Raw genomic sequence first — 72,089 nt, 5'->3', positions numbered from 1 at the left:
AGGTGATCTTGGCGACTGCGGAGTTGGATTTCATCAACTCCTATAGGAGTGAGCTATTACAAATCAGAAATCAGGGAAAATCCAAGATTAATTCTTCAATCTTGATCACTTTAATGGAAAAAGTTAGAAATAAAAATCACAAATTCACAATTAAGATAATGATTAATCTCGAGTATATGAACCTGATTGGGAAGAGTTCAAAGGCAATGAATGTCCTCATCAATGCAAAGAATAGCTTCAAACAATGTCATGTTGTAGTTTATGATATGTCACTAAAATAATTGATTTCATAACTACTAATTACCTCAGGTGTTGCTTTAACCCAACATGGTAATGTGCTCAAGAATGATGGAACTTTAGTCCATCAAACATAACTTCCTATTTTAATTTTGTGAGTAAGAGAGCTCTATAATTAGAAAGAGAATAAATCCTATGGAATAGAATATCTTGGGGAATAGACTCATTGTATTATACAAGAATTGTAATGAAATTATAACGCAAAAGGAAAAGTAAATTTTTGACAGCGATAGGCATTCCCCTCCATTTTGGAACCTAGTCTAATGGAGTCATGCCATGGAAGGGGAAATGTTTGATGGAGAGGAGGCCTATCAAACTATATCAAGGGTCATTGAAATTGCAAATATGATCATTTCTACTTATGAAGACACCCTTCTTGGTGATGCTCAAGTTTATCTAGAGAAGGATATTGTTGTGTTCTCAACTGGCCTGCATGGATGGGCTTTTACATTGACAAATTTGTAAAAGATGTATGCTAAGAAGTTTTCGGTTGATAAATTGAAGATGATGGAGAGGTTGTGGAGTGAGAATTACTTTGACACAACCACAAGAAAATGGAACACCACAAACATGGGCTAAGGAAACTGCAAGAGAGGCTTTGTTCAGTTTATATATGAGCCAATAAGGTAGATTAAAATGGGTGTATGAATAATGAGAAGGATAAGTCATGGCCCATGTTGCAAAAGCTTGGGATTGCAATGAAAAATGAAGAGAGGGATTTAGTTGTGAAGGTCCTCATGAAGTGAGTTATGCAAAATTGGCTACCTGTAAGTAATGCCCTACTTGAAATGATGATTTTCCATTTGACATCCCCTTTCATGGCCAAAAGATACTGTGTGGAGAATTTGTATGAAGGGCCTTTGGATGATGTCTATGCCAAGGAAATTAGAGATTGTGACCATGATGGACCCTTGATGTTGTATATTTCCAAGATGATTCTAGTTTCTAACAAAGGGAGGTTCTTTTCCTTTGGCAGGGTCTTTGCAAAGGGTATAAAGGTTAGGATAATGTGCCCTAACTATGCACCTAGAGAGAAGAAGGATCTATATGTCAAGAGTGTTCAGAGGATTGTTACATGGATTGGAGAGAAGTAGGAGATAATAGATGATGTACCATGTAGAAACACTATGGCCATGGTACGGTTGGACTAGTGTATAACTAAGAATGCTACTCTAAAAAATTAGAAAGAGGTGGATGCCCATCCTATCAAAGCAATGAAGTTCTCTATCTCACTAGTTTATCATGTTGCAGTGTAGTGTAAGGTAACTTCTAATCTTCCAAAGCTTGTTAAAGACTTGAAACACTTGGCAAATTCAAACCCTATGGTTGTATGCACTATTGAAGAATCAGGGGAGCACATCATTGTAGGGGCAAAGGAGCTCCATTTTGAGACATGCCTCAAGGACTTGTAGGAGGACTTTATGGCTAGAGTTAAAATACTTACATCTGATCCCATTGTCTTATTTAGAGAAATAGTCCTAGACAAATCACACCATTTTGTGATGAACAAGTCTCCCAACAAGCACAACAAACTCTACTTTGATGCAAGGCCTATGGAATAAGGTCTTGTAGAGGTGATTGACAAGGGTCAAATTGGCCCAAGAGATGTTCCTAAGGTCAAGGGGAAGTGTTCAGTAAAGAGTTTGGATGGGATAAGGATCTAGCAAAGAAGATCTAGTGCTTTGGACCTAAGACAATTGGACCAAACATGGTAGTTGATACATGTAAAGGAGTTCTGACATGAAATAAGACCCACCTTCACTCCTGCACACAACAGTCTCTTGAATTTTAGAGTATGGCTTCTTGCTAAATCTAAGGGAGCACTGTTTGTTGTGCAGAATGATTCATTCTTAGCCACTGACCCTTGAAAAGTCACTTTCCTTCTTAGTTAAACATATAGGGATAGAAAACTGTTAATACCACAATGCAAATTGCAGAAGTATTGAATCGAGAGGAGCTCACATATGGGCAGTTGTCACAATGGTCAAATGAAGAAAATCACTGAGCAACCCAAGTGAATATCATGCACCCTTCTTATGCAAGCCCAACCATCGAGATAAAGATGTATAAAGAGTTTTGTCCAACATTAGCCCTATGATAGTTTCTTAAACCATTTATATTAAAAAGTACTCACCCTTTGAAATGTCTTAAGACACAAGCTTTTGACAAACAAGGAGGCAAAGTTCATGAGGCTCGTGGCCATGCTAGAGGAAGATGTAAATAAATTTTGAATAGAAATGCTACCAAAGAGATGATGTTAGCATGATGTGGGACCTACGAACCAACTACACATTGACAAGTGGCAAGAGGTGGACCAAGCATGATGAATCGGGCAATGACGTGGCATGAATCTTATAGAAGGTACAGGATGACGACACATGGGAAATCCACTAGTGGTCACTATGTCACAAAAGGAAAGTTGCAAGGAGGTTAACCATGTGACATGGTGACCAATAATGTTAGTGATGATGTGGATCCGTAGATGAATCAAAACCTGACATGTGGTAATGAGTTGGGGCTAGCTGGCAGTGAGTTGGATGAGTCAAAAATTGACACATGGTAGAGGTTTTAGATGTAGCATGCAAATTGAGGTGCTAATGTGGATGAAGATAACATGTGTTAGGGTGAATGCACAAAGTTGGGTCGCAATTTTGCGGAAGTCAAATCCGCAAAATGAGACCTCTTAGAAAGGGGTACCCAATTTTTAAAAATGGGCACCCTTTTTGGCTTGGGAGACCGACCCTAAATTTAAAAAATGGGCACTCGTTATTTTAAAAAATTGGGTACTCATTTTTTTTTTAAAATCGGGTACCCGCTTTTTTTAAAAATCGGGTACACATTTTTAATTTTCAAAAAATGGGTATCCATTTCTCAAAAAATTAAAAATTTGAATTTTTAAGAAATGGGTACCCATTTTTTAAAAGTAAAAAATAGGTGTCCGTTTCTTAAAAATTCAATTTTTTAAGTTTTCGGTAGATTTTACATGTCACTTTAAGCTTTTCAAAATGGGTACCTGTTTTTTGAAATTCAAATAACGGGTGCCTATTTCTTACAACATGAGGTGGTATTTTCTTTTCTTGTCTCATATTTTGGTTTGGGACGAGCTTGGTGAGACCAAGCCTATGCCTTGGCCTCTCAAGATTTGGCTAAGGCATTGCATTGACAAATTCATGCCTTGCCATAATTTTTAGAGGGTCTTCCCAATCAAATTTTTTTTATGAAACAAAAACCCATTAGAGCTCTCACTTTCCTAATTTCAAAAATATAAATTTTATAGAGTTATGATTTTATTTACTATTTTTAAATTTTTTTTAATCAAAGGTGGTACCTAAATGTAAAATAGCAATGTTCACTCAAACTTTAATAACTTTTTTATTTTATAATTTTTTTAAAATTAATTTATATGTCATCAATCTACATTCAATTCTTTTGAATTTAAAAAAAAAAAAAATGAGAAAAGTGAAATTTTGAACAAATTATGGTGTCCGTATATGAGAGGTTTTAAAATTTTCCTTTATAGCCAATTAAAAATTAATTTTAAAAATATATTCATTAAAAAATTCAAGAAAAATATTCTCATCAATCTTTGGTGTGTCAAGTAACTCCATTTAAAAGGATTCACAAAAATTCATTCATTTGTGTCGAATTATGGTGTCCATACACGAGCGTGGTATGGTCTTGAAACAAGCATTTTGAAAAAGTGGTTTTTAAAGATCCAAACCAAAAAAATAATCCATCATATGGGTATACAAATAAATTACATATTCAAAAAGAAGATTTCAGGCACTACAATTTTAATGTTTGAATTTTTTTTATATTTAATATCTAAATGGCTCAAATTTCAGCATCAATTGACAAAATATTTCAAAAACAAGAAAAACACTTCCACTTTTTGGCCAAAAATGAGACCCAACTTCTTGCACTAACCCGTCACATGCTTACTATGTCATGATGATGTGGCATGATGTTGACTGAGATAGCGACATAGCAATCAATGACATGACAGTGATGTGGTGTGGTGACATCGTTTGATGACATGGCAGGACAGGCAACCAATAAGGCGGTGATACATGGCACCCAAGTGGAGGGTGTCAGGTGATGAAGTCGCAGTCAGCCAATCAAGGCATGACACATAGCAGGGCCAGTCAACCAGGTTTGACCTAGGATGGAAAATAGGAGGGAAAATTCAACAAGAATAAAATAATACTTTTTATTACTTTCCCTTTCTGAACATGGTGCAGGAATTTTAAATAACTTTTGGTTTAATCCTAAAATTTTGACTTTGGGAAATTTTAAATTTTTGCATTTAAAATCTAAAATGAGGTGTAGACCACAGAGTCTTGACTGGCAAATTTTAGAAAAAGAACTAAAAATGTGCTTTCCATTATTTTCTTGCACCAAAAACATAAAAGGAATTTTTTATCACATAAAAAATTGTCTTGTCATCAAAATTATCACATAAATGTTCCCTAATTCCAAAGTCCAAAAAATTCCCTTTACAAAGGAAAATTATCTCTTATATAGACTTTAGGTTAAGAACTACTCCTTTGTGGTTAATAACTACCTCCCAATTATGTAATTTGATAGGGGTTAAATAACCTTGCAAAAATTAACCCAAAATCTATAAAGCCACTTGTTGCAAATGTGCATAAATAGTTCTAATAAAGCACTTGGTGAAACGTTTCTAGATATTGAAATCATTCATTCCACAACAAATTATCTTTGAGAATTTTGTATAATTATTCCATATAAATAAACACCCCCTTTGCAATTAGGCATATGGATCATAACATGATGTAGCAATCCATCAATCCTCTTATTATTTGCATTCAACCTCTTTAAGCTTCACTCCATCAAGTTTATGAACATTAATCCAATGGAGAGACATAATAAACTCTTCCTCCATTATATTTTGAATCCCAGATGTGAGACAATTTACTTAGATTGGACGTGCCTTCATCAAAACTGGTAAATGCAAAAAAATCCCTTCTATTCACATCCACCAAACCCATATGTCCTTGGGGAGAGAAAATGATTATTCTATCTATGTACATGTTTTTTAGGTGCTTCATTAGATTTTTTGCATCACTAACTCTACAACATTGTCATTTCATGCCATCATTGTTCCAGGGGATGTCATGTTCTTACAACATATGTCAAGGATTAACAATGTATTCTTAATTTGTCATAGTTGGCACACATAAAGAAAAAATGATTATCCCTATGGCAACATTTCTTTGTGAAATATTACAAAATGGTTTACAAACTAAGTTAACTTATGAGTCATAACCCTATTTTTTAAATATATTTATGCCTTTCTAATTGATCGATCACCAAATAGCCACTATAGATCCCTTGAGCTTCTACATCTCCTATAGCTATAACAAAGGACCTACATTTTGTACAATAATTAACATGCAAGATGGGAAAACTCCCTTCCTTATGGATTGAACATGGTCTCTTCATTCCTACAAAGTTCACATCTTAGAATCATGCTCTATCAAATATGGAGTTTTGCTAATGAGATAACGCCTCCCCGATACATTCAACCAAATACATGGCATGTTCTCCCTTTATTCCACATTTCAACATTTCAATTAGACTGAGAATTATATAAAAGAAACACTACATTCAAATTAGTGTAAATACTATGTTTCTATGAACTTCTACATCGGAGGAGATTGGAGGATGATAGTAAAGGTTGTTGGTTTAAAAACACCTACCAATATTGTACATATCTCAAAGTCATGATATTTCATAAAGTTGGGTTTTGTTCATGCATTTCTAGGCAATTTGCAGACAATTCTAAGCCAATGATGTCAAAAATATTATAAAAAAAAATTCAGACATGTGCTTTGATCATTCAACTTATTTCTCTTGAAGAATCTTATTGAATAGGAGACTATATTCCTTTGCACTATACCTTTGAGACATTTAGTGAAATAGTTCACATGCTACATGTGTATGCTTCTATCTTCCACGTTTACATATTAAAATATGCATTCAAGAAGCTTGCATGCTTTCTCTGTTTGTGCCTGTCAAACTAAGATGTCCAACACTCTATAAGTTGGAACCATGCCTTTGGAGGTAATCAATTGTGAGGATATTGTTTTTCATAACTAACCACCAGAAAAAATTAATCTTGGGAAGGAAGAAAGAATTCAAAATATACTTCTATCTCTTAGAGTAACTCTCGAGACCAATAGTATTATAGTAGTCCAACCTCACACTAAATTCACCTAAGAGTGTTTGTCCCAAACCTCTTTATCCTTGTTAAGGAAGGTGGGTATATGAATTTATTTGAGAAGTTTCCCCAAATCCTCATTTAAAGAACCATCCACTAAATTGAGATTGCCAAGATTGAGGACTCTCCATTTGTCATTCCAATCTAATTAGACAACCTAAGACCATAGTTACCCACACTACTATCCATCAAAGAAGAAAAGTTGTTGAAAATAAGAGAAGAATCCACAATCCATTTTCCTTCCCAAAATTGAATTGCATTCCTGACCCCAATGCTCCATCTCACCCCTTCTCTTAAAAACCTCTGACATTTAACAAAATTGGACTAGATCTTTATCCAAGTGGGAGGTTAGCACTATAGAATAACTGGTCGAAAGGCTTCCCACACAAATATTTGGCCCTCATTATCCTATGCCATCTAGCTAAATTCTGAGATAGTCTCTATCCAATCTTATTCATAAGGGCCTTATCACTATCCTATATTCTCCTCAAGTTCAACCCACCCTAGGATTTCAGCTTACAAACTCTTTCCCAACCAACAAGACTAGTTCTCATCTTTTCCTTAGACCCGAACATTAATATATATATATATATATATATATATATATATATATAGGGTATGTGCAGGATCATGATGTGCCAAAAAGTGGCAATCTGAAAAATATGTAGTTCTGAAATGCCTCAAAGAATTTCAAAATCTATTCCCACCTTTTTCCCACCCATCCTGATACTAAATGAAAACAATTAATACCTTTATAATTCCTACTATATATTTCAATACCAACCTTATATGGTCATCTTTAAAACATCCTGAAAATGTGTTTTTGGCATGTTCTTATGTGTTTTTTACTTCAAGCATGTAGCTGACGACTTTTTTAAAACAAAAATTTGATGTAATGAAAAGAGTTTCTTAAGAATGTTCTTAGCTTTTCATAAATGTAAGTTTTGTCAAATTATGAGTTCAGTAAGTAATTATTACTTATTTTCTAATGGAGTTAGCTACAAAGTGTTGATTGACATACTAGTTGAAAAATAGCTATAACTTTCAAACCGTATAAGATTTGTGAAATCCAAAAGATGCGTCACATTCTATGCTTTGGCTAGTATAAGAAAAAAAAAAAAAAACTTAATTTTGATTTTTTTTGAACTAGTTAAGGTGGTCAGACACGAGAGTTTTTTAATTCTGAAAATAGTATAGTAGAAAATTCATAATTAATTATTTATTTGGAATAAAAATTGCCAAAAATATGCATCACATCCAGGCATGAGTCTACTTTTTATATCTAAAATTATATTTAAAAATATTATCATTTGATTATGATTAAGGTGGTCAGACATACACCTACTTTTTATTTTTGCCCTGAAATTTTTGTAGCACTGCATTAAAATCCAAAGTTTTGACCAATCAAATAATTTTTTCTCCAGATAAGGCCTTGTAGTTTAGAAACCAGATTCAATTTCCTACAGATTATTTTCTTACAACTTTTTGATATAAAGTCCAGAACCACTTTAAAATTATGTGTCAAGTTGACATAACCCTAATTTGCTGGTTTTTCACTGCCACTTAAGGCCATAGTTTGGTACACCATGATCTTGCACATACCCTATATATATATATATATATATATATATATATATATATATATATATATATATATATATATATATATATATATATATATATATATATATATATATATATATATATATATATATGTATGTATGTATATATATATGTATGTATATATATATATATGTATATATGTATGTATATATATATGTATATATATATATATGTATATACACATATGTATATATACATGTATATATACATATATATATGTATATACACATATGTATATATACATATATATATATATACATACATATATACATACATATATATATATGTATATGTATATATACATATGTGTATATACATATATATATATGTATATATATATACATATGTGTATATACATATGTATATATATATATGTATATACACATATGTATATATACATGTATATATATATGTATATATATGTGTGTGTGTGTGTGTGTATACATATATATGTGTGTGTGTATATATGTGTGTGTGTGTGTGTGTGTGTGTGTGTGTGTGTGTGTGTGTGTGTATTCTCCAAGATATCCTTGAACCGACTAGAAATCTCAAATGAGGACAGAAAATAGATTGGAATCTCCTGGAGAGAAGTAGCAATAAGTTTAAGTTTCCTAGCATTACTAAGAACCTTTTTTTTCCAACCTGCCAACTTCTTTTATATTCTTTTGACAACTATATTCTAGAATTGAGGGGTGACTTCATTCATAGTAAAGGGGAGACCAAGATAAGTGTTAGGGAGGGAAGCAACCTAACAATTAAGTTCCCTAGTTAGACAATGATGGAGATCAATCTTACTGTTGAAGAAATAAAGATTACTCTTCTATATTTAGTGTGTTGTTTAGAAATCTCTACATATTGATTCAATAATTTCTTCTAGGCTTTAGCTTCTCTTATAGAAGATATATCGTATAAAAAAATGTCATCAAAAAATTATTGTAATGCCTCCTACAAAAGTGAGAAAGCTGATTTGACTTGCATGAGCTTCCCTTGTGCAACCATAGAAAGGAGATTCTAACCCAATATCTAATGCATCAACTTCTGGGAGTCATAACTTTTGACTCAAATATGGGTTTTGGCTGAAATTTTATAAGTAGTTACATTAGGAGTTATTTTGATTGCCAATTGAGGTCATCTCAATAGGTGGTCATTTCGACAATTTTTTGGAACCTTGAAAATTGGATTTTTTTGTTTTTTTCCAATTTTTTAGAAAGTTGTTTTTGTAATAAATCCAAAATCATATTCTTGATTTCGTAGATTAGTTGGAAATTCACCTTACCTTTGTTGGAGGATTTTCTTGGGAAAAATTGAGATTTGTAGGATGGGTTTTGAAAATGACCAAAAATGAAAAATTTTGTTTTTCCCAAAAAATTTACAAATATGGTAATTTTCAAAATTGTAATAAGTAGTTGTTTTCTTTCATTGCAAGGGAGAGTAGAGATGGAAAAGTTGAATGAATAATCCAGTATTCCAAAAATCTGTGTTGTGTTAATATTTTCTGAGTTATTATTTTGAAGGGTTTGGGCTACATCATTTGGTATTAGAGTAGGAAGATGCTTGGGAGAGGAAGATGAAGAGGAGGTGTCACTCTAATACAAAGATTTATGTTGGATATGCAGAGGCAAATTGAACGACTGAATGATTGAATGGATAATCAAGGAATACTTGTAGCACAAGGAGAGGAGGAAACTAATGAAGAGGGAAATTGAAGACATGCTAGTCAAAATGAAGAAGAACCCTTGGAAGAGTTGAGCTATGGAGATAGAGTGCTTTGGGATTTAGAAGCAAAAAATGAAGGGATCAAGATCGAAGTTTCAGACTATTTTGGTGATCTTAAGCTAGAAGAGTTGATAGACTAGCTAAATGAGATGGGAATTTTTTTTTAATGGAAGCCTATAGTGGAGGGAAAGAAGATGAAGTTTTCCTAAACAAAATTAAAAGGACATGAAATGATATGGTGGGATCACCTCCAAAAGGAACAAACTAGAAAACAAAAGGAAAAGATCAAAACTTGGAGCAAGATGGAGAAAAAACTTTGAGAAAAGTACTTACCCTTAGATCACTCACAAAACCTATTTCGTAAGTTTCAAAATTTGAAGCAAAATTTGTCTTCTATACAAGAGCACACAAATGATTTCTATAAGTTATCCATGAGAATAGAGTATCAAGAAGATGATAAGCAGGTGACTGTTAGATATATGACTGGCCTTAAATTATCTATCCAAGATGAATTGAGCATACATCATGTTAATAGTATGGAGGAGGCCTACCAATTAGCTCTAAAGGATAGAGAAAAGAAAAATTGATAGTACAATCAGAGAAATAGAGGAGGAAGAAGAGGTCCCTTGACACCATTTTGAGTAGGTTCTAACTATGCCCAAGGAGAAGCCTCCCAAGGATTCAAAAGAAATACAGATTCCAAACAAGATCCCACAAAATAGGAAAGAGGAAGGTGATTTCAGCAAGGATGAGGTTACTGTAAGGAAGAGGATGTGAAAATCAATAGAGGCCCTTTACCTATTTTAGATGTAGAGAAGGACATAGAGCCTTTGAATGCTCAAATTATAACATGCCAGAAATAAATCAAGAAAGACAGCCTAGAGTGAACCTAGCTCAGCCAAAAGAGGAGGAGCAAGAAGTTTCACTAGATGTGGGAGAAACCCTCATGATGAGGAGATCACTAATCATCCTAGAAAAATATGAAGTTCCTGCAAAGAACTCTGACAATTCATGGCTCTAAACCAACATCTTCAGAACTAGATGCACTTCTACTGGAAAGGTATGTCAAGTTATTGTTGATGGGGGTAGTTATGAGAATATGGTATCTAGAGAAATGGTAGAGAAATTAAATTTACAATATGAGGAGCATCGTCGTCCTTATCATATTGCATGGTTTAAGAAAGGAAATGAAATAATAGTTGATAAAAGATGTTTAGTCAGATTTACCATAGGAAAATTTTATAAGGATGAGATATGGTGTGATGTTATCCCTATGGATGCCTACCATATGTTGTTGGGAAGGCCATAGTAGTATGATAGGAAGGTCATGCATGATGGGGAGAAAAATACTTACACATTTTGGAAGGATGGCTCTAAAGTGGTTTTGTTGCCACTAAAGGATGAAGAGAAGAATGAAACCATGTTGTTTCCAAGAGAAGTTTTCAAAGAAATGAAAGTAATGGGTTATTGTTATGCCCTAGTACTAAAAAGAGAAGAAGATCAAGAAAACTTGGTGCCACCTGAGGCAATGAAGGTGCTAGAGGATTTTGTTGATGTTGCTCCTGATGAACTACCTAATGGTCTCCCACCCAAAAGAAGATATTCAACATCATCTTGATCTTATTCCTAAAGTAACTTTTCCTAATCAAGAAGCCTATCAGTTGAATCCAACACAATATGTAGAGTTGAATAAAAAAGTGATAGAATTAATGCAAAAGGGTCTGGTTAGGGAAAGCATGAGTCTATGTGCAACACCTACATTGTTGACTCCAAAGAAGGATGGAACATGGAGGATGTGCACTGGTAGCAAAGAAATCAATAAGATTACTATTAAGTAAGGGTTTCCTATTCCTCAGATAGAAGACGTGATGGATGAATTAGTGGGGGCTAGTACTTCAGCAAGATTGATCTCCAAAGTGGCTACCACTAGATCCACATTCAAGAGGGAGATGAATGGAAGAAAACATCTAAGACAAGAGATGGTTTGTACGAATGGATGGTTATGCCTTTTGGGCTTTCGAATGCACCTAGCACATTTATGCGGTTGATGAATATAGTGTTGTGACCTTACATTGGTAAGTTTTTGTAGCTTACTTTGATGATATTCTAATCTATAGTAGAAGCAAGGAAGAACACTTACAACACTTGAGGATCATCTTGAGTGTCTTAGGAAAGGAGAAGCTCTTTACAAACTTGAAGAAGTGTAGGTTCATGCAAACTAGTTTGACCTTTCTAGGATTTTTTATTTCTCAAACTAGTGTTCAAATGGATCTAGAAAAGGTAAGAGCAATCCTAGAATGGCCCAATCCTTCTAGTATAATAGGAGTAAGAATTTTTCATGGGTTGGAAAATTTCTACTGAAATTTTATCCAAAACTTTAGCAGTATTGTAGCACCCATAACAGACTGTACCAGAGGAACGGATTTCACATGCACAATGGATGCTAAAGAGAGTTTTAAATGCTTGAAGAAAAAGGTAACTGAAGCTCCTATATTGTTACTTCCAAATTTTGATAAAGTTTTTGAAGTAGAGTGTGATGCTTTACATGTTGGGATATGTGTTGTTCTTAGCCAGGTAGGTAAGCCTATGGCCTTCTTTACTAAGAAATTGAATGAAGTTAGAAAGAATTATCATACCTATGATCTAGAGTTTTATGCAATTGTTCACATATTAAGACATTGGAGACACTATTTGGTCCCACATGATTTTGTGCTATTTATTGATCATATTGCTCTAAAATATCTCAACACACAAAAGAAGTTGAATAGTCAACATGCCAAGTGGGTATCTTTCTTACAAGGCTATACCTTTTTCCTAAAACATAAGTCTGGAAAACAAAATCTGGTTGCCGATGCCTTGAGCAGGCACACTACACTATTAACCACAATGGAAGTTGAGGTCGCTGGTTTTGATGTTATTAAGACCTTGTATGAAACTAATGATGATTTCTAGGAAATTGTAGAAGAACTAAAGGCTTCATCTTCTGGTAAGTTGGATCATGTGAAAGGTAACTATTTTATGCAAGATGGTTACCTCTTTAAGGGTAAACAACTATGTATACCAAGTAGATCCATGTGGAAAAACATTATTAGGGAATTTCACAATGGTGGACTAGTTGGACACTTTGGAAAGGAGAAAACAGTAACCTTAGTTGAAGATAAGTATTATTGGCCCAAGATAAAGAGGGACATCATTAAATATGTGGCAAGGTGCAGAATCTATCAAGTGGCTAAAGGACATTCATAGTATAATACAAGATTATACATGCCTTTACCAGTTGTCACTGAACCATGGACTGACTTGAGTATGGATTTTGTACTAGGTCTCCCACACATTTGGTGAGATAATGATTCTCTTTTTGTGGTTGTTGATTGATTTTCAAAAATGGTCCACTTTATTACTTGTAGAAAGACCAATGATACAACTAGAGTACCATAACTATTCTTCTCAAAAGTTGTTCATTTACATGGCCTTTCAAAGACCATTACCTCTGATAGAGACTAAGTTCTTGAGCCATTTTTGGAGGACTCTTTGGAGGAAATTAGGAACACAGTTACAATTTAGTAGTGTTTATCATTCTCAAACTGATGGACAAACAGAGGTGGTCAATCAGAGTTTGGGAAATATGTTACTCTGCATTGTGGAGGAGAAGCCTAAAGAGTGGTACTTGGCATTGTCCTAGGCATATTTTTGCTATAATAGTTATGATAATAGATCCACCGTAAAATATCTATTTCAAATTGTCTATGGTCAAAACCCTCAAGGTGTGCTAGATCTTGTGTCACTTCCATTGGGAGATAGAATTATTGATGATGGAGTTGCATTTGTTGAACACATTCACTAACTCCAACAAGATGTCAGACAAAAGTTACAAGATAGTAATGTGAGTTACAAGATTGTTGTAAATGCTACTCGGAGACAACAAATATTTGTTGCTGGTGACTTGGTGATGGTTGATTTGAGGCGTGAATGGTTTCCTATAGGAACCTATCATAAATTGAATTATAAAAAGATGAGGCCTTGCAAAATCATCAAAAAGATTAATGATAATGTTTATGAGGTTAGCTTACCAGGAAATCTTGACATTTCCCCTATTTTTTATGTTTCTAATTTATACACATTCCATGGAGATATTCCCAAAGCAGATGATGGCCAAGGAGTGGATTGGCAACATCACCTCCCCAATAAGAAGGAAAAGATTTCCAAAATTCTTGACAAGCATACTACCTCCACAGGCATGGCCAACATAACAAATACTTGATATAGTGCGACGGGTTACCTGAAATAGAGAGTACATGGTTATTTGAGTGGGCAGTAATGCAGTTGGATCCAAAAAAATTGCAACAATTCATAGACAACCACTTGCAAGAGCTATGTTTCTTTCAAGAAGGGGAGAATGATGCATCAACTTCTGGGAGTCATAACTTTTGACTCGGATATGGGTTTTAGTTGAAATTTTATAGGCAGTTGCATGAGGAGGAGTTATTTGGATTGCCAATTAAGCTTTGCTCAATAGGTAGCCATTTCAACATTTTTCAAGACTTCTGAAATTAGATTTTTGTATTTTTTTCTAGTTTTTTAGAAATTTGTTTTTGTAATAAATCTGAAATCATATTGATTTAGTAGATTAGTTGGCAATTCATCTTGCCTTAGTTGGGGGCTTTCTTACAAAAAATTAGGATTCGTAGGATGGGTTTTGAAAATTACCAAAAAATGGAAAAATTTGTTTTTCTCAAAAATCTGCCAAATGTGGTATTTTTTGAAATTTAATAAGTATTGTTTTCTTTCATTGTAAGGGAGAGTAGAGTTGGAGAATTTGAATGAAGAATCTAGTATTCTGAAAATCTGTGTTGTATTAATATTTTCTAAGTTATTATTTTGAAGGGTTTGGGCTACATCAAAATCTCAACCACCAAAATAAATAAATATTGCAACAGGGGTCCCCTTTTTGTAACCCACCTCATGGAATTAAAGAACTCACTCAAGGAACTATTAGCTAAGATTGAGAATTAAACGGAGTTGATAATATCCCTAATTAAAGTAATGAACTTCTCCCCAAACCCAAATTTAGCCAGTATTTTCAACAGCAAATCCCTCCTAACTTTACCATAAGCTTTTGAAATGTCCAACCTCATCACCATACCTGGATTCCCAATCTTCTTTATGGAATAATATTTGATGTTCCAATTCAAGGAAATTAGATGTTTGTAAGTAATAATTTCTAAAAAGAAAATTATTATTTCAAATATATTGAAAAAGTGATAAGTACAAATGTGTGAAAGACCTATATGTATCAATAACATAAGATTTTGTTACCTTCATAAATAGTTAAATTGCATTTTAATATAAACTAATTTACATCAATAGTTAATATAATATATTTTCTTAAATAAAAAATAAGAAATATAAAGAAAACTATTATATAAGTCATTTTTAGATATATGTCACTTATTAATGTATAATTTAATTAAAATTATACCATTACTAATATTTCTGAAAATAATAATAACAGAAAGAAGAAACAACGTTCTTATTAGAATAATAATATGTAATTACAAAATTTGCGTCTTTTGTTTTCAACCAATTGAAAGCAGACCGTGGCCAAGATTAGGAACTAATCTTGTGTTCCACTGGCTCTTCCGTGTTGTGTTGGGTGCAAAATCCACAAGAATGGAAATAAAAATAATTTCAATTGGATAAAGCTGCCTTTATCCTTCCAGTGACACTGTCGCTTCTTCATCGTCAGATATGGAGGTGAGGGAAAACGGTGAAATCACATATTCATCCACAATTACAAAATGAATCACGGAAATCAGCAACTATAAGCGAACATGTTGCACCTGACGAAAGTGTTGCTGAGCAGCTACGAATGATGCCACTTCTTTTGTGTGTGGAGTACTCTTTTTGCTCTTCACACTCCCGAAAAGAAATTTTGTTACTGAATTACTATATAAACAACTTTTGCTGCTCTTTTGGTCCTTTTTATCACAACTTTTGGGCGAACCAGAAGCATGATGAACTTGCTTATCAAAACCCATCTTGTGTGAAGAAATTCTGAATAGATCAGATTGCTGAAGCTTTGTTTTGCAAATACTTTGCTAGATAACAGATATTAAACAAGTAGTATGTACTCCAAGTATTTGTAGAGTTGAGTATATATATAATTTATCTGTGTGCAATTGCGACCTTATTTCCTCCAATCTGGAGACTTTGACTTGATCTCTTCTCAGTCAGAAACGTGTGAATTGACTTAGGCTGTATAAAATTTTACATTATTTCCATTTGTAACGAAACTACTCTTGAAAATGAAATACGAAACGACTCGGGGGTGAAAATGGTCCGATGTAATGTTTACAATTTGTCAAGTAATTGGCATGTGAAGTATGCGTTCGCTTGACTAGGTATGCATAATTTCTTGGTGTACAAGCCAAGGTAAGGTATTCAGAAGAAGCTGCGACCTCATTTCCTCCCATTCAAGGACGTGTGTATTGACTTCATTGTATGTCCATTTTATAACAAATGTATGGCCCCAGAAATGCACGCCATTTGTATGGATGACATAAACCCATAGAAGAGAAGGGTCTCAAAACATTTTCGCACAAAACCATATATACGTGGCAAGCATTTGTAGAAGTGCCAAATTTCCGTCTCTTTGAAAAGTCTATCGATGATATAGAATGCGTGTTGAATCTGTCGATTAGATTGTTCTCTACATATGTTAAATCAATTTCAATTTGAATTTCATTATAAAAAGTTTGTTAATCGCACCTACATGTTCCATAGATATCACTCAAAATTTAGCTACTATTTTTATACAGGTTTCAGTCAATTGTTTTTTCAAAGGAAGGATGGGATAACATTTAAAGGACGCGGCTATCCTCCCACAAAAATGTACAGTTGATCAATTTTGAAAATTCGAAAACAGTATGAATCTTTTTTAAAATTTCAGTATTTGATCATCATCATCTGCATAGTTTGTAGTTGAAAACAACAAAAAAATTGGAAAAAAATCACTATGTGAAAAAATGAAGTTTGACTTTGTTTTGTCTTTAGTTCTTTTATGTGGTAGTTTAGCCTTTCCTAAATTTAAATGCTAACAATCACTTGTATGAACAAATAGATTAGCGAATGAGTCAATTTTAAATCAGCATTTATTTCTTATTTATTTTTCTCACATCTTATCTTCCATGATTCTATTTATTTATCTTTCATCCACCATCATAAAATGAGATTTAAAAGAGGCTTTGAATCAAAACCAATGTATCATTTTTCTTCTATTTTGAATGTGATTATGTTGGATATTTTAAACATCACACACTAATACTTGGTTTCCAATCTAAGAGTGTTAAATAGTCAAAGTTGACTTATTTGTCCAAGGTTAATTTCCCATTAGTATGTGATGTTTAAGGGTGGCATGATTGTGCATGCTTATTTGTTGTAAATATATTTAAGATAAATTTTGTCAACAATTTTTTTTATTGCAATTGAACTAAACTTATCTATCCTCATCATTTTTCTAAACAAAAATATTTGATCTACTGAAGGTCAAACTAACAATCGACTAAACCTAATTTCAAATAGTGATTTTCATTTGAGTGGCATTGCGTGAGCATTATAATTTCATATCTACAATAAATTGCAATGTTAAATCTCAAAAAGGAGTACTCACATTCTACTGCAACAATTTTAATGCTTATGGAGGATCTTTTGGGGCCAATATCTTATTGTAAAATTAAGTCTCAATTTTCTCTAAAAATGAACTTGATATAATTATAAAATTATCAATAATCTCTATTTATTCTTTAAAAGTTATTATTTTTATTTAAATGTTATTACACTTTGTGTGTGTGTGTGTGTGTGTGTGTGTGTGTGTGTGTAGGTAGTTATTCACTTTTAATCTCAAGATTTTGCATTCTCTTTCCTAGATCACTTATTTCACTTGGCATAAGTCTTAATTAAAAATTAAATCTAAAAAATGTAAATGATTTTTTCATATTTTCCTCATACCTACTTGAAATAAGTTTAATATGTACATTTCTGTGATAATTCATTATCTCTTGGTATATAGATACATTCATTTGTACATTTAAATATATTAAACAATCACTTTGAAAAACATTAGAGAATCAAGGAGTAGTCATAAGAATATTTTCGATCACTAAAAGGAAATAATTTAACGATGATTCTTGACATCTATATCACTTGTATGTTATGGATCAAGATTCTTTTACAATTATAAACTCAATTTAATTACTTGGGAAACAACCTAGGATAGCTTGGGTCTTGTGGTTCAACAATCTTCCCAACATATTTTTTTTCATTAATCATTAGTTCTTGGAGAATCAAATCCCACAACTAAAACCATAATTCTATAGTGTGTTTGTTGAAAGACTATACATTAGAGATGAAATATGTATGGTGTGATATTGATAAAGAGTCGTTGAACAAAATCACAAAGGTATTCAAAGGTGTGGATAAGGTAATGTAGTAAGAAATTCAAGAATATTTATGATTATGAACCACGAAAGTGTAGTATGTTCTATATTAGGATAATTTTATCATTGTAAATCCCACAAATTATTTCATCATTCCTTTTCATTTAATTTTCTAAATCAATATTCTTATAAGCACTTCATTCCACCCAACTTTCATTTTTTAGCTAGGTTTAATATTGGAAAAATCAAGGATTGACAAAGATAAAATTAAGCACATAATACTATGGGCCAAAAACAACTATAGAATAATGCATAGAAGAGGAGTACAAATAGTTGTGAGTGCTTCCAAGAAATTATCAATGGACTCTTAAAAGTTGAGTGGTAGAAAATAGCAACCCATTTACTAGGATGAAGTTTCAAAAAGGAATAGAAAAATGTCCAAAGAATTCCTACATGATGACAACTTGCATGAACAAGTGTCAAATGTTAATAAATGACTAAGTAAGCTTAAAAAACTAAGTGTCAAAAAATTGATATACTAACCCCACCCCCTTAAGAATAACTTAGGAGGACAAGATAAAATATGGGGTCATGAATACTAACTTGGTGAGTTGCCCATCTATTATGAAATCTCCTAGACAAAAGGGTACATGAAGAAAACCAAATGGGAACATATAGAACATATAGCTCAATAATTATATTTATGAATATACTTTAATTTAATATCATTATAGAAAACTATAATTATGTAACATTTGTATTAATTTAAAGATTTTATATACTATGATAAATTTATTAAATTAAATTTAGATTTATATAAAAACTGAAGGCAAGTACTAAGCCACTATGTGACACTTGTTACTCTATTGTATGTTTTGATTCTGTTTGGATTATTAAATGTTTATGTTTTATCCTCGATTGGTTTAAGACTTATGTAGTTTCATATTTGTAATAATGTTTTTAAAAAATAATGAAATCACATCAACTTTATTGTGAGAGTTTAAAAATTTGTAAAATTTAAATATCTTGTGAAATGTTTCAACTACTTTACACTTCAAAACAGGAAAGTGCCCAAGATTACAAAAGAATTTTTTGTACATAAAAGTATTATAATTAAAATAAATTTAATTTAATTTCATTCAATTCAATATTTACAAATTTTAATTTTTTTGACATAATTTGTATGTAGATTTCATTCAATTGCTCATAAATTAATATGATAAAATAATCAAAGAAAGATAAATATAGGTACACAAAGTTAGTATAGAGATGAGATAATAAAGAGAGAGCCAAATGGATGAATGAGTACTAAGAGATATAGACATGAAATAGAGGGGGATAAAGAAAGAGGGAGAAGAGAAAGAGGGATAGAGAGTGGTCTATGAAGAGAAAGATAAAGAGGGTACATAAATAGAGAGAGAGAGAGAGAGAGAGAGAGAGAGAGAGAGAGAGAGAGAGAGAGAGAGAGAGAGAGAGAGAGAGAGAGAGAGAGAGAGAAGATAAGATAAGATAATGATATATTAATATCTAAAAAAGGACCAATGAAGGGTCTAATGGACTAGAAGATACAACATGGCAAAATAGAAACCCAACAAGAGCACCAAATGGCATCTAAAAAAGGATGAGCAACAAAATAAAATAAAGAGAGGAAAAAGAATGAATAGATGAGAGAAGGATTGGATATCATTTCTCAATACAAAGAAATCCATCATTGAGGGATAAAATCCAAGGATATTAGGAGCCCAAGCCTGAATCCAAGTAGCCCTAGGAGTAGAGTGTCATTGCCTAATGAATTTGTAATATGATCAAACTAATTTAGTGTGTCCTGATGCACATGTATCTGGTGGTCACTTCCTACCCTTGAAAGGTGTCAAGGGGGCTAAGGAGGTGATGATCACCTAATCCAAGGCCTAACTTTGAGGAAATGTGAGCTGTAAAGTGTGGCCATGGAGCTACAAAGTCTCACTGAGGTGGAGGGCTAAACATTGCTAGTTGGGGCAGCTAAAGAAGGTTGACAGAGATTTGCAATCTTTGAATAGGAAGTGAAACCTACCTTTGATCTCATAATAGATGGGACATGTAAAGGTGAAATGGATTGATGTCTCCATCTTAGATTAAGTACAAAGATGACACATTTGATCATCTCTATCCAAGTGGTGACCGGTCTGGTAATACAGCCTATGTGAACCCACTCTAATGGACCCCAAGGAGATACAAAGGTTGTGGCTCCTACATAATCTCAAGTAGAAAGGGCACATAATAATCCCTCATAGTTCTGAAGAAAATGATCCAAGTAGAAGTTCATCTATGAGCATAGACCCCCATGTGTGTTAACTCGAGTCGTGGTGGTTTACTATCTATAAATGTCGAGTCTCACATGCCCATTCAACTCACCTTGTGAGGGGAGTAGATGAGTGGGAGCATCTAGTGTGAAATGGTAAAGAGTGAGATGATCAATATCAATCCTTATCAAAGTAAGGTAGTGGCCTAGGCATACTAGCTACGAGCTCTAGGTCTCAAATTGGAGCTGGTGATATCAATGGAGGAGCAGTAGGACAGGTAGGAGTATCTATGGTGGTTATCCACAGAGTCAGCAAAGCTCCAGAGGTGGTGGAGAAACATAGATCAAGTCAAAGATACCACTAAGTCTGGAGGGATGGGCCCCAATCTCAGCCAAGATAATACTATCTGGGGTTTATTGGTGACATCTGATTACGTGTTGGAGGAGAAGGGTCTGGACCTACTCGACTGATGCCTAGTCAAAGTCCAAAAGTGAAGGTCCCTAAATCACTAAGTTGTAAAGAACTATTAGTCTGACCAGAGAGTGTAAAATTGATAACTTGGACTTGGTATCCTGAATGTGATGCCAGAAGCACTATCTATCCAATAGGGAAAGGGAGCCTATCCCCTTGGCAAACCTAGGCAAGCAAGCTAGCCTCATGTTGAACTTGGGGGCAGAGAACTTAACCCCAAGGTAAGTGTATGACAAGAAAATCTCAATATCCTAATCCTAATAAGTAAAGTGAAGATTAGAGGCCTTCAAGCCATTGAAGACCATGACTTGACCCAAGAAAAGATAAAAATTATAAGATGGAATAGAGATCAATTGAGATATATTAATGGTGAGATGTATAGGGAGAGGAGGGAGGTAAAGATAAATAATCTATAGATAGAGAGACACAAAATAACATCTATACAAATGTATATGAAGATGGGGATAGATAAAGACTAGGAGGAAAAGATAGGGGAGATTGATGGAGGAAGATAGGGAGATATAGAGATTTATGTGAAAGAGAAAGAGAAAGAGAAAGAGAAAGATATACACAAGTATCTAAATAGGGGAGATATATAAGGGATAGAGAGGGATGGAGACATTAAAAATATAGAGATACTGATGGAGGGAGATATGGTCTAAGAATTACAAAGATGTAGAGATTTAAAGGTATATGAAAGTGAGTGATAGAGATGAGATGAATTGATAGAGAGAAGGAGATTTTTAGAGTTTTGGGGGAGGGAGTATGGAAGATATAGATAGAGATGAATATAGTGTGAAAATATGGGAGAGAAATTGATAGATAAATATATAGAGATTGAGAGGTAAACATAGAAATAATTTTGGGGAGAAACGTAAGGAGAGATGCATAATGAAAGAGAGATTGGTAAAGAGGGATATGAGAGGGAGATATTGAAAATGGGACAAATTCTTAGTTGACCTATCATACATAAATGACATATCCATTGTACACTAAGGTGTGATTGCTAGTATATAGAAAGGATAATAAAATTAAAGACTTTACCTCTTCTAAAAGCTATATCAATATTAGATTTCTCTTCTATTTGATAAATATTATTTTCTATATACTCTTCTACCACACACACACGCGCGTGTGTCCGCATATACATATATACTTCCAAATACTCTGCTACTCAATCCCTAAAATATCTATTATATTATTTTAATGAAAATGAATTGATTCTAGTAATATAGTAAATAGGATTTTTTTAATAAGTGTATATAACGTATATAAAATATTTATATAAGTGTATATAACGTATATAAAATATTTATATAAGTGTTGGATAAGTATATAACATTTAGGGTGTCTTTTTCAATTCATATATTAATTAATTTAATATTAAAAACTATTTTACAAGTCTTGAATTTGATCCATCTTATATTTAACTTATACTGAAATTAAAATTGCATTTCTTTCTGTTCAAAATATCAAAATTGTGTTCTTTATTTTTAGAAATATAATTGTATCAAGTTACATATAAAATGATATTAAAATTTAAATATCATTACTTTATTTATTTTTAAATTTCCTTTTACAATAAAAATCAAACTTTGAACATTTGAATGTTTTCTTACTATTCTACTAGTTTGTAAAGACTCAAGTGTCTCCCATCGTTATAAAACAATTATTCTTTTAGAAAATTATTAGAATGACTTTTTTTTTCATTGAGAGGTGAATATTTAGCATCTATAAACAAATTGTACAAGTTATTAGTTGAAGTATAAATATCTAAATTGTAGTTTGTTAGGTATTTATAAAGATGCTTTCAAATTTTTATGTATTTTTTAATGAAAATATACAATTTTATGATTATATACTATAATAAATTTGAAATAAAATAATATGCTCTAAAATAAACCTCTGAGACATTTTATACTAATAATCTATCTATATATTTTTAAAAATTTTGACATAAAATAAAAATGATTTTAATTAGATATAAATATCTACACATAGCATACATATATACATTTATGTGTGACTAAAAGCAGTTTTAAGGTTGATTTGTTCATTATTGTTGGAATATACTTGTATTTAGTTTTCACTCACATAAAATAGTTTAGTTAATAGATAATGTTTAGTTTCTTTTAGAATTTTAATTTTAGATTTATTAATAAATGATTTTTCAAACGCTTATCTAGAAACATTCTATATGATAATCTAATTGTAAGAAATAGAAGAGGAGTAATAGAGAGGGGAGGGGTGAATCACTTACTACAGAGATATATCCCAAATGACTTAGATGTTAGTACAAAATAAAATTTGAAAACTAAACTCTAATGATGCTTGGTAAACACACTGAAAATGTTGTAACTCGGTAAATACTGAAAATGCTTTGGCAAACACTTAACATGAAAATCTGAAGATGTTATCTGTGATTACTTATTATTTTAACTTAGTAGAAAAGACATAAAAGAAATAGCATGAACACATTTGACAACAAGATTTAATGTGGAAACCCAATTTGCAAAAACCACCAATTGCAACTTGTTACTAATTTCCACTCTTTTGAAGTGAGCCCTGTTAGAGAATTTGATCACCCTATCAGGAGTGACCTTTTTAGAGTTTTTTAAACACTTCAATAGAAATGCCACCTTATTAAAGGATTTACAAATAGTTGTTAAGCCAACTCTGTTAAGAGATTTAGATCACTACTTCTATGGTTAGAGAGTAACAATGACATGACCTTATTTGGATGCCACTGAATTTCTAATTACAGATCTCAATTCTCACTTATACTTGATCCAATCTAATTGAATATATCTTTTAAGCTTGTCAAGGATATTCTTCTTATCCTTCTTCTTCCTCTTAGTATCATCAAATCTTCAATTATCTTCCATGCATTTCACACTTCACACACTTTCTATCCCTCAACTTGACATCTTATTTATATCTTTCATATTATCAAGTTAGCTCAAATAAAACTTGGAATAATTAATATTCATCTTCTCAATCAGCTAGAACCAACAAATAAATTAATTGAACTCAGTATGCCAAAACAAGAAAATCCTTTGTTAGTTGACTCTGCTCGGTAGACACTAACTTAGAAATGATTTTCTTGTGTTAACCCAGTGAGCTCAGTTAACACTGCATATTCACATAGTTCCTTTTGTAACCAAGTGAGCTCAGTTAACATCGGTTCTGTCCAACATTTCCTTCATTAATCGAGTGAGCTCAGTTAACACTCATCTTGTGCAGACTTTCCTTTGACACCTGAGTGAACTTGATAGATAATGTCTTCTAAAATAGACAAACTTTGGAACATTCAATAGCCACAAAAAAGTGTCTTCAATGCTCGAGTGAACTCAGCATACACTGACTAATAATGATATGACATTTTGTGTAACATCAAAGATAATACACAATTAATTAATTGTTTCAACAATCTCCCTCTTTGGTATTGATGGCAACACAACACGTCATGAAACAATGAAATTTTGGAGAAAGAATAAAGTAAGGAACATATCCTTAGTCTTATTCTAATTCTCATCCATCAGACCTCCCTTTATCAATGTGACATCTTTTTGTCTTCAATTTCTCCCTCTATCAGAAAGCTTCTATTTACTAGAACTTCTGCCAAGTTCATTCCCCCTCTTTCACAACTCTTTCTGTGTCAAAAAAATTCTCCACAAAATTTATATGAGATATGATAGAAAAATTCTCCCTCTCTGACATCTCTCTTTGACATCTCATGCCAAAGACAATGTTCAGTTGATATCAATGTACCTCAAGAACTAATTAATTTGCAATATGCCCTTGTCAACATTGCACCAATTGATTGATCTTCAATAATGCTATGGTTGATGCATCACTAAACTTCATTTAGTGAGCTTCAGATAGGGGAATGACCCCTATCTTACCTCTTAGATGCATAAATGCATCCTCAAGTAATGGCTTGGTGAATATGTCTACAATTTATTCTCTTGTATTTACATATTCCAATCTAACTTCTTTATCTTGCACCAATTCTCTCAAGAAGTGATGTTTTATAGAAATGAGATTTTTTTTGGTATGCATTACTAGAATTTTTGATATATTTATTACATTGGTGTTATTACAAAATATAACTATTGGATCCTTAATCTCTATCTTCATACTTGCCATCAATTGTTTGAACCAAACAATATTAGAACAATTGACTATTGGTGCCAAATATTTTTCCTCTTCTATTGATTGAGAGATACAATGTTTTTTCTTGCTTGTCCAAGACACCAGTCTTTTACCAAGAAAGAATGCTCCACCACTAGTGTTTTTTCGATCATTAATATTTCCTGCCCGGTCAGTATCTACGAATAGTTTTATATCCAAATTACTTCCTATTTTATACCATAAACTATATTCTTTAGTACCTTTTAGATATCTCATGATTATTTTGACTACCATCATGTGATTTTCTTTGGGATTTGCTAAGAATCTTGCCACCATACTGACTGTTAATGCAATATCGAGCCTTATGTGCACTACATACAGCAATTTTCTAATCATTGATCTGTATGTGGTCTGACCTACGTCTTTGGAATCATCATTTTTGGAAATATTATGTATAGTAGACATAAGGGTTCTAACTGGTCTTGAATCCTCCATTTTAAATTTTTTTAGTATCTCCTTGATATATTTAGATTCAGTAATATAGATACCATCTTTCTTTTGCAAATCTGCAATCCAAAAAAGAATTGTATCTCTCCAAACATACACATCTCAAATTTTTTACTCATTTCTTCTGAGAATGCCTTGCACAAGTCATCATTTCCTATGAACAAAGTACCATCAATAAATACTTATGCCAACACAATCCTTTTGTATGGTACTTCTTTGATATATAGACTATTGTTATCATTAGTTCTTTGAAAACCAATATGTATCAAGTAGTTATGAAGTCTTTCATACCAAGCTCTAAAAGCTTTCTTGAGACCATATAATGCCTTCTATAATTTTTAGACCATTTCCTTTTTGTTAGGATCTATAAAACCTACAAGTTGTTCAATGTAGATTTTGCATTCACTTGATGAAGATTAAATCCTCTATGACCTGCATATGCTAGTAAAGTTCTAACACCTTCTAATCTTGCAATAGGAGAAAAAATTTCAGCATAGTCAATAACTTATTCTTAAGAATATCATTTACATACCAACCTTGCTATATTTTTAAAAACTTTTCCATCTTCATTCAGCTTGTTTCTAAATACCCACTTTGTGCCAATTATATTTTTATCCTTAGGTTTAGGAACAAGAGTCCAAGTTTTATTATTCTATATCTCTTCTAGGTCCATTAATTTATTCAATACAACTTTCATTATTTGAAGCATATTTAACATTACTTTGTTCAAATTCACCAAGTGAAAATGTACCTTTCAATTTTCTTCTTATCATTGTTCCATCTAATTTGTCTCCAATGATCTGATTAGGTGCATGATGCCTTCTAACATATCTTGCCAACATAGGTTCTTTGGATTTGGAATGAGTTTCAATGATTTCATCATAAACTTTAGTATCAAGATCAGGTCCCATTGTCTATGACCCAAGAGCATCAGACTCAATTTGCTCTAGCTCAGTAACCTCTGACTTGGCTCCTTCAAACTATGACTCGGGTTGTATTGTATGCAACTCGATAGCTATTGGAGATTTTGGGGACTTGGGAGGTTAATCCTCCTTTCTTTCAGATAGATTTGGTAGGGTATCAGGTTCATAGTAAAAAAATCTTTTGTAATCCTCAGGCTCTTCGCTACTTTCTTCGTCACTATTTTCTGGAAACTCATCAATTCTCACATGTGCACTTTCTATGATTTTATGAAAAGACAAATTCAAAAACTTGAATGCTTTACTTCCATAGGAATATCCTAAGAATATTCTTTCATCACCTTTGATATCAAATTTTGCTTTTCTAGATTCTTCCAAGATATAACATTTGCTACCAAATACTTTAACATAACTTGCATTAGGTTTGTAGCCATACCATAGTTCATAAGGAGTTTTATTTGAGCCTTTCTTTAGCTATACTCTGTTCAAGGTATGAACTACAATGTTAATTTCTTCCTTCTAGTATTTGATTGCAACATTCTTTTCTATCATCAATGTTCTTGCACAATCCATGATGGATCTTTCCTTCTTTTCGCTATACCAAGTGTTCTACTTTGGTGTACCAGGAGTTGATACTTGTCTTTTAATTCCCTTGTCTATGCAAAATTCATTGAATTCATTGGAAATGAATCCACCACCTCTGTTTGATCTCAAACATTTTAACTTCTTTCCAATTTCTTTTTCTTGCCAAATACCACTTGAATGATTGAAAATCTTCTAATTTTTCTCTTAGATACATTATAGTCATCATTTTAGAATAGTCATCAACAAAAAGAATGAAATTTTTTTCTCTGCTATAACTTTCTATTATAATAGGTTCACAAATGTCTATATGCACAATTTCTAAGACTTCTTCAAAATGATAATTCTTTCTTTTGAAACTAGTCTTTCCTATCTTACCAATGTGGCAATTTCTACATAGACCTATATCAGGTTTCTTCAAGCTTGGAATAACTCTTACTCTTTTATGTTTTCTTATCTTAACCAGATTATCAAAATTTATATGACATAATATTTTGTGCCACAACCAACTTTCTTCTACTTGAGCAATAAAACATGAACTTTCATTGAGATCAAGATAAAATAGATTACCTTTTGTTTGTTTTCCAGATCCAACCAGATTTATTTTTTCATCCAGCAGTTTGGCCTCCCCATTCATAAATTCTACCTCGAATCCAATATTATTCAACTATGTCACACTTAGTAGATTATGCTTTTGTCCTTCAACCCAATAAGCATTAAATCACATATAAGTTAATTAGTTAAAGAGATACATCATCTTCCTTTTATGCAACAAGGTTCATTGTTTGCAAATCTCACACTACCGCCATCATAATATTTTGGTGCTCAAATTTTCTTTTATTTCCAATCATATGATTTGAGCAGCCACTATCAATAATCCTAGTATCATTTTTGCTAACATGAGAGATAAGTGCCATCTTATCTCCTTCATCATTAGATTTATCTTTTACAACAATATATACCATTTCATCTTTACTATTATCAGAATCTTTAGCCATAAAACAAGATTTCTTACCTTTATACTTATTTCTTTTCTTCTCATCCTTATTTTCTCTATTTGGTCACCTAGTAGCAATGTGACCAATTTCTTCACAAGAAAAACATATTAGAGGAATCCTTTCTTTGTATTTTCTGCTACCTTTGGAATATTTCATTGCAAGTAGGGTTTTAACAACTTCAAGATCACTACTAGAAATTTCTTTTTTTTCTTCTTCACTTCCTAATTGATTGGCCTTTGATTTCTTACTTTTTTTCTTGAGTGAAATGTTTTTCAAATGCAAACTCAATACATTTCGAACTAGGAATGTAGTTATCATAGTTGTCCAACTCAAAAGCAATCAATCTTTCAACTAGAGCATCTAAAGATATTTTACTATTTGGATCGCATCTCATCTCTTGAATAGTAGACACTCTAATTGCATAGATAGGGAGGAGGATTCTGAGTACCTTACTTACAAATATTTTATCATCAATGTCTCCTCTAGATGCTTTGATTCTTTCCACATATTTTTCAATTTTGTCATCTTCTCTTATTTTCATCTGATCAAATTGACCTCTAAGAATTTCTACTTTAGCTCTTCTTACATTTTCATCTCCTCCATAAATTTCTTTCAGTTTGATCCAAATTTCATGAGCTATTTTAAAGTCTTTTACTTCATCAAATTCAACATAACTAAGAGCAGATGCAATATTAATCACCATGATGTTATGATTCTTCTTTTCAATAATGTTCTAGAAGGAGTCTTGTATTCAATATCAAGATACTTACAACCTAAATCATTGATGGTTGCTAAAAGTAATCTCATAAGTCCTTGCTATGCTTCAAAGTTGTCTCAGTTCAACTTTATAATCTCCCTTCTGTAAGACATCCTGATCTTTAGCTTAGGTCCTTGAAACCTTCTCTGTAAGCACCAAGAGCTCTGATACCAATTGTTGGAAATATAAGAGGAGTAACTAAGAGAGGAGGGGTGAATAAGTTACTACAAAAATATATATCTAGATCCCTTAGATATCAGTACTAAATAAACTCTAAAAACTAAACCTTGTTGATGCTCGGTAAACACACTAAAAAAGTTGTAACTTGGTAAATACTGAGAATGTTACAAAAAAAAACCTAACATAAAAATCTAAATATGTTATCTGTGATTACTTATTACTTTAAATTAGTTGCAAATAAATTTTTAAAAAATAGCTTGAATACATCTGACACCAAGATTTAACGTAGAAACCCAATTTGGGAAAATCCATCAATTGCAACTAGTTACTAATTTTCACTCTTCTGAATGAGTCCTATTAGGAGACAACCCTATTGAAGGTTACAAAATGCACTATTATGTATCACCCTATTAGAAGATTTGATCACCCTATTAGGAGTGGCCTTGGTAGAGTTCTTTAGACACTTCAATAGAAATGTCACCTTGTTAGAGGATTTATAAATAGTTGTTAAGCCAACTCTATTAAGAGATTTAGCTCATTGCTACAATGGTTAAAGAGTAACAATGACATGAACTAATTCTGATACAACTAAATTACTGATTACAAATCTCAATTCTAGCTTATACTTGATCCTTCCTGATTGAATATATCTTTATAGCTTCTCAAGCATATTCCACTTATCCTTCTTCTTACTCTTATCATCATCAAATCTTCAATTATCTTCCATGCATTTCACACATCACACACTTTCTATCCCTCAAGTTGACCTTTTATTTATATCTTTCATATTATCAAGTTGGCTCAAATACAACTTAAAATAATTAATATTCATCTTCTCGATCGACCATAACTAATAGATAAATTAATTGAACTCAGTATGCCAAAGTAAGAAAATCCTTCATTTGCCAACCCTACTTGGTAGACACTAACTCAAAAATGATTTTCTTGTATTAAATAAGTGAGCTCAGTTAACTATGCATATTCACATAATTCCTTTGGTAACCAAGTGATCTTGGTTAACACTGGTTCCATCTAACATTTCTGTCATTAATCGAGTAAGTTTGGTTAAGACTCATCTTCCATAGACTTTCTTTTAACACTTGAGTGAACTTGGTCGATACTATCTTCTAAACTAGACAAACTCTGGAACGCTTGATAGCCATAGAAAACTATCTTCAGTACTTGAGTGAGCTCAGAATACAATGACTAATATTGATATGATATTTTGTGTAACATTAAAGACAATACATGATTAATCAATTGTTTCAACACTAACAAATCACTAACAATACCAAGAAATCCTCAACAATATTAATTCACTTAATAAGCACATAGTTATAATAGTTATTCTCATTTAAATTCACCTTATAAATAAATTACATATATATTCCTCTTATATAAAATTTGACAATATTTTTTTATAGGTAATCGATCAAGCCTAGATTATTTATTATTCATTTATTATTTTTTGTTAAGATTAGTTATTACTATAATTTAAAATAAATCTTAAGATTAATTATTATACATTTAAAGAAATTCTTACATGGAGATTTAAAATCTAATTAAATATAGGCACCAAGTGAATCAAGAAAGAATCACAAGTACAATATCGCTTATAAGAAAACAAAAAATAGAGTTTATAGTCTTGAATCAGTTGTCAGCAAGTAAAAAGTAAAGAATCAATCAATTTGATAGACTCTAGTCCAACTAATGCATTTAAACATTACATTAGCACTTGGCTCCAAGCCCACCCAATGTAGATTGACTAGTGAGTTGGCATTGATAGATTTAGTCTGAGACATTACATAGAGCTGAGCTTTCTATAGAGTTGACCAATGATTATATTGGTATTGGTGTCATTGGCTTATCCTAAACCATCTAGTTGAGTTCTAAGATAGTCTTCATCCAATCTTATTCATAAGGGCCTTATTAAGATCCCCTATTCTACTCAAGTATTGCTCGCCCTAAGATTTTGGATTACAAACTCTCTCCCAGCTAACAAGATTCATTCTCGTATTTTCCTGCATACTCAAACATAAAAAATCTCTCTAAATTTTCTCCATAATATCCTTGAACTAGTTAGAAAGCTTAAACAATGACAAAAACTAGGCTAGAAGCTCCTAGAGAGAATCAACAAGAAGTTGAATTTTCCCAACATTTCTAAGCACCTTTCCTTTCTAACCTGTCAACTTCTTTAGTATTCTTTCAATAATTTCATTCCAAAATGTAGGGGTGACTTCCTTCATACTAAGGGAGAGGCCAAGATAAGTGGTAGGGGGGAAGCAACCTAATAGTTAAGTTCCCTATTTAGACAACGATGGAGATCAATCTCAATGTTGAAGAAATAAAGCTTGTTCTTCTAATAACTAGTGTGTTGTCCAAAAACCTTTGCATATTTATTCAATAAGCTCTTCTGGGCTTTAGCTTATCTTATACAAGACAAACCATATAAAAATATATCATTAACAAATTATTGTAACACCTCTAAAAGAAGTGAGGAAGCCAATTTGACCCCCATTATCTTCCCTTGCGCAACCATAGAAATGAGATTCTAACCCAAAATCTTAGCAACCATAATAAATAAATATGGTGACAAGGGGTCCCCTTGGCATAAACCCCTCATGGAATTAAAGAACTCATCCAAGGAACCATTAGCTAAGACTGAGAATTGAACTAAGTTGATAATATCCTGAATTTAAGTAACGACCTTCTTCCCAAACCCAAATTTAGCCAATATTTTCAGCAAAAACTCCCTCCTAACTTTACCATAAGCTTTTGCAATGTCTGACATTCTTTTCATACTTGGATTCCCACTCTTCTCCATGGAATAACATTTGATGTTCCAAATTAAGAGAATTACAACAAAAAACTATTAAGTTCTTAAAATTTGATTTTATTATTTTAAATATGTTGGAAACGTAATATGTACAAATATGCGAATGATCTATATATGTATTATTAATAGAAGATTTTTTTATCTTCATAAATAGTTAAATTATATTTTAATAAATCAAAATTATGTCATTTGACAATTTATATTGAGTGTCTTAAATAAAAGTCTAAAATATAAAGAAATCTATGATATAGGTCATTTTTACAAATATGTTTCTTATTAATCTATAATTAAATTAAAATGTAGAAATAAAAAACAAATTATTGCATAACTAATATTTTTGAAAATATTAATTAAGTTGATAGGCTTATTTCTTAGAGGATCGTGGTCGGAATGTTATGATTTTTCGATGTCGAGAACAAGGAAACATTGTTGGAAAATATATAAGGGGGTAAAGAATAATATTTTCAAGCTTTAACTTGACCCAACTCATCACTTCATCAAATTTTTGCTTTTTTTTTCTTCCAGTTAGTTACTTTATGATTTTAAAACCAACAATTCACATTTTTTACTTGTAAATTTCCATAACACTTGACAAGATTTGCATTATGATATATTTTCTCTGTTAATGGTTTTCTATAAAAATTAATATACAATGCTTCCACTATTTACAATTTATCTTATGTTGGCTTCCAATTTTTACTAGAACATCTTGTTGAGAATTCAACCATTTTCAAGACAATACTGTGAACTTGTAGAGAACACATGGATGGTCATTTGAAATCAACTTTACAAAATATGGTTTATTTGGTGTAGTAGATTGGATTCCCTTAGAGATCGAAGGATGTAATTGGCATTTATGGGAGAGCATGTAATATATATTTGGGGTCTATTGGTCTGCACACTTTCACAACGCTACCAATACTCAAATTGGAAAATTAAGGTAAAGAAGCTATGAATTAGTTCACAAGGAAAGGTCCTAATCTTCTTTTTTTTGTCTATTGGAGAGAGAGAGAGAGAGCCCACAAATTTTGTTTATCTTCCTATAGAGGTGTTCTGAAGGAGCATTCCTTAAAGCAAGCACTTTAACTTCGCATCAACAACTAGTTGGTTAAGTCAATTGTAAGAATAAGAAAGGCAAAAAGTTGAAGATAGTTGGATTTTAGAGATAAAGCCTGATGAAATTCAAGTTATCGCACTGATTTTTTCTTGATGTCTACCCTCACTCTATCCATAGGGCCATCTAGATGTGCTTTTTTTTCTTGATGTGGTGTGATATTTCTATGCTTACCTTGTTTAATTTTTATGCCAAGATGACCTTTAAAAAGTCTGAACATTTCTGTATTATTCTCATTGGGTTTACCTATGTGAAAAATAAATCACAACCCTAAATATTTTCTTGGCAACAACTATTGCCAAGTGCCAATTTTGCTTAGCATGTGAAGGTGCTGAGTGGCAATTTTTGTTTTGCTCAGCACCAATGGATGCCAAGAGACAGGTTGTAGGTGTCGAGTGAGCTCGGCACAAGAGGAAGCTGAGTAAACTCAGCGCTCAAAGGGAAACTCGACACAAGCAATGCCAAGTATGCTCCATGACCACAACAAAACTTATAACCCAGTCAAAGACCAAGCTAAGTGACCATATGACAAACTAGATTTTTTCACCATTAAAACTGGAAACCAAATCTTGAAGCATTCAACAATAAATTTCTCGAATGCAATGAATAGAGGAAGAACAATGGATTCAAGTATGCCTGCTTATCTTCTATTCAACTTTGATTAAAAATATTACAAAATTTGGGAGCATTCGGCTTCAACTAGAAAACCCTAAAATAACCCTAAAACTTCAAATGCGTAAAGAACTTAAAACATTAAACTTGCAGCTCTAATGGCTACATTCAATAGTGCCTAGAGCAATCATTGCTTCACAGGAAAAATCCAACAAATAATAAACTTAGAGAATGATTAAAAAAAAACACGTGCAACTACAAGCATGAAACAAATTTTCTTCTATCTTTTGCACGACTGGATTTGCTGATCACTTTCTTTCCTTCTTCCTTCTTAGCTCTGCTCAGCAAAATCTTTGCTCTCTCTGATCTACTAAACTAAATGAATGGGACAATACATTCCTTTTTGTCTCATTTCCAAAAATGTTTCCCCCTCTTTTCCAAATTTGAAACTCACCTATCGCATTCGAATTTCTATCTATTGTGTAGGTTGTCAGAGGTGGTAGGTGGGCATTTGGCTCCAGGGGCAAATGACTATAGCATTTAATATTCCAACACATAGCCTTTGTCCTGAACCAAACAAACAAGGATCACTACTGATCCAAATCAACTACACCAAGATACTCTCTTAGGTGTACAAAATTTCCAATGCCTAATGGCTTAGTAAAAATGTATGCTAGTTGTTGCTCAAACTTGCAAAATTCTATTTTGATATCTCCATTCTCCACCAACTCTCTGATGAAGTGATATCTGATCTCTATATGCTCGCTTCTCCCATGGAAGACTAGATTCCTGGACAATGCAATTGAAGAGATGTTGTCACAATAAATTGTGGTTCCGCCCTCTTGCCTTTCATTCAAATCTATCAAGATCCTCCTTACCCAAATAGCCTGACATGGTCCTGCATTTGATTTTATGTATTTAACCTCTATTAGATTAAGCAACAATAGGTTGCTTCTTGGATGGCCATAAAATTGCACCTGATCCCATATGAAACATGTATTTGGAAGTTCTCTCTAGACTTCCTACCCAATCACTATCTGTATAACCAACCAACTTGAATTCACTTTCTGTAGTATACAAAATTCTAAATCCCTTGGTACCATTCGCATAGCTTAGGATCCTCTTTCCCACTTGCCAATGGGAATCCTTTGGTGTTTCCATAAATCTAAAAATTAGACTTACTACATGCATTATGTCTGGCCGAGTTGCAGTCAAATACATTAAACTTCCAACCATACTCTTGTATAGTGTTGGATTCACACTTTTGCTACAATCTTCCTTGCTCAACTTTAGGCCTACTATTGTTGCTATTGGGGTTGCCTTACTCTTTTGCATTTTAAATCTCTCCAAGATCTGTCTTGCATATTTCTCTTGAGAGATAAAGATGACATCATGCATCTATTTTACTTCTATGGCTAGAAAGTATATCAAGAGATCTGGGTCTGTCATTTGAAATTCATTCTTCATGGCCTCTTTGAACTCTCCAATTAGGAAATTAGCATTTTTAGTAAAAATTAAATCATCAACATACAAGACAACAATCAACACATTACCATTTGTTGTCTTGATATAAAGTGTGGGCTCACCATCACTTTTGCTAAAGCCATTACTCATCAAATATGAGTCAATCATGTTGTACCATGCTCGTGGAGCTTTCTTGAGCCCATATAGAGCTCTCTTCAATCTATAAACTTTTTGTTCTTCACTTACCACTTCATAACTAGGTGGTTGCTCCACATATACTTATTCCTTCAATACACCATTGAAGAAGGCAAATTTCACATCCATTTGGTATACCTTCCATTTTTGTTGGGCTGCAATTGCTATGATAGCATGCATGGTTTTTGTTCTTGCAACTAGGGTATATGTCTCATCATAATCTCTACCATATTGTTGCTTGTACCCCTTGACCACTAAATGTACCTTATGCCTATCTATTTCTCCTTCAGCATTGCACTTGGTCTTGTAGACCCATTTCACTCCAATTACTTGTTTCTTGGGAGGCAAGGTAGTTAAATCCCATGTCTCATTTCTCTCAATGGCATCCATTTCCTCATCCATGGCATTACACCATTTCTCTTGATTCGTAGCTTCTTCAAAATAAATTAGGTCACTATGAGAAAATAATGCAAAATTTACACTCTCATCATAATCTTCATCATACCTTTCATCTTGATATATCTCCCTTAGACTCTTGGTCTTTCTTGGCAATAGGGAGGTGAGAGTGGGGTCTAAATTCTTAGTATTGCTACTACTACTAATTTGCATACTAGCTCGATATTTTCTTGAAGTGCTTGGAGCTGTTTCTCAACATGTTAAGGGTTGCTTCCTTTTTTGCCTTTGTCTGCAATCTATGTTTGTTGCTCCACTTTTTGTTGATCAGCAATGTCATCTTCTTCCTCTTCAATAGTAGGCACTTTACTTGAAGTGCTTGAGGATTCATCTATTGAGCCATCCCAGGACTGATTTTCAAGAAACTCCACATCTCTTGAAATGATAATCTTTTTTTTAATTGGATCATACAATCTATAAGCCTTTGATTCTAAGTTGTACCCTATGAAGATGCACTTCACACCTTTGTCATCTAGCTTTTTCCTTTGTTCCTTAGGCACATGTGCATATGCTACACATCTAAACACTCTCAAGTGTTCAACTATCCATCTGCCCCTTAACCAAGCCTCAAGAGGTATCTAGTCACGAATTGATTTTGTAGGACACCTATTTATCAATTATACTACTATTGCTACAACTTCTCCCCAATATTCATTTGGGAGCCCTTTTTATTTCATCATGCTCCTTGCCATTTCAACAATGGTCCTATTTTTCCTCTCAGCCACTACATTTTACTACAGAGTATAACTGGTTGTAAGCTTTTTTCTTATGCCATTTTTCCTTAAAAAATTTACAAACATATTGGAGGTATACTCCCCTCCTCTATCTGATCTAAGAACCTTAATATAGTGTCCACATTCTTTTTCAACCAGGGCTTTAAATTCTACAAATTGGTCAAAAGCTTCAGATTTATTCTTTAAGAAATGCACCCATGTCCTATGACTGAAATCATCTATGAATGTCATAAAGTAAGTACTCTCCCCAATAGAAGTAGTTTGCATAGGGCCTACCAAATCAGACTACACCAATTCTAATGGTGCTCTAGCCCTTCTAGAATTTCTAGAATTAAAGGGAAGCCTATGTTGCTTACCCAATATGCAAGCCTCACACTTGTCATATGAATTTAAAATGCTTGGCAAACCATCTACAATTTCTTTCTTGGACAACAAATTTAAACCAGAAAAGCCAAGATGTCCATACCTGAGATGCCAAGGCTTGGAGAGGTCTTCAATCATGCTCCTAAGAGCTGATTGCCAGTGTACTATTGTACATGCATGCTTGAGAGGTGTATCACTAACTTGAGAAGAGAAACATGTCTCTATTCTCAATGGGAACATCCAATTCTTTATCATTTGGACTGTTGCAAGTAATCTATTACTCCCATCCTTCTCATGAATGACACACTTGTCATTTTCCCTCAGCACCTTGTATCCATTTTGAATGATTTGTCTAACACTCATCAAATTGTGCTTCATACCAGGGGCAAAATACACATTTTGTATTTCCTTCTTCTCACCTTGCTTAGTGCGGACCATAATAGATCCTTTGCCCACTATGGGAATAGTTCCATTATTTCCCATCTTAATTTTAGACTTAAAAATCTTATCAATGAAAGAGAATAAATTTTCATTACCACTCATGTGGTTGCTACATCCACTATCCACGTACCATACCTCAGGGCTTCCTTCTTCACCAATATTACACATGATGAAGGCAGTGGGATTGTTCGGATTTCCCATATTCACATTAGCCACATTTAAAAAATTCTTTGACTGATCACCCTATTTCTTCCAGCATTCACTTGCATAATGCTCATATTTATGATAGTAGTAGCATTCAACATTGCTCTTATTGGAGTTGTAATTCTTCTTACCTCCTCTAGAGCTATTTTAAGAGGTGCGTGCTCTCTCTTGGTTGCTTGGTCTTCTTGAGCTTTCTGCACCAGCATTCCTTTGACCATTCCTTCCATGACCTCTTCTTCTTGAGCCTCTACCAGACCCATTTCTACCTCTCCCCCTACCTCTTCAATTCTCTTGAGCCTTGAAAGATTGCTCTTGGGAAGTAGTAGCTGACCTATTTATCCAATGCTCATGGATTTGAAGAGTTCTCATCAACTCATCCATGGTCAATGTGGTGAGGTCCTTTGCGTCCTCTATGGTCATGACAAGATTGTCATATTTCTAAGGTAAACTCCTCAATATTTTTTGTAAAATCCTTTGCTCATCATATTCTTCTCCATTTAATTTGAGCTGGTTTACCAAAGTGGAGATTCGTGAGCTAAACTTTGTAATAGGTTCATTTTCCCTCATCTAAAGGTTCTCAAACTCTCTTATGATCATTTGTAGCTTCACTACTCTGACCTTATCAGTCCCCTTGAATTTTGTCTCAAGGATATCCCATGCTTCCTTTGCATAATTTGCTGCTACAATTTTGAGGAAGACTATCTCTGTCATTGCTGCCTCAATCAAACTTAATGCCTTAGCATCCTTTCTCCTTGACTCTTTCAACTGAGTCTTTTGTGCATTTTTGAGGGCGGCATACTGAGTTGGGTCTATCACATCATTGAACCCACTAATCACAAAATCCCATAAATCATTTGCAACCATTATGGTTTTCATCTTCTTTGCCCATGTATCATAATTTTTTCCATTGAAGGATGGTGGCTACTACCATATCTTTCCTACATCTCTTGCCATGTCAAATATCCTAGAAAAAAAATGCCCTAACTCACTGTGGATGTAGGACCTCAAAGCTCTAATACCATGTGAAAAATAAATCACAACCCTAAATATTTTCTCGGCAACAACTATTGTCGAGTGCCAATTTTCCTTGGCACATGAAGGTGCTGAGTGAGCTCGACACAAGAGGAAGCCGAATAAGCTCAAAACTCAAAGGGAAACTTGGCACAAGCAATGTTGAGTAAGCTTGGCAACCACAACAAAACTTATAACCCAATCAAAGACTAAGCTACGTGACAATATGACAGACTAGATTTTTTCACCATTAAAACTAGAGAGCCAAAGCTTCAAGCATTCAACAATAAATTTCTCAAATGCAATGAATAGAGGAAGAACAATGGATTCAAGTATGCTCTCTTTCCTTCTATTCAACTTTGATTAAAACTATTACAAAATCTAGGAGCATTCAACTTCAACTAGAAAACCCTAAAATAACCCTAAAACTTCAAACAGGTAAAGAACTTTAAACTTTAAACTTGCAGCTCTAATGGCTGCATACAATAGTTCTTGGAGCAATCACTACTTCACAAGACAAATCCAACAAACAATAAACTTACATAATGATTAGAGAAGAAACACGTGCAACTATAGGCACAAATAAAATTTCCTTCTATCTTCTACACAACTGGATCTATTGATCACTTTCTTTCCTTCTTCCTTCTTAGCTCTACTCTACAAAATCTCTACTCTCTTTGATCTGCTAAACTGAATGGATGAGACAATACATTCCTTTTTGTCTCATTTCCAAAAATGTTTCCCCCTCTTTTCTAAATTTGAAACTCACCTACCACATTCAAATTTCTAGCTGTTGTGTAGGTCATCAAAGGTGGTAGGTGGGTGTTTGGCTCTAGGGGCAAATGACTATAGAATTTAATATTCTAACAACTTGGAAGTCAATTGGCAATATTTGGGATTTAGTAGAATGATATTTTTCTCTATAATTTGTAATTTATATCCAGAAGTTGGGGATGTCCAATGCATCATCAAGCTTAGATCACTATTTGGGAAGGTCCCTTTTAGTACATCAATTTGTAAAGATTTCAAAGTCATTAGATGGTCATGTAATCAAACACCACATAATGGTATAAGATATCATCTTTACTGCTAAAGAGGAACACTTCATGGCTGGTGCAAAAACAAACACTTTGCAATTCCTAATTCCACATTAAACTATTCATGATCAAACCATTCATTGCTAAGCTTAAACTCAATACATTCAAACCATTATAGCTTATATAGAATCACAACATTAAAAAATTTCCTTCTTGTATTTTCTTAGAGTCTAGTTATCACCGTGCCATTTTAAATGACTTAGTCAACATTTTACGGATCTATTGGTCATTGTACTCCTTAAATTCTCTTTTATTATTTACCAATCTTCTCAAAGAATTGGAAAAAACATAAGAGATCCACCTATAAAGGCTTGGGATCAATTTATTTGAAAAATCCGAAATTCCTTAAGATAAGATAATTAGATATCAAATGAGAAATGTTTCATAAATTTTAGTTAAGATACTTAGTAGATGAAATAGGTTGTTGAATGATTAAGGCATATCATAATTGTTATTTTTTTCTTTCAACCTTTGGTCTATTTGTAAATTATAATGTAGTTTAGATGTAATTTGAAATAAATGATCTAGTTATTTAATGAAGATAGATGTGTATAGATTAATTTTAATAAGTGTGGATTTCTAAATTATTTTCATTCAATTAAATAAAGATTTAGGTTAAGAGTATTGCATTAAGATGGAATTATATTATTGAGATTTTTGGGGTGTCACTTTATAAATTATCATTTGATATGATGTGTGGGGTTTACTTATGCTATAATATTAGCCTATGTAGAAATTGCTTACTAGGTATTTGATAATTGTTCTTTAGTATCCTTGATTAGTTTTAGTTAATTGTTGAATAATACAAGGAAAACAAGAGTATTTTCAAAATATACATATTTTCTGAATTATTTTTTCATATGCCTACTAACAATAAAATTATCAATTTTTAATATGGTTCAACATGAAAAAAAAAGGTTTTTTTTTTAATTTAATTTTTTTAACTCTATTTTTTAAAATCTTAAATAATCCTATTAATAGGCAAGAGCCTACACAAGCTTGCTATTAGAGAGGTCTTGGGTTAGAATACTAATTAATCTTGACATCAGTCAATTATTCTAAGAAATTTTATATACAATGTAATTATTTAACTAGAAGATTTTTAAATAATATTTAAATAATTATATATTAATATTCAAGTTAAAAAAATTTAATCAATTAAATCATATAAATTTAAATATAACAAAGACAATGAAATTCCAATAGATTGAAGGGTGGGTAGGCCCTCCTTGACACAATAGACATGATGTGTGATAAATTGTTAAATGGATTTTTTGAAATAGTAGCTTTATAGGATTGTAATTAAATATTTTCTACATTATCAATATTCAATATAACATATACTTTAAACTCCTTCTTTTTTGCATTATTGATTTTTTCAATAATATATTTTTGTATCATCAAATTTGAAAATTGTGAGATTTGTAAATTTTTTTATCGAATTCATTTATCTCATAAGTTCACAAGAAGGAAAATAAAGAGATGAAAAAGGTACTTTAATAGTCTACGATACTAGCACCTACACATGAGAGATAACGATGAGTGATAAAGTACTCGATTAATTGTATGAAAGATGGATTACTGTGAACCATACTAATAAAATAGATGTCAATGATTTTGACTCAAATGACATAATAATATGAATAATTTATATATTTTTTATTAACATTCAATCTATATGTTTTTATACATTTTTTATCACGTGCTAACTTACTTAGATTATAAAAAGACCTAAAAATGGAACCAATTAAATAATTTTATTTAAGACATTCTTGACAAAATTTGTATGTTTTCTTATTCATTTGTAATATATAATATTTTAGTTTTCCATATCTTATCCCCACATTCCTCACTTCTAGATCAACTTTTTATTGTTCCTTTCCTATAAAAATTCTTAAAGATTAAATATGATCATTTAACTAGTAAGAAATATTAATTTTAGATTGTTCTTAATATATTTTAGTGAGATGCTAATAAATTTTAAAAAATAAGGCAAAAAGGTATTTGAACTCAAATTAATAAAAGTTAAGCAAATAACACTCAAATATGAAAGGAATTCAGTTAGTTTATATGGGAACGCAATTTTGGACACTTTTAAATTCATTATCCCTATATCTAATAGCTCTCTAGGTGGAGTTTTATAATTTTAATTTTAAACCCTATAACCTCATCAATTTTCCTATTTCTTCCATCATTGCATGAAACTAGACATCATTATATACCAATATGATTTGGTTACATGTAGGTGGCATCAACAGATGATGTCTAGAACTTGAGGCTCTTCTAGATCCTTCATTTGAGATCGTTAGCTCTCTATTTATAGTTTAATTGGAATTGGATGTTTTTTATTCCCTACTCTATCTTATCCCAATTTAGTTAAAAGCTGAGGATAGATACCAATATCTGTTTATTGCATGCCTCAAAGGTGTGAACCATGGCATTTAGAGGAAATATGAAACTAGAAAGATGGAATCGACTATTAAATCCAATGGATGACATGACTAGGATTGTTGTGAGTTGTGTCTTAGAGGCAGGTATTTTCAATTATGATTTCTCCTAGAGAACCAATAGTGATATTGTAGGTTCGTTCATAGGTTGTCTTACTAGAGTCAAAGTAGAGAAGTGGAATATGATCAGGCTTTGGTACAATGTTTTCAAGCCAATTTGGTGTGTAGGTCTTGAAGAAGTAGTTATGAGTGTTGATGAGAAACTTCAGATCCCTCTCCCTAAGATGTACATGGCTCATCCCCCTGGAAGCTTTGATTTGGTCATTGTTCCTAGGCACCTCTCTCTGGTGATTTGAGAGAATGATTTATTTTTTCAAATTTGGCCAAAAATAGAAGTATACATTTTCTTCTTAGGTGGAGAGAGATCTTAGAAGATCGTAGCAAGGTCTAGCTTAAGAATTATCTCTGCATCTTTAACTCCTATATACAACTAGGACTGGAGCTTGAGAATCTAGAAGCACTAGATTTTTTTATTCTGAATATGGAAAAGTCTAGTAGGGAGAAAAGCACTTTTGAATTCCTGTCAAACTTTCAAACTGAGAACCTGAAGGACATTGTTGAAATCATCATTGTATACGGGAAATATGGTTTTCTATTTTTTGGGACCCCTACATGTTTATTTTGTTTGAATGACAAATTGTGTTGATATTGGATGTTAGTTGGAGATTTTCTCTTCATATTTCTCCTTTCATGTATTCAGCATACATGTAATCTAGATAGTTACAATTTAGGGTTCTTTGTCTCCTCATTCTAGTCTTGGAGGTTTTGGTTTTGTGATGGGCTCCTCCTTATCCATCTTTCTGGTGATATCTTAGTTTGTTAGGCTTCGTTAGCTCTAGGCTATTATTATCATTGAAACCTAAGTTTATCTAATTTTGAAATAGAATTATAGTTAGTGTCAATCTGTGTTGGTGAGTTTTTGCAACACATGTAAGATAATTTTAGGATCTACATATAGGTTATATTTTAAATTTATCAATTATATCATAATCATGCTGAAATTTTTCAATACATTCATTGCAATTCATTAAGACCAATATTTGAAAGAAACAAATAAAGAATCAAATCTTTCAATTATAGTAAGAAACATAAAAAAAGCAATAAAAGAATGTAATGGTAATGGTATTCCATCTCTAATATAGCTTAACTTGCTTGAATAAACCTATATCACTATTTTGGATACTACAAGCATATATAATCATTTAAAGGATTAGAATGGTAAAAATTGATAAATCAAAAACTAGTCTACAAATGCATAATGAACTACATATAGATAAGGAGAGTAAAGCGATAAATATGTATTAGAAAAGGCAATTGCAAATCTTGTTGAATCGCTTCATATACTCAGGTTGGTCTAACACTACTAATATTTGTGGAAAGAAAGGCATCTTTGATTTGTAGGATAGTAGAAGGATTATCATAAAAGGTATAAGAAGTTGCGATTAACATCTTAAGTCTAACTATGGAAGACTAGCCAAATACTGAAAGGAGATTAATTCTTCATGGTAGAATCCTTGTTAAATTTCATTCAAAACTTTGCTTCTCTCCAGTTTTATGTTCCCTTCTTAAAGGATGTTGATATGATATTGCACGATTCATCAAATTTTGTATTAATTAAAACTAGGGTATGCCCCTTTTAAAATTGTATAATATAGGACTTCGGTCCCAAATAAGACTGAAGGTTTTATTGCTCTATTGCTTCCTACCAGTGCTTGCTTGAATGGAGAATCATGTAAATTTAATTTAATTTATTCAATATAATACAAGGCTTCGGTCATTTACTGATCATATATATATTTCAGTGAGAATAAAAAATGAGGAGCATTTATTTTCTAAAAAATGATTAAGACATATTCATGATTTTTATTTTATTTTTCAATTAAAATATATGAAGACTTAAAGATATGATGATTGAAGTGTGTCTATACAAATAAACATACTTGTATCTATGTATATATAGATTCATACATATGCATACATTGAGATAAACTTATGCATATACTCCTATGTATCTTATTATTGATTTTTTGCCTGATTAATAAAAAAAATTAGTTTATATATATTAATAATCTTTACATAATTTGTATTTCTAAAACAATTCTAAGATTTTTTACATCCCTCACTTTTATAGTCTAAGAATATGAGTTTGAGTGGGAGTTTAGAGACCAGTAAACTTTGCATACTCATTGTGCTAAATTATATGACTAAATCAATCATTCCTGAAGTGATATTTATTGTTATTCTAAAAGAAAGTGTAACTATCATAGGACCAAATAATATTTTTATAGGAACAATTATTATTATTTATTCTAAATCTATAAGGAATAAGTGAATAGATGATGTTCCTTTCTTAATAGATAGTAGCTATATCGATCAAGATAGATCTTGAGAAATAGATAGATGAGAATTAGAGGAAAAATGTATAAAGAGGAGTGTAAGGTAAATAGAGGGGTAGGATAAGAGAGAGATGCAAAGGGAGAATCAAGGGCATATAAGAGGTGATAGATAGATAGATAGATAGATAGGTCAAAGAGAAACAAATGATTTATGATATGTATACGAGAGGGAAAAAGTAATAGGAGTGAGAAAAAATAGAGATAGAGAGGGAGAAAAGGATGTCTATGTACAGATAAGAAAGATATAAATAAAAAGGTAGAGAAGTAGACATGAAGAGTTTATGAATAACTAAATTCAAGAATATCATCAAAAGTATATAATAGTATCAGCTTGATCTTTGCACCATTAAAGGTGCAAGTACTAGTAAATAATAATAGAAATAAGAAACAACGTTCTTATTGCGACTATAATGTGCAACTACAAATTTTGCGTCTTTGTTTTGAACCTATTAAAAGCGGACCGTGGCCAAGATTAGAAACTACTCTTGTGTTCCACTGGCTCTTCCGTGTTGTTTTGGGCGCAAAATCCACAAGAGTTGAAATAAAAATAATTTCAATTAGATAATGCTGCCTTTATCCTTCCAGTGACACTGCCGCTTGTTCTTCATCAGATATGGAGGTGAGGGAAAACGATGACATCACATGTTCATCCACAATTACAAAATGAATCACAGAAATCAGCAATTATAAACGAACATGTTGCACCTGACGAAAGTGTTGCTGAGCAGCTACGAATGATGCCACTTCTTTTGTGTGTGGAGTACTCTTTTTGCTCTTCACACTCCCGAAAAGAAATTTTGTTACTGAATTGCTAAATAAACAACTTTTGCTGCTCTTTTGGTCCTTTTTATCACAACTTTTGGGCGATCCAGAAGCATGATGAACTTGCTTATCAAAACCCATCTTGTGTGAAGAAATTCTGAATAGATCAGATTGCTGAAGCTTTGTTTTGCAAATACTTTGCTAGATAACAGATATTAAACAAGTAGAATGTACTCCAAGTATTTGTAGAGTTGAGTATATATATAATTTATCTGTGTGCAATTGCGACCTTATTTCCTCCAATCTGGAGACTTTGACTTGATCTCTTCTCAGTCAGAAACGTGTGAATTGACTTAGGCTGTATAAAATTTTACATTATTTCCATTTGTAACGAAACTACTCTTGAAAATGAAATACGAAACGACTCGGGGGTGAAAATGGTCCGATGTAATGTTTACAATTTGTCAAGTAATTGGCATGTGAAGTATGCGTTCGCTTGACTAGGTATACATAATTTCTTGGTGTACAAGCCAAGGTAAGGTATTCAGAAGAAGCTGCGACCTCATTTCCTCCCATTCAAGGACGTGTGTATTGACTTCATTGTATGTCCATTTTATAACAAATTTATGGCCCCAGAAATGCACGCCAATTGTATGGATGACATAAACCCATAGAAAAGAAGGGTTTCAAAATATTTTCGCACAAAACCATATATACGTGGCAAGCATTTGTAGAAGTGCCAAATTTCTGTCTCTTTGAAAAGTCTATCGATGATAGAGAATGCGTGTTGAATCTATCGATTAGATTGTTCTCTACGCATGTTAAATCAATTTCAATTTCAATTTCATTATAAAAAGTTTGTTAATCGCACCTACATGTTCCATAGATATCACTCAAAATTTAGCTTCTATTTTTATACGGGTTTTAGTCAATTGTTTTTGGAAAGGAGAGATGGTATAAAATGTAAATGCATGAAATAGCAATCGCTTCTACGAACAAATAGATTAGCCATTTAAATGACATTTGTTAAGAGACTTCAATAACTAGTCGATAATATAATGTTTGGGGCTTCTTTAGAAATAAATTTTGAATTTGAAAATAATTTTGAATTCGTTATTAGGTCATCTTTATGTTATCATTGTACAAAAATTCATCTTTTGTATTAAGCATTCTAAATATACATGATAAATGTTTTTGGTAATTTATATTATTTATCAATTGCGTGTAATCAAATTAAAATCAAAAGAATCAATTTTAAATAAGCATTTGTTATATCATTTATCAATTGCATGAAATCAAATTAAAATCAAAAGAGTCAATTTTAAATGAGTATTTGTTTCTTATGATGATGAAGGCGTACTATATTGATGAAAAGAACTTAAGGGATTGTTAATCAACAGCTGAAAGTCGGTAAAACGCCTTGCAAGACCATTGAAATGATCTTTTCCATAGATTGATCTCTATCATTTTGGTGGAGTCTGATTGTCACAAGCTATTTTTGTTTCACTTTTCCCTCCATATGTAAGAGGTTTGATAAGGTGGCCATTACATGTTTCTTTTACAGTTCCATGAATAGTAAAAAATGCCAGATTGAATGCGGGGGTTTCAAAATTTATGTTTAAAGATGACGTGGCTGAATTGGCAAAAGGGAATGTGAAAAATGATGGCGGTGCTTTGGATTCTGGAGATTCTGTTGTTAGCAAAAATTGACGGTCTACATTGCAAGGATTTGGATGTAAGAAGGTCTAAATTCCGGAGAACCTAAACAAACTGACAAGAGCTATGTTTCAGGGACGGGGGACCTATTAGTTTAGGATGTAGATAAAAACCTGTTCGATTGTATAGTTTGTCAAAATAGAAGTGTGATACCGAAGGGGAATATGGCTGTATCTAATAACAGTTTTGAATCTTAAAAAAAAGCCACTGTTTAGTTCCTGCAAAACTGAAGGTTTGTGTTAATGCCAGCGTTTTGAAAGTGTATAAAAGAATGGAGGAATCAGGTCTTCGTCCAGATTTGCATGCTTATAATTCGCTCATTGCTGCTTTAATGAGGAAGGGCTCGGTTGAGATTGCGTTAAGAAATTTTGAGAGCGTGAAAAAGGAAATGGAAACTTGGGTGATTTGACTGCAGATATAATTGTATACAACACACTAATATCTGCCTGTGGCAAGGAGGTGTTAGGCTCAAAAATCTAATATAATGGAAAATAATCAAAACTTTATCGTGTTTGTTCAGCAAGATTCATTACATAAATAAAGTAGTTATATAACAGTTCAACTGATATTTAATAACTACCAAAGTTGAAATTTATAATCTTAATGATTAATAATTAATACGTTAACATCCTCCATTTAATTGGAAAGGGTTACATGAAATTGGCAGTTTCTTGAACTTTTCAGACTTTGAGCTCAGCTAGTAACATTTGCTGGTTGATCTGAATCATCTTTTGAAAGCTTGTACCTGTGATGTTGGTTGACCTAAATCATCTTTTGAAAGCTTGTACCTGTGATATTAGCTAAAATCCGTTTGAACTTGCAAGGTTGAAACTTTTATACTTCAGCATGTTGTCCATTGTTGGACTTTAAATTTATATAATGAGACCTATTTTGTCCCTTTCAGATTAGCACACTTTGGGTGCATAATCATTGAAAATAGCACACATTGGGTGCAATGAACTTGTATTGTTCATGTTACAATTTGATAAGAGCACACATTGGGTGCAATAGAATAACACACATTGGATGTTATAAACTTGTTTGTCCATATTACAATTTGATAAGAGCATAGAGTGCTATGAAATAACACATATTGGGTGTTATGAATTTTTTTGTCCATATGACATTTTGATAATAGCACACATTAAGTGCAATAAACTTGTTTGAAAATGTTATACAATGAGTTATTGTAATTTCCCCTCATTTGAACTTTAACTAGGAACTCACTTGACTTGAATCTGAAATTGAACTCACTTGAACTTGAATCTTATATATACAAAATATCCTCCCCTTTGTAGTATATTCTCCTCTTAGTAGATGAGAGGAAATAATTTTAATAACATGAAATTATGTGATAAGCCATTGGATAAGACACCACATATTTATCTTCATTGCTTCAAATAGGTGGAGTGCCTCAATATGGACCACAAATTTTATTTTCAACATAAAGAAATTATATTTTCACCAATAAAATTTCATGACCATGACTATTGTCATCAACCATAATCTTTCTTGAAATTATGCTAAAGATGTCATAATTGCACAATTTTGAGAAATGTCTTATGCTAATTTGATGTAGAGGATCAATTAGCTCTCCCAAATCTATATATCTTCAACATCATTTTCTGTCAAATGCAAATAAACATTCTTCACTCCATTCTTATACATCTGGTCACAAACAAATCCATTTATTTCTCCTCTTTGTTAATAAAAGTACACTTTTGCCAAATCACAAAAATTCATTTGACATTTAAACTCAATGACATAGCTAAATGTTTTTTGAAATTCCAATATCATGCAAAAGTTATCAATTAACTTTGCCCAAACCCGATGTCTTGTATTCAAGAGTCTATTTTAAAAACTTGCTATTATGAAATAAATAGTAAACTTTTCAAATAGTATTCATTGCTAATGCTCAAATACTAGACCCAGTAACAATCCAACAGGTATTATTCAATCCAAAATATAATTCGATACCAATATTTGGACCAAACTTCAAAAAATATCAGACCCAATAAATTGAGTGTATTAATAGGCTCATAAAAATTCTTCAATCTTGTTTGCATATTGATTTTTGAGTCAGTCCAATATTGTCCATTGAAAATCATACATAACTTTATTCTTGATGATATTTAATTCAAGAACAAAAGCATACTAGACACTAAAATGACCTTTTTGAACAAAGAACCATAAACATTTGAATCATAAATTCCAATATTTTCTCAATCCAAGAATTAAATTTGAACAAAATGAAGTCTTACTCTACAATGGGTTCTTAAACCAAACATGTATCAATTTCCATTAGATTTTAATCCTCGACAATATAAACATAGACATATTTCATATCAATTTACAGAATACCAAAATGATGTAAATAATCATGGAGAGAGAAGCAGCTTATTAGAAACAATACTTTTTTTTGTTCTTTTAATATCATTATCAAAACAAACTTTATTAAAATATAAAACATTGCTCAACCTATAACCATCCTTTATTCCACCATTTCTTCATGGGAATGGCCACTGTTGTCTATAACTAGATAATCCAAAATAATTACATTTGATTTTCCTCTCCTTTGTTGTATCAATATTTCCTGCTTTGATATCACTGTTAGGCCTGAAAATATGATATAATGGAAAATAATCAAAACTTTACCATGTTTGTTTAGCAAGATTCATTACATAAATAAAATAGTCATATAGTAGTTCAACTATTATTTAATAACTACCAAAACTAAAATTTATAACCGGATTCTATAACCCTAATGATTAATATGTTAACAGAAGGATGTAAAGAAACAATAGTGACCTATCACCTCCTAGTGACTACATTTGTACAATGTGACCAGGTAGAATTTGTGTTGGAGGCATATCAAGATATGGTTCAAAATGGATGGCAGGCTAATGGTGATAGTTTAAAGGGCCTTACATGTGTTTGTGCAAAAGAAGAGAAGTGGACTTTAGCATTGAACTTTTTCCAAAAATGTGTGGATTCATGTTTGAAACCAAATTTAGTCACACACAACACTGATCAATTGTCTTGGGAAGGCAAGAGAGGTGGATCTTGCATTTAAAATTTATGAGCATATGCAAGCTGTAGGTCATAGTGTTGATGTTTATACTACACAAGATTTGCTTAATGGCCTGAAAAAGATAGGCCAGTTTGCAGGATCTCTAAGTCTTTTTATGAACATGAAGACATCTAACAAGTTTGAAATGGATGCTTTTATTTGCAATGTGGCACTGGTGTCTTGCCACCATCTTGAGTTGTGGGAAAAATCTTTGCAGTATATTTGGGAAATGGAAAAGAGAGGTATCAAACCTGGATCTTCATCATATAATCTTCTTATAGCCACATAGCTTGTGGAAATGGAATCCATTTGCATGAATTAGAGCAAGTCCTCAACAATTTATCATAGGCTAGTGTAACAACAAGTGCTTCTATATACAACATGTTAGTCCAGACTCTATGTTCTTGTGGTGAAATTAAATTGGCACAAAAAATCTGCATGGAGATGATTAGTAAAGGACTTCATCTCAATGGTAGGACTTACCATCTAATGTGGGGAATACCTTCTGAAGCAGTTCATTCAAAGTCAAAGGAATAAAGGAGACTATTAATTGAAGTTGGAGATATAGAAATCAGTTACGGACTGCCTTATATATCAACCAAAGTTAACTTTATAGACTTCGCCTTTCTATTTGAATATAATCAGTTGGTCCAGTCATTCATCACATGTTCAACAATTCGGTGTTTTCTATATATGGTGTGTTAAAGCCACACTTTTTAAATAATTGAAGAGCGAGACTGATTCAAGATTAGCATTTAGAAAATAGGATATATTAGTCATGGAGGAGCTACACACTGCAAATTTTTGATTGATCCAAATTGTGAACCATCTTGAAATGTCTATGAACTAGCTACAAGAGTGAAGCATTATTTGAGGTGGGTAAAATATTTTGAAGGTAGAAAATAATCTGACTGATTAACTTACATCTATAGTTAAGATAACTCTTTAAAGAAAGGTATATATAGTATTTATCTACTTAACAATGTGTGGTTTCTATGTTGAATATACTAAGAGAAGTCTGTAGGTTCTGTGAGAAATATATTACCAACCCTAAAAATCAATTTCACAACCCTAAATAATGCTTGGTAAAAACTATTGCCGAGTGCCAATTTTGCTCCACACCTTAAGGAGCCGAGTGGCAGGAGAGTGTCGAGTGATCTCAACAAATGAAGAACAACTTGGCCCCAAAGGATGCCGAGTGAACTCGATAGCCACTGGAGGGTGGAGCTCGGTAGAAGAATGTACCGAGTGAACTTGGTAGCCACTGCAAAGATAAAAAACTTCAACAAGACTTGACCGAGTGAAGATTTATAATGTGAATATTTTCACCATTAAAAATTAGAGAGCAAAAGTATGAAGCTTCTAAATAAACTTTTCAAATGCAATGAATAGAAGAAGAACAATGGATTCAAGTATGCATGCTTGCTTTCTATTCAACTTTGATTAAATCATTAGAAAATCTGGGAGCATTCGACTTCAACCAAAAAACCTTAAAATAACCCTACAACTTTAAACAACTTCAATACTTCAAAAACTTTAAACTTGCAGCTCTAATGGCTAAATACAATAATGCCTGGAGAAATCACTGCTTCATAGGTCGAATCAAGAAATAAACTATGAACTTACAGAATGACACAAGGATTAAGCACATGCAACTATAGGCACGAAAACACCTCCTTCTACCTCTGCAACTTGATCTGCTGATCACTACCTTTACTTCATCCTGCTTTGCTTTGCTCTGCAACTTCTGATCCCTTCAACTCACTGCTTCTCTACAACTAAATGAATCAATACATTCCTTTTTTTGTTTCTTTTCCAAAAAAATTTCCCCCTCTTTTCCAAATTTGAAACTCAACTACCCATAATTAATTTTTTATGGCTGCTGTGCAGGTAGTCAGGGGTGGTAGGTAGGCATTTGGCTCTAGGGACAAACTAGCTACACATTAAATATTTCAACACTCTCCCTTTGTCACAAGCCAAACAAACAAGGATCATTGCTGATCCAAATCAACTACACCAAGACACTCTCTTTGGTGTACAAAACTTCCAATACCTAATGGCTTTGTGAAAATGTCTACTAGCTATTGCTCAGACTTGCAAAATTTCATTTTGATATCCCCATTCTCCACCAACTCTCTAATGCAGTGATATCTGATTTCAATATGCTTACTTCTACCATAAAAGACTAGATTCTTGGACAATGCAATTGAAGAGATGTTGTCACAATAAATTGTGGTTCCATCCTCTTGCCTTTCATTCAAATCTATCAAGATCCTTCTTAACCAAATAGCTTGACATGCTACTACATTTGTTGCTATGTATTCAGCCTCTACTGTAGATTGAGCAACAATAGGTTGCTTCTTGGATGCCCATGAAATTGCACCCAATCCCTTATGAAACATGTATTCGGAAGTGCTCTTCCTATCATCTATACTTCCAGCCCAATCACTATCTATATAACCTACCAACTTGAATTCATTTGATGCAGTATACAAAATTTCAAATCCCTTGGTACCTTTCACATACCTTAGGATCCTCTTTCTCACTTGCCAATGGGAATCCTTTGGTGTTTCCATAAATCTGGAAATCAAACTTATTGCATGCATCAAGTCTGGCCGAGTTGCAGTTAAATACATCAAACTTCCAACCATACTCTTGTATAGCGTTGGATCCATTCTCTTGCTAGAGTCTTCCTTTCTCAACATCAGACCTATAGCTGTTGGTGTGGGGGTTGGCTTACTATTTTGCATTTTGAATCTCTCCAAGATCTGCCTTGCATATTTTTCTTGAGAGATGAAGATGCCATCATGCATTTGTTTTACTTCTATCCCTAGAAATTACTTCAAGAGACCAAGGTCTATCATCTCAAATTCATTTTTCATGGCCTCTTTGAGCTCACCAATTAGAGCCTTTTCATTAATAGTAAAAATCAAATCATCTACATACAAAACAACAATCAACACATTTCCATTTGTTGCCTTGATGTAGAGAGTAGGCTCACCATTGCTTTTGCTAAAGCCATTGCTCATCAAATATGAGTCAATCCTACTGTACCATGCCCTTGGAGCTTGCTTGAGCCCATAAAGAGCTCTCTTCAATCTATACACCTTGTGTTCTTCACCTACAATTTCATAACCAGGTGGCTGCTCCACATAGACTTCTTCTTTCAATACACCATTCAAGAAAGGAGACTTCACATCCATTTGAAATACCTTCCATTTGTGTTGAGCTGCAATTGCTATGACAGCACACATGGTTTCCATTCTTGCAACTGGGGCATATGTTTCATCATAATATCTGTCATACTACTATTTGTAGCCCTTGACTACCAACCTTGCCTTATGCCTATCAATCTTGCCTTTGGCATTGCATTTGGTCTTGTAGACCCATTTCACTCCAATCACTTGCTTTTTGGAAGGCAATTCAGTTAGCTCCCATGTCTCATTCCTTTCTATAGCATCTATCTCCTCATCTATGGCCTTACACCATTTCTTCTCCTTAACAACTTCTTCAAAATATATTGGATCACTATGAGAAAATAATGCAAAATTAACACTCTCATCATAATCTTCATACCTTTCATCTTGGTATATCTCCCTGAGACTCTTGGTCTTTCTTGGTAAAAGGGAGTAGAGTGTGGGATTAGAATCTTCACTACCGCTTGGCACTGACACTCGGTCATGCCTAGAGAATCTTGGCAATGATTGAGGTTGCTTGCCTTTTCTTCTATCTGCTCTTTCTTCCTGCTATTCATCAACATCCTCTTCACTCATAATTGGCACTTCACTTGAGGTGCTTAGTGATTCATCAGTTGGTCCATACCATGACTGATTTTCAAGAAATTCCACATCTCTTGAGAGAATCATCTTGTTATTCAATGGGTCATATAATATGTATGCCTTTGATTCTGAGCTATACCCTATGAAGATTCACTTCACACCTTTGTCATCCAATTTATGCCTTTTCTCTTTAGGCACATGTGCATATGCAACACATCCAAACACCCTTAGGTGTTCAATTGTCCATCTTCCTCGTGACCATGCTTCCATTGGAATTCTATCATGGACTGCCTTTGTAAGACACCTATTAATTAGGTAAACTACTATTGCCATAGCCTCTCCCCAAAATTTAGTAGGGATACCTATCTCTTTCATCATGCTCCTTGCCATTTCAACAATGGTCCTTTTCTTTCTTTCAGTCATTCCATTCTGCTATGGTGTATAGCTAGCTTTGAGCTCCTTCTTTATGCCATGTTTCCTGCAAAAATTTACAAAAGAATTGGAGGTATACTCCCCTCCTTCATCTGATCTTAGGACCTTGATATAGTGTCCACATTCTCTTTCAGCCTGGGCTTTGAACTCAAGAAACTTATCAAATGCTTCAGATTTAGATTTTAAAAAATAAACCCATGTCCTACGACTAAAATCATCAATAAATGTCATAAAATAAGTACTCCCCCCAATGGAAGTAACTTGCATAGGACCAACTAGGTCAGTATGCACTAACTCTAATGGATATCTAGCCCTCCTAGAATTTTTAGAATTAAAGGGAAGCCTATGTTGCTTACCCAAAATACAAGCCTCACACTTGTCACATGAATTTCCTATACATGGCAAACCTTCTACCATTCTTTTATTTGACAACAAATTTAAACCAGCACAGTCTAGATGACCATACCTGAGGTGCCATAGCCATGAGGGGTCTTCAATCACACTCCTTAGAGATGATTGTGTGGGAGGTGCAATATCAACTTGAGATGAGAAACATGTCTCTATCCTCAAGGGAAACATTCTATTCTTTTTCATTTGAACTACTGTAAGTAAGTTCTTGCTCCCATCCTTTTCATGAATGACACACCTATCATTCTCTATTAGCACTTTGTATCCATTTTGAATGAGCTAACCAATGCTCATCTGATTTTTCTTCATACAAGGGGAAAAATACACATTTTTTATTTCCTTCTTCTCGCCTTCCTTGGTGCGGACCATAATTGATCCTTTGCCCACAACTGGTAGGATTCCATTGTTACCCATTTTAATTTCAAATTTGAAACTCTTGTCAATGAATGAAAACAAGGTTTCATTACCACTCATGTGGTTGCTACATCCACTGTCGAGGTACCAAACCTCAAGGCTTCCTTCTTCACCAACATTACACATGATGAAGGCAATGGAATTTTTTCCACTTCCCATGTTCACATCATCCACATTTTCTTGTCCCGACTGATCATTTTGCTTCTTCCAGCATTCACTTGCATAATGCCCATATTTATGACAGTAGTAGCATTCTACATTACTCCTATTTGAGTTGTACTTTTTCTTACCTCCTCTTGAAGTATTCTATGAGCTACTTGCTCCATCTTCTCTTCTTGAGCTTTTTGCTATAGCATTTCTTTGTCCTCTATTACCTCGACCTCTGCCTCTAGAGTTTTTGTCTGAGCCATTTCTTCCTCTCCCCCTTCCTCTTGGATTTGACTAAGCCTTGACTACTTGCTTTTGGGAAGAAGAAGATGCAAATCTATTGATCCTATGCTCATGGGTTTGAAGAGTACCCATCAACTCATCCATTGTCAAAATAGTGAGGTATTTTTTCTCTTCTATGGTCATGACCAAATTGTCATATTTATGAGGTAAACTTGTCAATATATTTTCTACTATCCTCTGCTCTTGATAGTCTTCTCCATTTGACTTTAGTTGGTTAATCCCATTGGAGGTCCTTGAACTGAAATCTGCAATTGATTCATTTTTCTTAATCTGAAGGTTCTCAAACTCCCTCCTTATATTCTGTAGCTTTACTGTATGGACTTTATTAGTCCCCTTGAAGTTTGTCTCAAGGATATACCATGCTTCCTTTGCATAATTTGTTGCTACAATCTTGGGAAATACTGTCTCTGTCATTGCTACTTCAATAAGACTTAATGCCTTAGTATCCTTCCTCCTTGACTCTTTCAAATGAGTCTTTTGATTATTGGTAAGAGTAGGATACTAAGCTGGGTCTGTCACATCATTGAATCCATTAACTACAAACTCTCATAAATCATTTGCAACCATAATGGTTTTCATCTTCTTTGACCATGTATCATAATTTTATCCATTGAAGGGTGGTGGTTGCTGCCATATCTTTTCTACATCTCTTGCCATGTTAAATATCCTCAGAAAGCTTTGCCCTAACTCACTTTGGATATGGAGCCTCAAAGCTCTGATACCATGTGAGATATATATTACCAACCCTAAAAATCAATTTCACAATGCTAAATAATGCTCGGTAAAAACTATTTTCGAGTGTTAGTTTTGCTCCGCACCTTAAGGAGCCAAGGGCCAGGAGAGTGCCGAGTGAGGTCAGCAAATGAAGAACAACTCGGCACCAAAGGATGCCAAGTGAACTTGGTAGCTACTAGAGGGTGGAGCTCAATAGAAGAAGGTACTAAGTGAACTCGGTAGCCACTGCAAAGATAAAAAAACTTGAACAAGACTTGACCGAGTGAAGATTTATAACATGAATATTTTCACCATTAAAAATTAGAGAGCCAAAGTCTGAAGCTTCTAAATAAACTTTTCAAATGCAATGAATAGAAGAAGAACAATGGATTCAAGTATGCCTGCTTGCTTTCTATTCAAGTTTGATTAAATCATTACAAAATTTGGGAGCATTCGGCTTCAACCAAAAAACCCTAAAATAACCCTAAAACTTTAAACAACTTCAATACTTCAAAAACTTTAAACTTGCAGCTCTAATTGTTGTATACAATAATGTCTGGAGCAATCACTGCTTCACAGGTTGAATCAAGCAATAAATTACGAACTTACAAAATGACACAAAGATTAAGCACGTGCAACTGCAGGCATGAAAACACTTCCTTCTATCTCTACAACTTGATCTATCGATCACTTCCTTTACTTCTTCATTCTTTGCTCTGCTTTGCAACTTTTGATCCCTTCAACTCACTACTTCTCTACATCTGAATGAATCAATTCATTCTTTTTTTTTTTTTTTGTTTTCCAAAAATGTTTCCCCCTCTTTTCCAAATTTGAAACTCACCTACCCATAATTAATTTTTTTTGGCTGTTGTGCAGGTCGTCAAGGGTGGTAGGTGGACATTTGGCTCCAAGGGCAAACCAGCTATGCATTAAATATTTCAACAGGTTTTACATCAAATTGATTTTCATGGCATCAAGGAAATTGATTTCATTAAATTTTTTGTGAGATGATGAAAATAGTTAAGGACCTTGCTTGCAGTAAACATATATCGCTATGCAGAGGTCTGGTGGCCTAATAGGCTACTCAGTTAGAATCCCTTGTGTGAAAGCAAATTCATGCTTGTAAAAATGCTTCTACAAAACCTTGGAAAGTACTTTAGCATGGACACTTCAGATAATTATGTGATTGATCGATCATTGTAATTTGAGACATCGATACTACTTTATCTCAATTTTTCTATAGAGAAATCAACCTTTATAGTCATATTTAACCTATGTTCATGGGAACTAATAATAATGGTGAGAAATTACCCATGCTTATTTTTTTGGACATCTACTGACAAGGATGTGTACCATAGTTAGAAAACTTGGAATTGCCTTGGACTCAGCAAGCTGATTTTTGACTTTCAGCTCGGTAAGGACTTCGCTATTGAAAAACTCATAAAATTTTAAGATTTTCAAGGATTCAAACTTTTTTCATGTATCATTTACTCAATTAATATCAAAGATATAATAATTGAGATAAATAAAAGGTAGTTTGGCCACACACAAAAAAAGGTTATATAAAAGAAAATTTTGTTTTTATGTCTTGAAAATTGATTTGATAGTTAATTTAATAAGGATAGGCACAAATAATTACATTTAAATATAAGTTTTTTTAATAAATTTAAATTAGAATTTCTTAAATTTTATTGAATTAAATAAAATAAAGATTTTAAAACATAATTTATTAATAAGTAATTAATTTTATTTTTTAAAATAATAATATTAACATAATATAATATAGTATATCATAATATATACATAATAAATATTCTATATTTTTTTAATGTATAAGACTTAAGTAAGCCAGCATATTCATTCTTTATAATATTCAACCTTCACAAAAAATTATTATGGAATAATTAAAAATAATATAAATTACACTAATTTATGATTTTTTCAATTTATTGATTTATTCAAGTATAATCATATTTTTAAATAAATTTTAATTTACATAATATTATACCATTAATTTTAGTTTTAATGATTTAAAAAATATATACTTTAATGAACTACACAAATTTATTATCTATTATTAGATAGTAGGCATATTTATTAAATAATAAATAACATTAAATAGTTATGATGGTTAGTATCATGGTTAAACTTAGGATTTTGATTACTGTTCATGATAAGGGTTGAGGTTTACATCACCCTTACAATTATCTTAGGATAGTTATAAATATGATTGTAAAGTTCTAACTAGGTTTTGATGCTCAATGCTAGGGCTAGGTTACAAGAGAACTCTACAATTAGGTCATGGTTAGAGTTTGATTGGGTTTAGAATTTGGATGATCCTGCCTAGAATTATGATTAAATAATATTTGGATTAGGGTTACAAAACTATTTGGAGTTAGGGTTCTAATGAATAGGGTTCAAATTGACAATTATTATTAGGGTAAGAGACTACATCATTTAATTGTACTATGTTTTTATTATTTGTGTAGTTTTTAATGCTACACTAAGACTTTTGGCCACCTCATATTATTAGTTTAGATGTTGCCTCTTTTTTGGCGTACCCATTACACCCTAAGGTGAGATTTATTTTTCTCACACCTTATCTTCTATGATTCTATCTATTTGTCTATCATCCACCATCATAAAATAAGATTTGAAAGAAGCTTTGAATCAAAACAAATGTATCATTCTTCTTGTATTTTGAATGTGATAATGTCTGATGATTTAAAAATCACAACTAGGCTAAATTTATTAAATAGTCCAAGTTGTCTTATTTTTCCAAGCTTAGTTTTCCCATTAGTATGTGATGTTTAAGGGTGGTCTAATTGTGCATACTTATTTGTTGTAAAAATATTTAAGATAAATTATGTCAACAATTTTTTAAAATTGCAATTGAATTGAACTTATCTACCCCAATAATTTTTCTAAACAAAAATATTTGATCTATGTAGAAGGTGAAAATAACAATCGACCAAACCCAATTTCAAATAGTGATTTTGACTTGAGTGACATTGCATAACTATATACAATTTCATACCTACTATAAATTGCAATGTTAAATCTCAAAAAGGAGTACTCACATTCTACTACAACAATTTTAATGCTTATGAAGGATCTATTGGGGCCAATATCTTATTGTAAAGTTAAGTCTTAGTTTTTTCTAAAAATGAACTTGATATAATTATAAAATTTTCTTAAAGATTTTAGATATTAATAGGGAATTTAGATGTAGGGGAATGGGGGGGGAGGGGGTGGCTGGGGGTCCAGCAAATGAACTTCCACTTTCACATGGTTAGCCTTGATTACTAGAGAATATTAAACTATTCTCAAAACCAAGTGAAGCTCAATATTAACTTATGATTGCATGACAACTAATGATTTGAATCTATTGGTGTTAGAAAATGCAAAAGGAGGACATAGTTCAAATGATAAATCATTACAAATATAAATTTACAAACATTTGTAAGACGTGTCAAATATCTTTCCCTTGTGTTAGAATAGTTTTTAATAGTTATGAAGCCCTTCTAAACTGAGATACTCCAAGAGTGTTAGCTTCTTAAAAGAATGTGGCAATTCATCCAACTTCACTTCAAGAACCTACTTTGGAGACCAAAGGTAGTATGATGTTTGTCCATTTGCAGTGTCCCTCCCCATGTCCCTCAAGTGATCATGCATTCTTGTCCAACCATCTTCATCCATCTCAACAAGATATCTATTGAAAAGAGTTCCCCAATCAAGTGTTCCATAAAACTCAACATCCCATGCTATAATGGACACACTTCTTCTTTCTCCAATGAAGAAACATGGTGCATCCAAGAACATCTCCTTCTCTTACTTCCCTAGAGCATCATAGCTGACTTTGAGCCTCTTTGTGATGTCCTCATGGGGAATTTGGGAATACTTATTCAATATTTGCCACCAAATTTTTTTATAAAATAATTCAAAAAAATTCATTGTAATTATGATGACTTGTTCCGAAAAATAGCAGTCACACTCACAACATTGTTGTCACATACCCATTGCAATTATGACAGACTATTCCGACATATAGTCATTGCTCCCACAACATGTTTTTTGCATACCTATCACACTGGCGACAGACTGAAAGATTAGACCATTGCAATTGTGATTGTCTACTATAACAATTGGAACAATAAGAATGTGAACTCTTGCCCTTGACTATTGCAAATAAGGACAACTTTATTTGTCACAATTGTGACAAAAGCCCTTACCATCGTAATTTGTGACAACAAAAGTCTGACGCCCATTCGATGGGAGCCAATTTGTGGTACTGTTGCTTGGGTGATGAGTGGCCATCACAATTTGGAGCCAAATGTATTAGTAATACAAGCATAGGTATCAATACATAATGTAGACCTTACCAAGTGAGTGACTACGACTTTGTCCCGAGTCATACAAGAAAGTCATAGACATGAACAATCATATATAAATCCAAAATGGATAATGAAAGAAAAATAAAGGGTTAGTGTATAATAATATCCAAAATCAATGGATACATTAATATAACTCATTATCATCACATAATCAAGCGTTGGTCCAATAATCATAAATATAAATCATTAAAGAAACCTTGAAGTCATAGTCTTGAATAAGTGATGAGAACATGAATAATGTATCAAATAAAGTATGAATATCATAACATCATAATCCACCCTAAAGTCAAGACTAATAGTTGTTCAAAGTAATCATGTTCATAAAGAAGAGATAATAATTAATAATCACATGGATATGTCATGTGACCATCCTAGCACATAACATTAAAGTCCTAACAACATATACTAAGTTTATGGAAGGTTCTTAACACGAAAGTGAAGATGACTGCACATAGAAGAAACCATAAAACTATAACCAACATAGCATCAACATATCTATCCTTAGGATAAAAATAAAGAGTTAGATTATGAAATCATTACAAATAAGCTAATGAAATGGATTAGACAAGTATATCAATACATATGCCAAGTTCATCTAGTCATTGATCATCGATTGAAATGACCTCAAGATATCACATTGCAAGGTATTGTTAACCAGGATAGCTGGGGGGTTATACATTTCCTAGAAATAGGAATTGGTTCTATCCTTTATCTATTCCACTTCAATAATTTCTTGGTCATTATCATCCAATAACAAATTAATAGTATTTCTCTTCTTTCTTATCAAGGTCAATCTATGGAAGAACATCATGTTTTTGTCTCCCTCCAACCATTGAAGCCTAGATCTCTTTTTCTAGAAGACTTCCTCCTGATTTAGGAGGCTTTTTCATTTTTCTCTACACTCTCTCTCCTCCTATTGTTGCTCAACATGTGCATTGGTGATGGTAACACAACCCAACAACCAGAATAGACACAATAGAAAGGGGGAATTACATTAACTAAGAAAATAAGCTGGTACAAACAGTACAGAGAAAATAAACTCAAAACATGCCCTGCGGGCTTACAATAGCATAAATCTGGAGAATATTTCTCCTTTTAGCACCTCCTCTCAAGCTCCAATCCGAACTGCCTTTTACAATGCCATAAACCTCCTTAAATAGACCCCGGAGGGTTAAGGACTAGGAGTACATTCTAGAAAGTGCTAGTGGGCATCCACCGACAAAATAGAAGGTTCCGGAAGCTGCGTTAGAAGTCGGTGCAATTCTAGAAGAATCCAGAAACGGTAGCCGAACTTCCGGGAGGCATAACTTTTGAACCGTAACTCCGATTGACGAACCGTTTACATTTTCGGAAAGCTCTCGAAGCGCTCTATAGCCCTATGGACAAGCTTCGCTCGTCCCCCATTTTTCGACCCTTTTCGAGGCCATTTAATGCCCCAAACTTGACTCTGAAGCATTCTTAGGGGGTCTCCAAAACCCGAAAAATTGCAATAACTTTCAAACCGTGGGGCCTTTTGACCTGATTCTTTTTCTGGAATGCTCTAAATCTTGATTACATTCATCTGGCCAAGTTACACCTTCTAGGTTACCAAAATGATGGTCAAATTGCATGCTCCTATTTTTTCGGGATTTTTAAATGAACTGATAGTTGAAGTATGAGAGTTGGAACCTTTATTTGAGCCAAATGGGTATCCAAAAATGCAAAGACATAAAATAGAAACTAAGTCTAAGTACATTTTTTTGGGTGACACAGGATTGCCCTTATACCTCTGGATGCTCCTGCATCAGACACCCAGGGTAGATTGAAAAGTGACCCTGTCACTTTATGGATGGTAGAGGAAATCCCAAATGGGAAACCTTAGCTGCTGAAATCCAAGTTGAGTCTTCGATCGGTCGTCCTTTCCATTTGACCAAATACTCTTCATACTGCCTGTTTCTGGTACTCCTACCCACACGATGATCTAGAATGTCTTCTATCTCCTCCTTCTTAGAAGCAGGAATTGGACATGGCTCTAAAACCAGCTCCTCATCAGCACCATCATCATGATACTCTGTCAAATCTGCAATGTTGAAAATGGGAGAAATGTGAATACCATCTGGCAGCTCCACCTCATATGCATTTCCTGAGTTATGTTTCTTCAAAATTTTGCAGGGGCCAAATTTCTTCATTTTCAGCTTGTTGTAAGTACCAACTGGAAATCTTTCTTTTCGTAAGTGTACCATGACAAGATCCCCTACTTGGAATTCCTTATGTCTTCTCCTTGCATCAGCCCTAGCTTTATACTCTTGATTCATCTTGATAATGTGTGCTTGAACCTCCTCATGTAGACACTTGATGTGTTTAGCAAATTCCTCAGCTTCAGCACTTGTTCTCTCCCCTTGTTCTATCTTTCTCAATTCTGGTGCAGTCCTTGGGCTATTTCCATATACAATTTGAAATGGTGATTTTCCAGTACTCCTATTTACAGAGTTATTATAAGCAAACTCTGCCTGTGGTAGAATCAAATCCCATCCCTTAGGCTTATCTCCAACTAAACATCTCAGCAAATTGCCCAGACTTCTATTTACCACTTCTGTTTGGCCATCAGTCTGTGGGTGATGCGTGGAACTGAATTTCAAGTCTGTTCTCAACTTCTTCCACAATGTCCTCCAGAAATATCCCACAAATTTAGTATCTCGGTCAGAAACTATACTCCTTGGAAGACCATGTAGTCTTACCACCTCTTTGAAAAACAAGTCTGCAATATGGACAGCATCATGAGTTTTATGGCATGGAATGAAATGTGCCATTTTGGAGAACCTATCAACCACCACAAATATTGAGTCATTACCCCTTTGTGTCCTTGGCAATCCAAGAACAAAATCCATACTTATGTCCTCCCATGGCCTTGATGGAACAGGCAATGGCTGATATAGGCTGGTATTTTGACTAAACCCCTTGGCAACTTGACAAACCTGGCAACTCTGTACAAACTTCTTCACATCCTGTGTAATTTGAGGCCAAAAATAATGTTCTCTAAGAATGGCAATGGTCTTATCCCGACCAAAATGTCCTGCCATCCCTCCACTGTGTTTCTCCTTAATCAGATTTTCCCTCATGGAACTCCTTGGAATGCACAATTGACTTCCTTTGAACAACATGCCATCCTGAATCAAATAGTCTAACCACTTGGTTCTATCTACAGCAACAGGTTCTTTACAAGATTTCCATGCTTCAGCAAAATCAGGATCCTTGGGGTACAAATTCTTGAGTTCATCAAACCCAACTACTTCAACCTGCATTGTTGTAAGCAACAATTGTCTCCTGCTTAATGCATCTGCAACCCTGTTAGATTTTCCACTTCTATGCTTTAACACAAATGTATAACTCTGCAAGAATTCTACCCACTTCATATGCCTCTGATTCAATTTACCTTGGCTATTTAGGTACTGTAATGCCTGATGATCAGTATACAAAACAAATTCCTTTGGCAATAAATAATGCCTCCATTTCTTTAAGGCCTGAACTATCGCATAGAACTCTTGATCATAAACAGAATACTTCTTCTTTGCATCATTCAATTTTTCACTAAAATATGCAATAGGCTTACCTTCTTGGCTTAATACAGCCCCAATAGCGCTACCACTAGCATCACAGTCCACCTGGAATACTTTTCTGAAATCTGGAAGTGCCAACACAGGCTGTTCAGTCACCTTTTTCTTCAGCAATTCAAAACTTCTCGCAGCTGCTACAGTCCATTTGAACTCTTTTCTATCCCCTCTTATTGTATCAGTTAGAGGGGCACATATGCCACTGAAATTCTTAATAAACTTCCTGTAAAAACTAACCAGACCATGAAATGATCTTACCTCAGTAGCAGACCTTGGAGTAGGCCATTCCAAGATGGCTTTTACCTTCTCTGGATCCATTTTGAGACCTTCAGGTGATATAACAAATCCCAAATAGAATAACTCCCTTTTTGCAAAGACACACTTCTTTAGATTAATTAACAATTTCTCTTCCCTTAGCCTTTCAAAGACACTACGAATATGCAGTAAATGTTCTTCCAAAGTCTTGCTGAAAATTAAAATATCATCCAAATAGACAATAACAAATTTTCCCAAGAACTTCTTAAGTACCTCATTCATGAGCCGCATGAAGGTGCTTGGGGCGTTCGTCAATCCAAAGGGCATGACTAACCACTCATAAAGACCCTCCTTGGTCTTGAAGGCTGTTTTCCACTCATCTCCTTCTCGAATCCGTATCTAATGATAGCCACTCTTCAGATCTATCTTTGTGAAGTACTGAGCTCCACTCAAGCAGTCCATAAGATCATCCATCCTTGGTAAAGGAAACCGGTACTTGATGGTTATCCTATTTATAGCTCGAGAATCTGTACACATCCGCCACTCTCCATCCTTCTTTGGTGCAAGTACTGCAGGTACTGCACATGGACTCAGGCTCTCTCGAATCAAGCCCTTCCTCAACAGCTCCTGAACCTGTCTATTTAGCTCCTCTGTTTCAGTAGGAGTCATCCTGTGAGCAGCCTTGTTAGGCAAACTAGCTCCTGGAATCAGATCTATCTGATGACTGATTTGCCTTACTGGTGGCAATCCATCTGGAACATTATCAGAGATAATATCTCCAAATTCCCCTAGTAAATCTGAAACTTCAAATGGTATTTCACTACTACCTTCTTTATCTTTCCTAGGAATCAAAGCATAGCACATACGCTGATGTTTCATGCCATCTAAAAACTTCCTTCCATCAACAAGACAAATCCTAGCACTGCTACATACCTTTTCACCTTCCTTTTTCATGGGCTTCAATTTGTGGCGAACTCCATCCTTTGTCAGAGAGTATGTGTTTGCATGTCCATCATGTATTGCATGTCTATCAAACTGCCATGGTCTACCCAACAATAGATGGCAAACATCCATCGAAATAACATCACAGAGAACTTCATCATGGTAACTTCCAATTTTGAATTTTACTAAACATTGTTCACTTACCAGGACCTTATGATCATCTTTTACCCAAGAAATTCGATATGGTTGGGGATGCTTCTCCCTCTTGAGCTTCAGCTTAGAGACCATCTCTTCGGATACCAAGTTATCAGTGCTACCACCATCAATGATCACATCACAACATTTATCCTCACACTTGCATCTGGTACGGAACAAGCTCCTTCGTTGTCCTGGTTCATTTTCACCACTTAGTAGGACTCTTTCATTTATCAAGGTCTCTCCTCTTTCTGCATCCTCTGAATGTGATGATTGTGCATCCTCGTCCACATGAGCAACCCTAGCTTGGCCCTCAGCTCTCCTATCTGTCCTTCCTTGTCGTTGAGGGCATTCAAAGGCACGATGACCTTCTTCATTGCAATGGAAACAGGTACCACGGAAGCCTCCTCTTCCTTGCCCACGTCCTCTACCTCTTCCTCTTTGATTTCCAAAATCTTGATCACGGGAGCGATTGAAACCCTCATTCCTCTGGTTCCTACTAGTACCCTCATCTTCATTTTTCTTTTGAGTTTCATTGCGGCCTCCAGATGATCTACCGCTTCCCCTTCCTCCTTGACCACGCCCTCTTTGTCTTCCTTCAAACCTTTTACTCAGCTTCTCTTCAACTCGTAGGGAAAACTGGTATGCTTCTTCAACGCTGGTCATTCTTACCAGACTTAATTCCTCCTGGATGCTAGGTCGTAACCCACTAATATAACGAGCAACCTTCTCCTTATTTGCTTCTGCATGCCCCGCTCTAATCAGGAGTCGGTAAAACTCCTCTGTATATTCTTGGACTGATCTTCCTGCTTGCTTTAACCCATGCATCTTCTTAAACAGATCAAGCTCATAGTCCACAGGAATGAACTGCTTCTTCAATTTGTCCACCATGCGATCCCATCTTGTGATCTTCTCCTTTCCTCTTCTAAGTCTTTCTAGTTGAACCTCTTGCCACCAAATTTTGGCATGGCCTTTTAGTTTGGCCTTTGCAAACTTAACCCTATCTGGATCCCTTATATCCTCATACTCAAAGTATTCATCCAGTTCATTGATCCAATCGATCAACTCATCTGGTTTCAAATTTCCCGAAAATATACCTACTTCAATTGTAGGTCTTTTCCCAAACCTAGAAATGGCCCTAAAAAGCCTTTCCTCTACAGGATTCAGAACTTCCCCGTCAACTTCCATTACTTCCTCTTCATTATCATCCTCACTATTGTCATCTGCGGCAATATTTGCTCCTCTACGAAGCTCCTCTTGCAATGCTTGTACCTGTCTCTGGAGGGCTCTAACCTCCTCAGGATCAACAGCTCTGGCCCTTCCACCACGCTCTCTTCGTGGAGGCATCTTCTAACTCAAACCCACAACCACACAGTCCTGGTGCAAACTGCCTCACAGTCGGCGCTCTGTCTACACACTCAGGAAAACCCGCTCTGATACCACTTGATGGGAACACAACCCAACAACCAGAATAGACACAATAGAAAGGGGGAATTACATTAACTAAGAAAATAAGCTGGTACAAACAATGCAGAGAAAATAAACTCAAAACATGCCCTGCGGGCTTACAATAGCATAAATCTGGAGAATATTTCTCCTTTTAGCACCTCCTCTCAAGCTCCAATCCGAACTGCCTTTTACAATGCCATAAACCTCCTTAAATAGACCCCGGAGGGTTAAGGACTAGGAGTACATTCTAGAAAGTGCTAGTGGGCATCCACCGACAAAATAGAAGGTTCCGGAAGCTGCGTTAGAAGTCGGTGCAATTCTAGAAGAATCCAGAAACGGTAGCCGAACTTCCGGGAGGCATAACTTTTGAACCGTAACTCCGATTGACGAACCGTTTACATTTTCGGAAAGCTCTCGAAGCGCTCTATAGCCCTATGGACAAGCTTCGCTCGTCCCCCATTTTTCGACCCTTTTCGAGGCCATTTAATGCCCCAAACTTGACTCTGAAGCATTCTTAGGGGGTCTCCAAAACCCGAAAAATTGCAATAACTTTCAAACCGTGGGGCCTTTTGACCTGATTCTTTTTCTGGAATGCTCTAAATCTTGATTACATTCATCTGGCCAAGTTACACCTTCTAGGTTACCAAAATGATGGTCAAATTGCATGCTCCTATTTTTTCGGGATTTTTAAATGAACTGATAGTTGAAGTATGAGAGTTGGAACCTTTATTTGAGCCAAATGGGTATCCAAAAATGCAAAGACATAAAATAGAAACTAAGTCTAAGTACATTTTTTTGGGTGACACAGGATTGCCCTTATACCTCTGGATGCTCCTGCATCAATTGGTTAGCACCAATTTATTTTGGAGAGCTTCCAACTTCTTTTCAATAGCCTTCTTTTCTTTGGATACGTTCCCAAATGAGAATTTACTCCATTCTCTTACCTCATTTTGGATTTTGTCAAATATTCTAGCAACACAAAATATGGCCATGCCTTCCACGAGATCCTTCCACAACTATGCAATACAGTCTTTGAACTCTTTATGCAAGTGTTACATGATCTAATACCTGAAAGACCTTCATCTAGTTGTGCTTTGTGTCCATGAGAGAACTAGAATAGAATGATTTGAAATGGTCCTTGGGCTCTCACCTTTATGCAGGTGTGCTAGAGAATGTCCCATTAAGAACAGATGAGGCCTTTGTCAAGCCTAACCTGAATCAAATTTTTCCATAATTTATTGTTAGACTAAGTGAAGGCAAGAGCTCCATTTTCTCCAAGCCCCCCATTTTCTCTTAAGGGTAAAGCTAGGTTTCAAAGTCTCTCATGCCAAAAATATTTCCTTGTCTCATGGAATCAACCACATTGGCAGCCTCATCCTAGACAACAAGCCTTCCATTTTGAGTGTTGGGGACATAGAAATTAATCACAATCCAATTGCCAGTGGGGGTGGTGAAACTTGTGACAACAAAATAGGTGTTGATGGAGATAACCATGCCCACCACTCTATCAGGATTCCACATCATAGCAATACCACCAGAAGCTCCATTAACATTAGTATAAGTATAATTAACACCTATCCAAGTGTGATTAGCCACTCTACAGAAAATTTGCTCATTTGTTTTAACTTCCTCCAAAAGAATCATGTCAGTATAAGTTCAATGATTTTTCATTTGATATCATATTTCTTCATCGGGCTATTTAGCCCTCTAACATTCTAGGATATAATCTTCATCTTTTTTGATTTTGGGTTTCTTTCAGGTTTTTTGTTTCCCCTGTGCTATGTCCTTTTCAATTTCCTTTTAACGAATGTTCCTACTCAAAGGTCTCCCAGTCCTCATGGAAGATCCAACATCAACCCTATTCTCTCCCTAAGGCTTTCTCTTTGGGATCATCTAATCAGCATCATTGCTAAGAAAATCTAGGCTTGGTCCCTCAAAGGTGGGAGAAAAAACTTCAACAATACCTAGTAGGGAGATCAGAAGGGTTCTATTTGGGAGTGGTGATCCAACCCCCAAATTAAGTGATGAGCCACAAGAGTGCACAACTTAATCAACTAGCATTTCTTTGTCTAGCACACCTCCACCTAGATGCAGCATTTCTAGGATTTGCATGTCAACAATCTCCCCCTCCTCCCAAACAACAACATCCATTTTGTTGATCCGATCACTTTTGGTCCCCTCACCCTACACATCATCCGGAGGGGTTCTAAGAATCTCTTCGATACTAGGGGTTCCTTTCAGATTCTAAGGATTCTCCACGTGAGTTCTAGTCAAACTAACCACTTCTATGTTTTCATGGGTTTTGGGTACATCATCCATTTTGGTTATTTTTGAACTTTCAACCATTTCCACACCTAGAGAGGAGACTTTTCTCTTAAGTTTTTCATTCTTCGAGAAATCCACAAATAGATGGTCAAAACTATTACATTTTTGGTAGAAGGGAGTAGCATTCTCATAAACCAATGATTGCAACCAAGTACCCCATTTAGATTTTAGGTCCATCATGGTTGGTAGGGGTTTTTTCATACCCACATTCACACAAATCCTAGTGAAATCTAGTTTAATCTTTGAACCAGTCATCAAGTCCATTTTTATGAACTTTTCAAAGGAACTACCAATCCATCTAAAAACACATTCATCCCAAAATTCCAAAGGGAGCCCAGGAAAAAATATCCAGACCGAGGCAAATCTATAAAAATCACACTTCATGTTAAAATCTTGGTTACTATTTGGACAACAAGTTGTGTTTGCCAAAGTACCATGATCCTAACATGATCGAATCCTTGTCCTTTTCAACCGTGAAACTAAACAAGAAGAGGTATCCACCCATCACAGAAATAGAAACTGAACCTATTAGTTTCCACTTCAATGAGCACCATTTTCTAACCATATCCACCATAAGTCAAAAGGAGACATACTTTCCAACAAGGCTCAGGGTAAAATTGAAGGAAATCAGGTCCACCATAAAGTTGGGAAAAGAAATTAGAGGTCTAGTGGGTCCTGAGGAGAATGTGGGTTTTGCACCAGAGTCCATAAGAGTCTTGGATCTGACAAGAGCCCCCAACCAGTTTGATTTTGGGTTCATCATTAAAGTGGTTGCCATCATGGGACCACTCAAGGGTTTGGGGCCCATACAGACACAGTCGTAAGGAACAGCTTCGAGTTCCACCAGAATAGGGGTATCCTCCTAGAGAAGAATGGGTCCATTTTGGGATTTCGCAACCAGTTCCAAATTCGAGAAAACTATGGCTAGATCTAGTGGGGGGGTAAAGATGGAGGGGGATCCATCCCTCCCAAGACTAAAGGGGAAAGGAAATGGGAAGAAGGAAGAGGATGGCAAAGTTGCAAAGCAGGAAAGTTGCAGAGCAGTATTTCTACATGTTCATTGAATTTACATGCACACTTAAATGCATGCATTCACTTATTATATTGAATTAAGATCATCTTGCTCAAATTCAACCTTGGAGAACTTATAAGAAAGCATGAACATATCTTCTAATTTTTGGAAATAGCACAATTAAAGATAATTGGAAGATTATCTCAATGGTCTTGTCTTTCAACTCCACATTCTAAAGACTTAGTGTTGCTAAACTAGCTAAGCCACCAAAATGGTTAGGTACATTTGTGAAATAAAAATTGTTGAGAACCAAGCATTTGAGATAATGGCATCCAAAAATGGATATGAGGACCTTGATCAGAGGTGTGGGGATCTCTCCACAACTCTAATCTCTCTCATATTGTTATATGTAGCATAATGAATCCACTTGTTGATGATACAAACATATTGAATTGCAAGTTTTATGTTCATTAGAAATTTCCTAAGTCCATTAGGACTATACTAATCTAGCTTCATTAGGGTTGTCATAAGATTATTAGGATTATCTTATGTTTATCTAAAATAAGAGGTTGAGCACTTACGTATGATTCTGAAAATTTATTATATCCATGTCTATGTTTAGATGGAAATATTCCAAATTCATTTTTTAAGCTAAGAACAACTCTTTGAGATGGTTAAACGATTCGATTGCTTTGTCTATGCTTCTACAGTTTGGATTTTATGAAGCATTTTGTGAAACAATTCGCGTGCCTTATCTATGCTTTACTTGCTTGTTGCACCAACGTCTTCAGAGCAGTAACAGCTACACCATCTGAGAAAATTTCTTTATTGTTTGTGAATAGGCTCCTGGAAAGTTCGCTTCATCCCTGCCAATTCCATTTGCTTTGAAAAAGTATCTGAAATGAACATTTCTAAAGCCCTTTCAATAAATCTTTTGTGCATATCCTGCAATCATGGCATTTGAGGAGACCACATTTCTTTGGAGGCATTTGGTGAAAAAGCTCATGAGCCTCGTTTATGTTTCCCCATTTTGAGCGCATGCATGCCATTACCCATTTGTACATCTTATAAAAGTCAATATATTCACTTTTACGACCACCTAAAACTTCTTCCAACGGTCCCATTTATGGACTGGTTGCTTTGCATAAGGGTGCCTCTCAAGCAGCTACAGATTGCTGCTAGAGTAATATGTACAGTGAATATAAGTTACAAGCAATCTTAGTAAAATCAGAGGCAATTTGCCATAAACATACCGACATTAATACTTTCCTCAAATTTGTGTCATGGCATTAAGATTACGTAACACTTGCACATAGATAAGATACAAATGGTACGCCTTCAGCAAATTGTGTTCTTTCGGGAAGACTTTAAATGAAATATTTACAGAGATAAATGGAAAAAATCAATGGAGCAGCAAAAATAATACATTCCCCTATTTTAGCTGTGCCACAACAGGCTATATTAAGAAACCCCCAAAAACAGCCGATAGATGTAATTTAAGAGCCACCGTGGCTTCCTCGATCATCAGCAAACATCAAGAATTCAGCGTCTTTGTAGCATAAATTCGTCGACCATTCTCACGTACAAAAGCAGCAGCAGAAGTCATGAA

The 72,089-nt window shown here is 33.9% G+C and overlaps 2 pseudogenes; both read left to right on the top strand.

The window, feature by feature from the left end:
* The first annotated feature begins 573 nt into the window (after window positions 1-573).
* LOC149551336 (elongation factor 2 pseudogene) lies at window positions 574-2,041 on the top strand (annotated as a pseudogene).
* A 10,275-nt stretch (window positions 2,042-12,316) lies between these two features.
* On the top strand, window positions 12,317-50,671 carry LOC149551335 (pentatricopeptide repeat-containing protein At3g29290-like; annotated as a pseudogene).
* Window positions 50,672-72,089: the final 21,418 nt, after the last annotated feature.

This window comes from Cupressus sempervirens, chromosome 6, assembly GCF_028749045.1.
Source record: "Cupressus sempervirens isolate cs-2001-9-10 chromosome 6, ASM2874904v1, whole genome shotgun sequence".
Lineage (NCBI taxonomy): Eukaryota > Viridiplantae > Streptophyta > Pinopsida > Cupressales > Cupressaceae > Cupressus > Cupressus sempervirens.
Note: the sequence above shows the minus strand (reverse complement) of the source record. Positions and strands in the feature narration are given on the sequence as shown.